Here is a 72,089-nt window from a genome sequence, read left to right as displayed (position 1 = left end):
TTCTCTCTCACATAAAGTTTTCCTCACAAAAGCTCTCTCTCTCTTGGAGACCCCCCTGAACCCCTGAAGAGCCTGGCAACCGCTGTCCAGGAGCCTCCTGCTCCTTCTCTCTCAGCGCCCTAGCCTCTCTCTCTCCTCTGGTTCGTACGGCGGCGAGAAACCGAACCCACACCCTCTCTGTTACCTCACAGGGCCTTTTAAAGGCTTAAACCTAGTTTAAAACTTGATTAGAGAGGGATTAGGAGTCCTAAACAAAGCCAAAAAACCTCCTGGACCGTCGGATCAAGACCGGAAGCCTCCTCGGCCCTTAGATCACGCTCCGGTCCACGAAATAGTACCATGGACCGCAAAAAATGTGTGAAAAATGCCCACGCAGTCCACAAACCGCGCCGTGGACCACCCGGTCCACGGTGGACCGGGGCAAGGGGCCAGCAGGCCTGGGTCGCGCGTCCCGCGCGGGCCTGGGCCTGGGTCGCGCGTCCCGCGCGGGCCTGGGTCCCGCGTCCCATGCGGGCCTGGGACGCGCGTCCCGCGCGCTGCTGCCACCCACCGCCGGTCCTCCGCCACCTCGATTCTCGTACCGATTTTAAAAACTCGTATCTCCTCCATCCGAGCTCCGATTCAGGTGATCTTGATCTCGTTGGACTCCATTTTTCGCCGCGAACCTCTCTGTGGGCTTAATGTGGGCTGAATCTCGAGGTATCAAATCCTAACAATCTCCACCTCGACTCGATATTCGGCCTCCTCCAAACTCTGAGAGCTTCTGGATCTCCTCGCCCCCATGCCCTGGGGCAATCGCCTATTGATCATGGATGGACAAACATGGGAGTCGAGCCAGGCTGCTCGATCCCATCTCCGTCGTATGCTGTGCTCCTCCTGACCTGAGACCTGCTCGGGGCATCATCCTGCGGTAATAGGAATCTCACCTTGCGACGTCGCCTCTCGTCCTCCCGAGTCTCCTGTCTCGTGTCCGATCCACCTCCTGGAGCTCCACCTCACTCTGGGCTCCACCTGGCTCCCGATGCTCCACCTCGCACTGGGCTCCCTACCAGGTAATAATGTCCTCTGCTTCCCTTCTTCCCCTCCAGCACAATCCTATCACCGCGTAGCACCCTCAGGATTTCTCCACCAGCTACCATCCTGTAGCCTCTCGAATCCAATCTGCTAGGTGAGATAAGATTCTGCCTGAAATTGGGTATGTATCGGACCTCCCCGAATCTCCTCACTGCACCGTCATGTATCCTCCAGCTGACCGTCCCAATGCCTCTGATCGCACAGCTCGATCCATCCGGCAGATATACAGTGCCCTCACTGTTCTTCAGGGAGTCAAACTGCTCTTCTCTGCAACACACATGATAGGGGCATGCAGAATCTAATATCCACTGCTGGGAAGAAGTAGATACCTCGTCAGATATCTCTAGGATATCTTCATCTGAATCGCTGCCGACCGTCGCTACAGCAGCCACCGTCCGATTTTTCAGTTGAGGGCAATCTCTGGCTAGATGCCCCAACTCTTCACACCGATAACACCTGGTTTTGCTCAAGTCCCTCTTGGACTTAGACCGCCCTCGATGCGATCTCCTGTCGCTCCGTCTACTGCCTCCTGCACCTCCAGAAGTCACCAAAGCTGAGCTATCGATACCTGAGCTCGAAGCTGGATTCTCCCTCCTGAGAACCTCGTTCTGGAGTATCACCGCGGTGACCTCGTCCATCTTGATAGTGCTCTTTTCCACTAGAAGAGCAGTCACCAAGGACTCGTACGAAGAAGAGAGCGACGCTAGCAAAACCAGCGCCCTGGTCTTCTCCTCAACGTTCTCACCAACGCTGAGAAGGTCGGTGAGGATCTTCTGGAAGTGGCTCAAATGCTCTTGCACGCTCTGTCCCTCAGTCATCCGCAGTTGGTAAAACTGCCTCCAGAGGAAAAGAGTGTTGGTGAGAGACTTCGCCATGTATAACTCCTCGAGCTTCGACCACAGCACCGTCGGGGAAGTCTCGCTCAGCACATGGATCACCACCTCATCCGCCAGGTACATACGGATGGTACTCACCGCCTGCATCTGTAGCCGTTTCCAATCCCGCACCTCCATGGTGGTCGGCTTTTCATCGCATAAGAGAGCATCGATCAACCCCTGTTGGATGAGCACGTCCTTCACCCTTGCCTGCCACAAGGAGAAATTGCTCTTACCATCGAACTTGTTGATCTCCATCTTGATTGTTTCTGTTTTCTCCATCTTCAGTCTTGCTCACCACCACTGCAATCTGCATCCTTGTACTGCCTTGCTCTGATACCACTTGTTGGGTGGATGTCTGGCCAGGACACCACTTCCCAAGATCCTTTCAGTACCACACGATGCAGCAGGAAGAAAGAAGAAACAAAACAAAAGGAAAAATAATCAAAATACGTGGATCAGCCACAAAAGGGCTCGCCTCCACGGGGCATGCAAACTTCACTATGAAAAGAAAATTTTACAAGAGGAGACCTCACCCTCAACCCTTGTACACCCAATTCTCTCTCACATAAAGTTCCCCTCACAAAAGCTCTCTCTCTCTTGGAGACCCCCCTGAACCCCTGAAGAGCCTGGCGACCGCTGTCCAGGAACCTCCTGCTCCTTCTCTCTTAGCGCCCTAGCCTCTCTCTCTCCTCTGGTTTGTACGGCTGCGAGAAACCGAACCCACACCCTCTCTGTTACCTCACAGGGCCTTTTTAAAGGCTTAAACCTAGTTTAAAACTTGATTAGAGAAGAATTAGGAGTCCTAAACAAAGCCAAAAAACCTCCTGGACCGTCGGATCAAGATCGGGAGCGTCCTCGGCCCTTAGATCGCACTCCGGTCCATGGAATAGTACCGTGGACCGTGAGAAATGCGTGGGAAATGCCCACGCGGTCCACAGACCGCGCCGTGGACCACCCGGTCCACGGTGGACCGGGGCAAGGGGCCAGCAGGCTTGGGTCGCGCGTCCCGCACGGGCCTGGGACGCACGTCCCGCGCGGGCTGGGACGCGCGTCCCGTGCGCCGCTGCCGCCCGCCGTCGGTCGCCGGCGGTCCTCCGCCGCCTCGATTCTCGTGCCGACTTCAAAAGCTCGTATCTCCTCCATCCGAGCTCCGATTCAGGTGATCTTGGTCTCGTTGGACTCCGTTTTTCGCCACGAACCTCGCTGTGGGCTCAATATGAGCTGAATATCGAGGAGTCAAATCCTAACAGGAGCAAATGAAGGACTACAAAAAGAAGGATGCCAAAGCCCTCCTCTTCATCCAACAAGCAGTATTCGATAAGATTTTTTCAAGAATCATTAGAGCTACTAAATCAAATGAGGTATGAAAAATCTAATAAGAGGTATTTCAAAGAAATACTAAGGTGAGAACTATCAAACTTCAAACTCTAAAAAGAGAGTTAGATAATTTGAGAATGCAAAAAAATGAGAAATTGAAAGATTACTTCTCTAAAATTATGGAGATTGTTAATCAAGTGAAGAGCTATGGTGAAACCATCATCGAGCAAAGAATATGTCAGAAAATTTTGGCTAGTTTACCTCCAAAGTTTAATACCATAGTTACTATTGTTGAAGAATCTAAAGATCTTTCTACTTTAAGTATTCATGAGTTGATGGAATTTCTTGAAGCTCATGAGCAAAAATTGTTTAGGCACAAAGAATCATCATTAGAAAGTACCTTTCAATTAGGGCTGATAAAATATGATCCGATCCGACAATCTGATTCGTGTTCGACCCGTCATAAACAGGTTTAGGTTTAGGCTAAACGATTTGGGTCATAAATGGATCAACCCATTTAACCCGTTTAATAAGTGGGTTAGATTTGAATTTTAGATATTTGATCTGTTTAATTCGTTTAATCTATTTAATATTCAGGTTGGATTGAGTTATATAACCCATTTAACCTATTTCTGACCTATTTAACTCAATCTATTTAACTTGTTTAACCCATTTAAGGTATGTTTAACCTGTTTAAAATCTGTTTAATCTATTTCTAACCCATTTAATCCGATCTGTTTAACCTGTTTAACCCGTTTAACTTAATTTAAACTATTTAATAAACAGATCAGGTCGAATTACCTGTTTAATAAACAGGTCGGGTTCAAATTTGAATTTTTGATCCATTTAATAAACAAATCAGGTTTGGATTGATGATTTTCTGATTCGATCTATTTATGATCCGACTCAACCCGATTGCCACCCCTACTTTCAATCTAAGCTCAAGGTATTTGATAAAAATCCTTAAAGAAAAATGTCTAATCATGCACAAGTTAAAGGGGATACATCTAGAGATGGAAACTAAAATAGAAGAAGAGGAAGAAATATGAGAGGAAGAAAAAGGAGAAAAAATAACTTCTTGGAAGTCAAAATGATGAGAGCACTCAACCTAAGTGCAACATATGTAAAAGATCTTCTCATGTTGAAAAAGATTGTTGGTTTAAGGGGAAACTCCAATGTTATAATTGTAAAAAGTTTAGCCATGTTCAAAAAGATTGTAGATACCAAACAAGTGAGTAAGCATACTTCTTTGAAGAAAATGAAGGCGGTCAAAGTACATTCTATGCATGTCAAACCATGGAGGAGTAAAAAAATGATGTATGGTACCTTGATAGTGGATGTCGTAACCACATGACCGGTGATAAGTCCATATTTGTTGATATTGATAATTCTTCAATCTCACAAGTCAAGATAGAAAATGATGCACTAGTCCAAGCAAGAGACAAAAGGACAATTACAATTGACACAAAGAAAGGGAGGAAGTTCATCTATGATGTTTTTTTTGTTTTGGACTTGACACAAAATCTTTTAAGTGTTGAACAATTGATTGAGCATGGGCACATGGTGTACTTTAAAAATAATGGATGCAAGATATATGACAAACAGGAGAAAAAGTAACTTATGGCAAATATCAATATAGAGAAAAATAGAAGCTTTCCTCTTATTTTGCACTATGCAAAGAATATTGCCTGAAAAATGGAGGTGAATGATAAGTCATGGCTATGGCACAAAGGATATGGGCACTTGAACTTTCAAAGCTTGAGAAGTCTACATCAAAAGAATATAGTTCATGATCTACCGGCAATACAAGACAAGAAAGAAGTTTGTGAAGGATGTGCACTTGAAAAATAATACCAAGTGGTATTTTCAAAAGAGCATGCATGGAGAGTCAAAGCACCGTTGGAGCTTGTCCACACCGACATATGTGGACCTATAAAAATTTTTTCTCATGTCGGTAATATCTATTTCATTACCTTCATTGATGACTACTCAAGAATGACATGGATGTACTTTATGAGGCATAAATCCGAGGCATTCACCATCTTCAAGAAGTTCAAAAATCTTATGGAAAGACAAAGTGAGCACTACATCGAGGTGCTAAGAAGTGATAGAGATGGTAAATATAACTCAAATAAATTTAAAAAATTTTGTGAAGATGTTGGTTTTCAAAAATAATTGACCGTTAGCTACACACCGGAACAAAATGAAGTTGTCGAAAGAAAGAAACGTACTATTTTTGAGATGGCTAGATCTATGCTTAAAGATAAAAGTCTTTCAAATTTTTTTTAGGCGGAAGTGGTATACACGGTAGTGTACTTGATGAATAGATGTCCAACAAAAGCTCTCCAAAATAAGACACCATTTGAAGCTTGATTCGGTAGAAAACCTTTAGTGAAGTATTTTAAAGTCTTTGGATGTATGTGCTATGCATATGTTCCAAAGAAGAAGAGGCACAAACTTGATAAAATAAGTAAAAAATATATTTTTGTTGACTATGGTTCTAAATCAAAAGGTTATAAATTTTTTAGCTTGAAGCACAACAAGGTGATCATAAAAAGAGATATTTTGTTCAATGAGAAGGCTACTTGGGATTGGAAGGATAACAAAGTTGAAAAAAAATATTGTTACTCTTGATGAAGAAATTTATGATGTCCAAAATGAAGAAAATGAGGATGAAGGTTCACTACAAATTTCTCCAAGTATAAGTTCATCACCAACTTCAAGCTTAAGCTCATCTCTAAATTTCACTCCCACAAGAATGAGAAGCCTAAGTGACATTTATGTCACTTATAACTTTTGCATGATTAAGTCTAAAACTTATGAAGAAGTTATACATGAACAAGTGTGGAACAAGACAATGTAAGAAGAAATTGATGTGATTGAGAAAAATAAAACTTGAGAGTAGTAGAGAAACCAAATAATAAGGAAGTCATTGGCTTGAAATGAATCTATAAGATAAAACACAATCCGGATGGGTCCATTCAAAGATACAAAGTAAGATTGATAGCAAAAGAGTACTCTCAACTATTCGAGATTGATTATCAAAAAACTTCTGTACCGATTACCCGACATGATATAATTAGAACTTTCATTTCTATGGCATCACACAAAGGTTGGAAACTACATCAATTTGATGTAAAATCAGTATTTTTGAATGGGATATTGAAGGAAAAAATTTATGCAGAACAACCTCAAGGCTTCATCATCAAAGATCAAGAAAGCAAAGTGTACAAGTTGAAGAAAGTATTGTATGAGTTGAAGCAAGCACATCGAGCATATATTCTCAAATTGATGCCTACTTCAATGAAAAAAATTTTCAAAGAATTTCAAGTGAACAAATACTTTATGTGAAGAAGCAAGGTAATGACATTCTCATTGTCTCTCTTTATGTTGATGATTTGATTATTACCGGTAACAATGAGAATATGATTTTGACTTTCAAAAGTGATATGATGAGAAGATATGAAATGAATGATATGGGTTTGCTTCATTACTTTTTGGAAATTGAAATCAAGCAAAGAGAAGATGGTATTTTTATTTGTCAAAAGAAGTATGTAGAAAGCATTCTCAAGAAGTTCAAAATAAAGAATTGCAATGTTGTGGCAACACCTTTAGTGGTAAATGAGAAGTTCATGAAAGAAGATGAAAGTGGTGAAGCCAATGCACCACTATATAGAAGCATTATTGGAAGCTTATTGTATCTCATAACTACAAGACCGGACATAATGTTTGCATCAAGTTTACTTTCTAGATTCATGCAAAAGTTAAGCAAGATATATTTTGGGATGGCAAAAAGAGTCTTGAGATACATCAAAGGTACCAAAGATTATGGCATCATGTATGAAAGGAGCATAAATGACCATATGAAGTTATTTAGATTTTGTGATAGTGATTGAGCCGGAAGTATTGATGATATGAAGAGCACATCGGACTATGCATTTTCTTTTGGATCCGATGTCATATCTTGGGCATCAAAGAAGTAAGACATTGTAGCATTATCATCCATGAAAGTCGAATATATCTCAACTATCTTGACGGTATAATAAATAATTTGATTGAGAAGAATACTAGAAGATGTGGGTAAGAAGAAAGAAGAAGCTACTATACTATTTTGTGACAACAAGTCTACCATGTTTATGACAAAGAATCCTATCTATCATAGTCGCACCAAGCACATCAAAATCAAGTACTATTTTATAAGAGATATGGTAGAAGAAAAAGAAGTTGAAGTGAAGTATGTGAGGACTCAAAACTAATTGACGGATATTTTCACCAAGGCATTACCTAAAGAGAAATTCATCTACTTTAGAGATCTCATGGCATTCAAGAATAACCATTAAAGGGGAGTGTTAAAATGTAATGTTTGTTCTTTTTAATTTCTAAGTTATGTAAGTTTTGGTTTAGTTGTATGTTGTGTTCATGTATGGGCTCATATTGTCATAGTGATTTATGTATTGATGTATGAATTTTTATAGGATGTGGTAGCCTCATACATAAGAAGCCTTATGTACTAAGAAAAAAGAAAGAAAGAACCCTAGATCTATATTCTTCCTCAATTTTTCATCTCATTTTTCATTTCAATCTCTTCCCAAATTTCATCAAGTTGGCAAATAAAACCAACAATAGCAGGCACTGGGCCGGCATTAAAGGATTGACTGGACATATAGATGACTGTTATTTCTGTTATAATAGTTAATAATGCTTTCTAACATAATGGTCCATTATTTGATGATATTATTTTGCAAGCTTGTTAGATAGTCAGCAGTTGTATCCATTTGAAGATCTTCGACTAAAATCCACTTTGGAATATTGCCTGTAGGAGTTCTCTATACAGGCTCAAGCCTAGAATTCAATACCTGCTATATCCTCTTGTTCTCTTTGAGAGATTGGGTGAGACATCGATACACGCTTAGGGTTGGCAGCATCATGCTGTCAATTTGGCATTCCCTTGTAGCAGCAATGGAGTTCCATTGGTCGTGTGTACACACACGCACACACACACTTTCCCTCCTCTAATAGAAAAAACGTAGGTTCGCCAGCTTAAACTACCTTGGTCACAACTATGGGACCATTTCCCAAAATTTGACTCAGAACCTCCTCTCAAATGGAGGGATGCATGCAGCCAATTAGATAGCATATAAATTTTCATGAGTTAAATTATCAAAACTACACTCATATTAATAATACATAGAGGTGTGTGTATGAAGAACACCCTAGAAAATTTTCATACGGATAGAGATGTGTGTGTGTGTGTGGAGAACTAATTTAACATGCCATTTGTTCATCTAAGAGTTGTGATTCACAGCAAACGAGTGGGCAGTTTTTGGTAGACTGGCATGTTTAACAATGGGATCATAAATATGGTATAGATATTCATAGTTTCCACCACTTTTCTGAAAACTGCAGTCCTTGATTCAGTTCAAGGACCATTCAATCTGGATTGGATCAGTAGAATTTCTGGTTGGATCACTTTCTGAATCACTCAACTTCAAGTGAAAGCTCAATGATTCAACTTGGTCACTCTACTAGGTTTTTAGATGGATCAGCGATCCAACTCAGTTGAATTTTCAAAATTATCCTTACAAAAGTGTTTCGTATGTATTTTACTTGCACTTAAATTTATATAAATATTATTTAATATTTATATAACATTAAAATAATTTTTATTTCTCAAACATTAATTTATATAGTATTATTTAATTATTTTTGTATTGGCTCTTGAGTAAATTTGTCTATCACCATTCCACTCAGTTGATTGAAAATCCAAGTGAGTCAAGATTTAAAACACTGATTTCTACTCTAAATGAATTTTCTAGTGCCTTCTTTCATTAATTGGAGAAATAATCTTCACTAATTAAACCATCAAAAGTAAGAATTCTTCGTACTGAAAAAGTAAAAACTATAGAAAGCTTACCCTTTATTCCATGCATTATGGCCACAGTTGCCCATCCTTTATTTCACCTTTCCTGGAGACATGCGGCTTTTATTGTGAATCTAGGAGGAAGGCTGCAACTGAAGACCAAAGCTGGAATGGCAGCAAACAGTACCGAACCGTGTATAGCTTTTTCTAAGAAGAGCTCCCTAAATCTTGCTACATTTTTCCATTCTCTTAGAACCATGGATTCAACACTCTTGAAGCATGTAAACTCCCTAGAAACACACTGCTCTCACTCCAGAATGCATTGTTATGACAAATTAGACATTAACGGTTTATATATTTCAGCTGCAATTTTGAAATTTTGAAGTAAAAGATGACTATTGCTCTTTCTTTGCGTGAAGCTGGAACGCTTCAAGCTCACTGAGAAAGCCTCTATTCTTCGTCTGAAATGGCCTGAATTTAGTTCCTACCAACCATCAAACACTCTAATATGTTTAACAGATTTATTTATTTTTTGATGCAAAGGAGTTAGGGAAGACCTATCAGATTTATGTACTCATCTATGATTGAGACCGGATTTATGTATATGACATTCTTTTTGTCCAATGTGGAGCAGAAGTTTTAACAGTTCACTTGCTTGCTTCATTATGTGCATTACTACAACATCATGCAACAATTATCGGCATAGAAATCATTAATATCTTAAATCTAAATGCAGGATATATACTAACAAAGAAAGAACAGCCTTGCTACCCAAAATAGATCTAGAGCTTTCACACTCATTCTAATTCCAATTTTATGACATTTCAATAAAAGATGAGATGCTGAAGGTTATTGTCTTGTATGATACCTGGGATTTTCTCAAATATTCTGCCACAAAATCAGTTTTTTGACTGCGCCAAAATTGGAATTCAGACGTTTGCCTAGAAATGATGTGATAATACCAAGCTTGTTGGCTTGTACTTTATGTATGAATCGGCAGAACTACAAATTATTTGAATTGCTTGGAAATTGAGGTGTGGTCCAACTATCCATGTAAACAGCACTGGAGAAACATGAAATCTTTCCCATCCTATTCTTAATTTTCTCAAATTCAATATATGAGTTGTTCCAACCTATCTGTTCTTTTCTTTTTCTTTTTTATTTTTTTATTTATTTTTTTATTTATTTTTATTTTTATTTTTTATTTTTTATTTTTATTTTTTATTTTAGAGAGAGAGAGAAAGAGAGAGAGAGAGAGATCTTTCCTCAAATTCAAAAAGCATCAACTGTTGTGGATGTGTTGATACTTGATATGGACTCTTCATCTTGCGGTTGGTATATATGCACCACCAGCATCACAGCTTTCTTTTCAAAGGGAAAAGAAGGGTTTTCTACCAAAAAAACAAAAGGGAAAAGAAGGATTTATTCATCAAAAAAATTTAAAAAATTTCATAAAAAAGGAAAGGGAAAAGAAAGTAGAGTACAATTCACCCATTTCTTTCATGAATCAAAGATAGCAGTAGTACATGTAGCGGTACAAGACCTTCCTTCTGAAACCCTGCCTTGTGAGTAGACCTTTGGAAGCCATATTCCCACGCTAACCATTTAATTTACCTATCACCAGATATCTTGCAGAACATAAACATTAATGGGACCTTCTATTCAAGCACCAACCTATCATGTGAAAAAAAAATAATAATAAATGACTTCCGTTTCTTATGCAATTTGGTTCAATTATCAACAGGCTAATAACATATTTACATATCTTTTCCTTATTATTTCTTTCCTTTTCAATTACAGCTATGTCTCCTGTTATGGATATGACTGCTTAATGTCGATACCTTGGAAAAGTGGCACCCAGAAGAACCATAGAAACTGATTAATAAAACAAATAGCAAACTTTAGTTTCTATATAATGACAACAATGGCAGTGAGGGCAATGATGATGTTTAGATTCTTCCCTTGGTAAGGACATGGAGGCCATAAATCCAATGACAAATGCGCATGAAGGCGAATATGACTGAAATTTTTTTTAACTGGATTGCTATAATAGTTTGATACTTTGATCAGAGGATCTTCCAGTAACCTGTTGGTAGATGGTCTGCTGCGTGGATCTAAGATTCATATAATATTGGTGATGATGATTGCAATAGTAACAACAACAACAACTGATGATTATCATGTTTGAATAATTCAAAAGTGCATCCTGGTTGGTAATCAATATATCTTAATTTATATGGAGTGAAGATCGATGTCCCTCGACAATAGAGCGAGATCATCAGTAACAATTCTCAGACGAGTTATCGCAGACAAAAATTCCCTCGTATTCTGTATGTGTAACTCCTGTATGAAAAAAAGAGAATGAGAAAAAGAAAAGGAACACATTATCCCTGTATCTTCCAACAATCATTCTCTTTTCGTACCTCAACTATATAAAGCTCTGTAAGTGAAGACAGCCCATACCTGTAATCTGTATGACCAAAGAGAAAAAAAGTTAAATGGTCTCCACAAACTGTAGAACCCCACCACCATAGCTGAGCTGTTTCCATTTATTATAGTACACTCACCACTATTTTGTTCCCCAAGGAATGTAGATGGCTCCACTGAGCTTTTCATTGATTAGAAAAAAAAGGTACACTAAAAGAAGGGGGAGGTTTTACCTGCCCTCCTGAACCTACTCTCATTTTTATCAATCCAAATTTATTAATTTAGCCAAAACAACGCAATCCTAGCTGAGTCAGAATCATCAACAAGTTTGATCACTTCAACTTAACAAACACAAAGTGCATCCACAAAAGAAACAGTCTGGCATGAAAAGGATGTAAACTTCTTCGAATTATACAGGGTAGCAGGATTTCATCATTTCCAAATTATTCACAGGCTGTTGAGTTATCTGAATGATGAAGAGGCTGGCTTTCCCATGATGGTGAGTCGTTTTTGACGAAGTTGCATGACATCCAAGAAATGGGTACATCATTCCAAAGGTTATGATCACATTTGCCACCTTTCCAATCTCCCTTCTCTCCCTCTCCCTCTCCCTCTCCCTCTCCCTCTCCCTGGCTTACCATCCGGAGTCTTGTACGTTGAATTGCATGTTTTGAACGGAGGTACCTCAGATCAGATGTATCTGTTCGACTTTTTTACTTAATCGTCAGACACAAATAAACCCAAAAATAAGACCCAGCCACCTAGGAAATTGATGTCATGATTCATGGTCATCAAATAGCTAAATTATTGAAAAGGAATAAAAGAATCGCAAGATACGGAAATCTAGCAAACCGTCGCCTAGGGTCACGCGTTTCACGTCGGCCCCACGGACCAGATGGTTTCTTTCTCAACCGACACAGCTGATGGACGGCCGGGATTTCCCCTCCAAAAATTCTCTGTCCTGCACGGCGTCGTGGGCCCGGCAGTCCCCTTTCTCTGTCCTCTTTAAGGAGAACGCCAACCTGTGATAACTAAACCCACATAGCTTGTAGGGTTAAGCGTAGGGTTAGGGTTAGGGTTTCTCTTTGGAATGGACGTGGTGGTGGCATCGCATTCGCCACTCTCTCTCCCTCTTCCCCTGCTTTACTTCTCTCACGGAGTGCTGTAGAGAGATACGGTTGGGATGACGTCACATGGCCGAGATTTCTTACATATTTAAATCAAGCGGACGAAATATCTCCCTATTTAGTACGCTTAGATTCTCTCTCTTCCAAACCCTAGAGGAAAGATGGTTTTTTCCCCCCCTCTCCAAATCCTTGTGGTCCTTTTTAATTCCTGATCGATCAGCTGGTTTTCGTCCCAATCAGCAGGCTTCTTCGGCCGTGGAGTAGAAGGTGAATCGCTGCGGGAAAAGTGATAAGAATTACTTACAGTTTCCTTCCTTAAATTTCGCTAGCTCCAGTTGAGGTACTAAAGTTTCCATTTTTATCGTTCTTCAGAGCTATTTCCGTGTGTTTAATTAGTTTTGGATTTGATAGCTATTTCTGGTTTCCTTTGTTTAGTTTTAAGAGTGGTGTTGGAGTTCACATGGGGTTTTTCTCCTCTATTCACGAGTTTTCTCATAGAATTAGCGGGGTGAGTGATGGGTTTTGGCCTCTGCTATTGCCTTTGGTCGCTTTGAGGTCTTGATTTAGAGTTTTCAGTAGAGATGCAGTGAAGGAACTTCTTTTGATAGGTAACTTCTACTGACTGCTTGTTTGCAGGAACTTCCTGTAGGTAACTTGTAGTGACTGTTTGTTTATGGGTTTTGGGTGTGATTTTATGGGGTATTTTTTTGTTTTTTCATTTCAAGGATTAGGCTTTTGACAAAACGTGGATTGTTGTGGTGTGGCATGAAGATGTCCTATTTTCTTTCTAACTTCATAATTTTATGTGACAAATGCGATTTTTGAGGAGTAGGCTCGTTAAAGCTTTCTGTCTTGACTTTGTATGCATGATTTTATGATTCTAATGGGACTAAAGCTGATGGGTTATTAGCTAAGCCGATAGCTGTGTTACTTTCCAGAAATTTTAAAAAGCCCCCGTCTCGTCATTATTTCATGAAGAAAACATGATATCATCTCTATATAAACCTTAATATGTGTTCTATTATCGAACTTCTACACACGATTTTGTCTCATTCGAGCATGCAGAGGTGGCCTCTTGATTTTTTTTCATTCTTCCACAAGCTTTATTAGTTTTTTTCCTTCTTGTTGTAATTTATGTTGCAAAGGCTATATTGTGCTAGCAAACGCTTGCGTCCTTCTTCTTTTCATGACACTTACGGTGTCAGATTGATTTGGTTTCTTTTGAATATTAGTATTAGCTAGTACTTCTATAGATCACTATTTTTTTTTTTTTTTTGAAGGAAACTATAGATCACTCTACTCATGAGTCGTGCAAGTGTTTTTCTGCCCTTTCCAGTTTTGTACTGGCAGTATGTTCTTCTGTGAGCAAGGTGCATTGTGCTTATCATTCGATGACTCATTGGAGCATTCATTTTTGATATTCATGATTCATGTTATAGCTGTGTTCCATTATGCATGACTGCTATAGATATAGCAAGTATAATATTATGTTCTTGTGATTTAGCTATTTTAGCATTTGATCTTTTAAAATATCATGAAATTTGGTTAGATGGCATATGCTACTGAAATCATAGCTCTTTCATAAAGCAAATGAATGTCATCATTTGTCTTAACATAGTTCACTGGAAGTCTATTCTTTTCAGGGAAAGTTGTATGATATGTACTCTTTTTTCTTTTGCATGATGCTTAATGACAATTTAGAATTTGATTGTTGTTTGTCTTTCCTCGTGGTATCCTGTCATGAACTATAATTGGAATACACTTGCTGCTTGTCATGTAAACGATGCAAAGTGTCATACATAGATTTTTGCAGTGTTTGGTGTTAAACCATGTTTCCGTCCTATAGAGATCATGGTATGTGTATCAGATAATGGAAGGGAACAGTGCTTTCCGCTGAAAAAACTATCAGCTGAAAATGCATTGCATGGACCCACATTAGATTAGATCTGTTAAATATTTGATGAACAGTAGTTTTATCTAGAAATGGATATGTTTATGCAGCAAGCGGTCACATCTGAATTGATATTCTAGCTAATTATGGATTCTGATAGTCTCCATTCTTAAAACTTTCAGTCAATGGAAGCTAACCTTGTCCTTGTCAATGCAGAATGTGCTGAAGTTATTGTTATGTCATTTTCATGGGATGGAAGTAAGTTTGGTAAAGGAGCTAGGCTTCAAAGGAAAAGAACCTGTTTTTGACTCTAATTCTTGTAAGTCACTGGTAGAATTGAGATCCACCGAGCAAGTTGCAGATGATGATGATGATGATGAAGCAAACAAATGCGAGCATTTTACTATTCGGTGAGCTGCAAGCTAGTTACCTAGTAATTACTGCTTCCTTCTTTTGACTACTGTGAAAGCAGTTAGAGAATTTTTCTGATTTTATGAAGATATTGTCGTGCTGGACTAGTGCTAACATCTTTCATCCAACTCAGTTCGCTTATGGTCAGATGAAATTGCTTCTTCACTGTTTCTGAAATTATCAATACAGTTCCTTTATAATGTTAAATTAAAATTGCAATAGTAGTGCTTCACATACTGCATCTTATTATCAGTGATCAGTTTCCCAAATATGATATTCCTTGGAAAGCATCTTTTTTTTAATTGTTACTTGCTTCTTATAGGAGATATTATGGAAGTGGTAGTTGAGGCATTTTCTTGACCTCATTATGCAGCTTACTCTTTGGCAACTTGTGCTGCAAAATCAAATATTCTATTAAGGATATTGTACTCAATGATGAGCAATGGGCATCCCTTTTATTTATTTATTTTTACTCTATACATTTTAGAATTAGTGGAGGAAATATGCTGGAAGGCTCGAGTGTTCTATACATTTAAGCTTCAAAGTAGCTAAGGAGTTATTTAAATATTTTTTTATCTATTAATTTTTCTAAATCTCTATCTTGAGCACAGTGGTTATGTTGCCAAGGTCCGAAGGAGAGATGCAAAGATTTGCTGGCCTTTATTTTTGCCTCATAATCAGACATCAGATGAACTTGTCAGCTCACTTCCTCCGCTACCTGTTACTAAATTTAGATGGTGGAATTGCCAAAAATGTCTTAGTGAGGCCAGTACTCCTGAAGATGTGATAGCAGAGGGAGGAGTTATAAAAGTGCAGAATGATGGTGTGAATACTTGCAACACATCTTTTCTAGTAAATGCTGATGCAACAAATTTGCTTTCTGGCTTACAACAACCATCCAAAGAGAAAATAGTAGATGGAAAATCGGTTGAAGCAGATTCTTCTTTTAATGTCATTAATGGTGAATGTAGCCTGTCACTGATGAAAGAAGGTAAATCAAAGCCCTTGATCCCTTGCAGCTATTAAACTTCATGAGTTGATATTCATGCCTGTTCTTGCTCTTCACAGGTCTCCAAATACCCAAAGGTGGCCCAGGTAGATCTGAAGAAAATCAGAATCAGTTAATCAAACCTACTATTTTTGCAGCAGAACCTACTATTTCTCCAAATGAATGCAAGATGCCACTGGGAGTAGATATCAACATTCCAAAAGCTGATGCTCTAGCTTCTATTTCAGTTCACATGTCTGATCATCATTCATTGCATTGGAAAAAGAGGCACACAAAAGCATCTGACAATAGCATGGATTTGCCTACTGATATCAATCACCAAGATCATTCCAGTGAACTTGGTGATTCACATGGAAAATTTCACCACAAAAAGGCTCGGAAGGTGCGTTTCTTGGATGACATCATAAGAAGTGAGGAGTTATCCGTGTCCACAGTGGTTCACATTTCCAGTGGAGATGCAAAAGCCAGTCAAACTAAGAGTGGTAACGGCAGAAGCCCAGACACATCAAATTGGAAACTTCAACACCCAGGTAATAAAGGCCATCTAGCTACCCAAAATATTCAAGAAACGCCAAGCATAGAGGGTTGGCAAAATGAAGATGAGGAGAATTCTTTAATGGATTGGCTGAAGAAAGTCTCTAAAAAGGCTAGTGCACAAAAAGGGAATCCAGGAAACCAGCACCTTGATGCTACAGTTGGTATATCGTCAGGTTCATCTTCTGAGCAAGGATCAAGCAGATGTAAGAAAAAAAGTGCCTCGGAAAAGGAAAACAAAATGAGTCCATTAAATCCTGGGTGGCCTTGCCTTGTGCCCCAACAGGATAGTTTCATTGCTGAAGATGAATCAGCCAAACTTCTCCCTGCCAAAACTGTGAATAACAGATCAACAGGATGCACTGTGTCTGAGAAGAGCTTGCATCATGGTCCCAAAATTTGGGAAGGGACCAGTAAGAAATCTATCTTGAGTAAGAAGAAAAATAAAGCACCTCCATTTAAAGATAGGTTAAAGGTATGTGATTTTCTCTTCCTAGTGCTAGTCTTGATGTGTGTGCATGTGTGTATCTGTTTATTTTATCATTTCTTTTCCAAGGTTATGTACTAAGGGTTATTTTTTTCAAGATATTTTTCCATGTTCTGTTACTGTTCTACTAATTTTCTGATCTACTTTTTAGTTGGTGTATCATCATTCTACTTGGTATATTGAGTTGTGCATATCAGTAACATATAAATTAACACAAGGCTGCTTCCACATGTAAAATAAAAAGTATTATAGCATAATGTTATCCTCAATTAGCTTGAAATAAATATGGTTCTCTATGATAATTAAATTCATGCTAACACAATACTGAAGAAAGGGGCTTTATAATAGTTTTCAGTTATCAGATGTATTACTCAGCTCAATTTAGCTTGACTACCATTCGAATCAGGAAGCTCACTGTTATATGAATTGTGCTATACCACACAAATTCAGAGACAGACAGAGTACAGGGAGCAGTTGTATGATGATGTGTTGCTTTTAGCTTTGAGACAATGCACATATTTTCATTTACAGCTGCATTTAAATAAATGGTGCATAATATTCATGTATGGCACTGATTGATGTATCTGGATTCTTTTGATACTTTTGAGCACTCTGGTTTTCAGGTGAAGAAAAAACCAATAAAGAAACAACAGGCCAGAAGTTTGTTTGAACAGGAAGGTTTAGATGACATCCCAATGGATATTGTTGAACTCTTAGCCAAACATCAGCATGAAAGATGTCTGATGAGTGCTGGTGTTGCTGCTGAAAGCATGCATAATCTGTCAAAAATGACTGGAAACATGAGGGATGGCAGTGATTCGGAAAAAAGATGTGATGAAGGCAAGATATTGGACGTCGTACATAAAAACCTTTCCCACCAAAGATCTCACTTCAATCAAGCAGTAGAGCCTGTCCGTACAACCATGGGAAATAACAGCAATGCCGATTGCAGGCTAAAAGCATGTGATTCTTCTAATTTTTGTAAACAGAACCTTCACATTGATCTGAACCAGCAACCAACAGAGTTCCTGGAACTTCCGGAGTGTAGCGAAGATCCACTTAGTAGACTGGAGCACCCTGTTACTGTCTCCAACAGAAGCTATTCCCCTCAAAACTGTGGCCTGGACATGAACATGCAAACCTCAGGATCATGTAATAGGAATCAGGCAGTTGCAACTAAGATTTCTAGCAGGAATGACCATGATGGGACATCAGTGCCATTAAATGACATAGCCTTTGGAAGCATCACCAGGAGGGTCGATGCTGACTTCAATTATGTGAAAGTGGATCCACATGATTCATGTCTTGACCAAAATATGAAGACGGTTGGTCAAAAAACTGATTTCCATGATTCACATGATTCAAAGTTTACTAGTTTGCAACTACTACTTGGCAAAGAAAAAGCTGACTCATCAATCAATATACATTCAGCAGCTACATATTCTATTGTGGGGCCAGGGAATGCATGTCATTCAAGAACAATCAAGCCACTGAATTTATACGCTAATGAAACCATGTCAGCATTGCATTTGCTCAGGCTAATGGATCAAACAGCAGGATCAGGTGCATCATATACAAATCAAGCAGGATCTATTTTAGAGTATGACTTAAATTGTAGCAATCAACATCAGGAATTACAGGGGTTAGAAGTTGGATTCAGAAAAGAGATGCCTAAACATCCATGGAGAGCTGGATACTCTGATCAAAATCAGCATCCATGGAATGCTAGCAAACCACCACATCATCCAGTTCTTGGAATCAGTTATGTTGCATCTTTGTTGAACAAAGAAATTGTTCCTCAATCAAACAATGGTCCAACACTACCGGGCTTGGAGGCCAGGCATCCTGTTGAATTGCCACTACACAATATTATTGAAAAGGAGAAAACAGATACCTCTTGCTCAGCCTTTCATGCTGAATTTGGAAACACCAAGACATCTATATACATGGGTATAAATGCCAAACAGATGATTCCTGGCTTAGACTTCTTTGCACATTCTTCATGCTCCCTCACAACTCATGAGATGGATCAGGCTGGATCTAGCAGTAAGAATAGAGCAGATCAGCCTCTGACAAGTCTCTTTGAGTTTGAAAACTGTGTTGTTAATAGAAACCCTGCTGACTTCGCCACACTAGATGAAGATGAATGTATGATAGGTATCAACGATCCAAGAACCAGGTATATATCTCTCTCCAAAAGCCTGCCGTATCAAACTCATCCAGATGGACACAAGCAGCGGTGAGTGATGAAGGTCACTGCTTTAAAGTGCTTATGAGGAACTAAAATGTATTGAATTTGAAGCTTGATGTTTACTTTCAGGAGTTCCGATAGATGTCTGAATTCCTTTGATGATTACATATGCATGTATGTATCTATACTTGGGTTTAGTCTGCTTGTATTGGCCCTCGTCAGTGTCTTGGAATGGTTTTAAAAGTGCAGGCTGCTGCAATTGAGCTGTTTAATCGTGACTGGACTAACCTTTCCTGCATTAGTTCTGTGAGCTGTACTGCTGGCATGAAGAATATACAACATGAGCTGAACATGAGAGTTGCATTTGGATGCTTAGCTTATAAAAATTAATCTTATTTTGAGAAAACTCCACATCATTAGCTTGACCAAGCTTTTTGACCTCTCCAAACTAGTAGCGCACCTCAAAATGGTGCCACTCTCTCCACTATGAGTACATGAATTCAAGATAATGTAAGAAGAGAGGGACTTGAAATTAAACTTTCTTCTATATATATATTTTTTGGGTACAATTCTCCTATATAACTAGAATGGAGAATACAAGGGCCCATATATATATATTTTGGGTACAATTCTCCTATATAACTAGAATGGAGAATACTAGGGCCCATCCATCTATTCTTTCTTTAAATCAAAACTTTCTTTTACAAAATGCTGATCATTAACTTTTCTTTTATGACTTTGTCATCATTTTCTTCGGTATTATTTTCAATGTTATTATTAATATGTCACCTCTCAGTCATGCAATTTGATTTTATAAGCACCACCTATCCACCTACAACTCTTTTATTTTGTGGTGCATCCATCCAGCTCAGACAGGCTTAGAACTTCTTGAGTTGTCAGAAATCCCTCTAGTTGTCTCAGGATGATAAGAGTGCGCTGCAGTTTAGTCAATCACTAACTTTCCTACTTACCTGAAATCAACTGTTTGAACATATATAATGTCATCCATAGAGTTAATTGTGGTCTGGCAATTTTGACTATATCTTAATCACAATGATGAATAGTGTTGTTGTTCCGGGATATTCGGTGATTCGCAATGCTGTCCTTTATGTATATATAACTTCCAATAATAATTTCTACATCGACAGCATCCAGTTCTAGTCTTGTTCTATAACTTGATATTCGTTCATCTTTTGATTGTAACTCATCAAAAACATGGCTAGAATTTCTTGAACCTTTAATTTGTTTTCAGAGAGCTCCAGGCACTGACCCTTGTGAGAGTAGCTCAAAGGATGCTGGACCACCTAAGCCAACCACTTACACCTACAACAAGGTGGTAGTGTCACCACGTTATTAGATCTTTCTACATCTTCCAAAGAACTTTAGATAGATCTTCTTGATGCCAGCTTGGAAGTAGGTCATGTCGTGCAGCCCCATTCTGTAGGAACTACGTGAGAATGATGTCCAATAGTCTATCGGTTTCAAATGTTCTTCTATGTTACTTGTAAACGGGGTTTGATGGTTTTATCTGTAAGATTTACAGTTGAAGCATAGTTTCATGTGGAAATTGTTGAATCCCTGAATTGGACTCCCAGGTTTCTCCTATGTGATCCACCAACCCTTTTTGGTTAGAAGTTGGCCGTTGCTGGAAGGGCATGTGGCCGAGGACCATGGCTAGCACTCAAGGCTGAAAAATTGGAGTTGGTGGTCCAACCAGTACGGGTAGCAGGCAGAGGGCTTATGGAGCACATAAATGAAGAGGTCTAAATCCACCGATCGATATCAATGAGACCATGTGAATAAGGTGAATTTCCAAGTGACAAGGACCGATCTAAATTCTGATGTTATTAGAATTATGACATGTAGAGTTCTTTATTCATCACGGAGACATCGGTATTAAGGATAGGAGTTTTTGTTCCTCCATTACCAAAATTTCATTACTTCACATGCAATACATTCTGGCTATTTACATCTTTTATTTATCATCATATATTATATTATTGTATATTTCAAGATTGTACCCTGCACATCGTTGGGGATGGTAAAGATAGCATCAATATTAATGGCAGAAATTTTACAAGAAAATTTGACTTATACAAAGTTCTTTGTTCATTATATAAGTATTAATATCAGCAATAGGAGTTTTTATTTGATCATCATTGGCATTTATTATCAAATATATAATAAAAAATTAGATTAATAAATTTTTTTATTTATTATAATTTATTATATAACTATCTTCAATTTCAAAAAGTTCAAAAATGGAAAAAAAAATCATACTTTATATATCATGCAAATTATATGCTAATTTAATTTAATTAAATAAACATCTTTCTCTTATTTTTCTTGCTCAAGTCATATCTAAATAGAAAAGATATTAAAATTATGAAAAATTTTAGTTATGAATAGCATCTCTCAACTGCTATTCTTATCCAAATCACTATACAATCGTACATCTATTTCTTCAAGATTATATTATCATTATATTATTAATTACTTTCTATCTTTTCATCATATTTTAACTCCTTCCAAATGTTTCAACTGCTTTTGTTCCTCATTTATTTATTTATTTATTTATTATTTGTATCCATCGGATTTGCAGCTTCTTACCATCAGATATCTTTGTCTTCTTCTTTATTCTTTCTTTTACTTGACCATTTCGCCACTTAAATGTTTTAAAGTCATCGTCTGTTACTTGGTTGTTTCTTATTTAACAAACAAATAGGATTCTATATATGTTACTAGGTCTGATGATTAGGTGAAATTTTTTATACGCTGCCCGTAGTATAGAAAATTTGATATGCAGCGTATCATCTCATCTAATTGGGCCACATAGCTCTCATTTTTCAATACGTATTTAATACCTGTAGTTCTATTTTTTTGTTTGAAATTTTGAATAATGAAAATATCCCTCTCATTTTGAAAAATTATGACATTTTGTGTCAATATTATGACATCCTACATTGAAATTATGACTTTCTATACAGAATATCATGATTTTTTTCACAAAATATCATTAAGAAAAAAGAATATTTTTATCATTAAAAAATTTATAAAATTTTTAAATAATAAAAATATCTCTATCAAAATTATGACATCCGATAGAAAAATTATGACATCTTGTGCAAGAAATCATAATTTCAACGTAGGATGACATAATATTCGTAAAGGATGTCATAATTTTTTCAAAAAGAGAGATATTTTCGTCATTCAAAATTTCAAACAAAAAAGTGGAATTGTGAACATTATGCATTGGAAAGAGGGTACTGATTTGAAACTCCCAGGAGGCGGAAAAGCCCTCATTTCGATCGACATTGGGCAAGATTATCCAGCAGACTGTCCTGACATCTATATCCTCCTTGAGACCCGACTTTCGGGAGTGAGTGTTGTCCAAACTAGGCGACGGATCCGGGCAACTTGGAGTTCCTAAGCAGTGGAGTCTAGGGGTCTGTCGGAAGGGATCCTGTTGATGTAGAGATGTGGATTGATTAGGGTAGATGCTCTCCACAAATGTGAGCAACAAGTGGCCCTTGTTATTTCAGAGGAGACTGGAGGCCCTTGGCTTCTATCCAGCGTGTATGCGAGGACCAAGTATAGAGAGCAGACGGTGCTCTAGTCCAAGATTTTCAGACTAGCATCACAGGGGTTGCATTCCTTATTGCTGGAGACTTCAATTGCATTATCGGGTCTCATGAGAAGATGGGCGGCATGCAGCATGTAGATAGTGCTGAGTCCAGAGAATTTAGATAGTTCATTAGTGATGTGGGCCTGATTGACCTAGGTTACTCTAGACCTAGATTTACCTAGTGTAATAATCGTCAGGGGGCAGCCAGAGTCTAGGAGAGGGTTGACCGTGCTCTTGCCACTGTTGATTGGTTCTAGTATTTTTCAGAGCATCAGATTCAACATCTATCGAGGATTGCTTCTGACCATTGCCCGCTTTTGGTCACCACCGATGGCCCATGTGTGCCTAGGGCTCCTTTCAGATTTGAGAGGTTCTGATCTTCTATCCTATGATGCAAGAGCTGATCAGTGAGGTGTGGAGGCTGCCGTTTCGTGGAGATGCGAGATATTGGATGACTTGAAAGCTGGAGCTAGCTAGGCGTGGGCTCCTCTGATGGAATCATCTCAAGATCGGTGATCTGTCTAGGTAGATCGAGAGGGTGGAGGCGAACATTGTGGACTTGCAGATAAGAGAGGATCAGGAGGGCAATCTTCAGGAGTCAAACCTGAGAGAGCTTCGTCGCATGCTTTCAATGCACCATTCTTTATTGAGACAGCAAGAGATGATGTAGAGATAGAAATCTAGGATTAAGTGGATCAAGAAGGACGATCGGAATACTAGATTCTTCCAGCAGTCGACGATGATCTGGAGGTCTGCCAACTGCATCAGACAGCTGCAGGGGAGCAATGGTGCCATGGTGGATGATAGTGGGGATAGAGGACTGATCTTCTAGTTCTTCAGATCATGCTAGATAGCGGCATTTAGCGAGGACTTTCCACTTTGAGGGGCCCAACCTGCGACCCACGTCTTCGATTAGGAGAATGAGGCCTTGACTCGTCCGGTGTCTGCTATGGAGGTGCGGGGTGCCCTTTGATCTTTAGGGAAGGATAAGGCCTTAGGATCGGATGGATTTTCATCTTTTTCTTCCATTGTTATTGGCCCATTGTTTGAGATGAGGTGGTGGAGGCTGTGCAGGGAGTCTTCAACTCCAGAGGCATCCCAGAGGAATGGAAGAAGATATTGGTCACCCTCATCCTGATGCGACCCGATGCATCTATCCCGGAGCATTTCAGATCGATCAACTTTTGCATCACCCTCTACAAGGTGTGTGCTAGGATCTTGGTCGAACATCTGAAGCCAATTATGCCTTGATTGATTTATCCTGAGCAAGGTACCTTCGTTAGCAGTCGTAGCATCATCGATAATATCCTTCTTGCCCTGGAGTTCATGCATGATCTTCGACGGACTCCTGCTCGCCGCAGCCTAATAACAATCAAGCTGAACATGGAGTGAGCCTATGATTAGATGAGTTGGTGCTTTTTACGGTGGATGATGCAAGAGCTCGGCTTTTGGGGTAGGTGGATTGATTGGATCATAGATTGTGTGGAGACTCCAACCTTTGCGCTTTTGATCAATGGAGCCCCGACGGATTCATTTCACTCGACGGTCGGACTACCACAAGGTTGCCTTCTCTCCCCCTATTTGTTTATCTTATGTGCTGACATTTTGTCTCAGACGTTGAGAGCGACGGCCCAAGGATCGGAGCTGGAGCTTTATTGGCCCACCCTTGAGACCAAGCCACTCTCACATCTATTTTTTACCAATGACTGTCTTCTTATTGGCCGTACTTTCATTCGAAATGTGAGATGTTTTGCTGCCATCATTGAGGCCTATTACTAGACATCTGGCCAGCTTGTGAACTTATAGAAGTCCTTGATCATCTTCAGCCCTAAGACAAAGGTCTAGGTGAAACAGGTTATTCGGGACAGGTTGGGGATCCAGGAGCAGATGGGGGACCCTGACTTATCTTGGGATTCCTATTACGAGATGGTATCTTCGATGGACTGGTTGTAGACACATGGAGTAGCGGATCCAGGATCTTCTCAATGGCTGGCAGGCCAATGCCCTCTCTATGATGGGCAGGATGACACTCGTCAAATTAGTCTTGAGCAGCATCCTGATCTACCTCCTTGCGAATACGATGGTTTCAATTTTTAGCCTAAGGAGGTTGGAGCAGCTCTTCCACAACTTCTTGTGGGGTTCCAGACATAATGGGTGAGGGATCCGAAGTTGTGGGGTTCTAGACATAATGGGCGAGGGATCCATCTGGTGTATTGGGAGGTGGTCTATCAGTCCTTGAGAGATGGAGGCCTTGGAATTCAGTCATTGTTGGACAGGAGGGAGGCTATGATTGTCAGGTATATGGTCAGATTTTTTCTCCAATCCAACTGCTTGTGGAGTAGGATGATGAGGGCTCGATATGGAGTGTGGACTCAGAGATCCCAGATTTGTGCTACTCATGGATGCTCCTTTATCTGGAGGGAGATCTGCACCCGTGCACCTACAGTGATTGCCTAGATCAGATAGTTGATTAAAGATGGGACATCAATTGATGTGAGCCAGGATATCAAGATTTCTAGCCTCCCTTTGTCCAGATGGCCAACATACGTTAGTATGGAGGTGGATGACCATCTGTGGGTCTGCAATCTGCTTACCACCGGTGATGGGGCTTAGAGAGTTGAGGACATTATCCATCTCTTTGATGGTCTGCTTGCTGATCGGATTATCACCATCCCAATACCTGTCCATCAGACCCAAGATCTGAGGGTGTGGGGCCATTCGTACTACCTTAATGCCCCTATGAGGGATCTCTCCATGATTTGTGGGGTAGCTCCGAGCAGAAGGATCGAGGCTGTTTGGATCTAGAAGGTGATTGCTCATCCTAGAGTGAGGCTCTTTATTTGAAAGGTTGCTTAGGATCGGCTTCTGATCCGCATGCTGCTCAAGGATAGGGGTATGGACCTCCTGACTGACTGTCTGATCTGCGGTTTAAAGGAGAAGTCGATAGAGCATGCTATCCTATGATATCCGAGAGCGAGGCTGATTTGGAGGAGGGCGGGGGACCAATCCTAGGAGGCGACCGGTGGCTCCTGGATGGCCCCCTTTCTAGATATGATTTGCAGGAGCATGACCAGAGGGTCGATCTGGACCTAAAGGGGAGATGGCATATGTCGCTTATCAAATCTAACTCTTCAGAAATAATCTAGTCTTCGATGCTGAAATGGTACCTGTACATCGGGTGCTAGAGAGAGCTATGAGCCTGATCGAGGAGTATTGTCATTTTGACATGACTGTCTTATCCTATGACACCCTCAAGTCCTGGGATCTCTATGCTGCTTCTGCAGCAAACTGGAGGGTTATCTTCATTTCCTGGGAGCCTCCACCCTCGAGGTTTGTCAAGGTTAATTTCGACAACATCATCAGAGATGGTACGGGCGGTGTTGGCTTTGTCATTCGAGGATCGGACGTCAAATTGCTGGCGACAGTGGGTTCATACTTATTTGAGCCCTCCGTACCAGGTGCGAGCTTTGGACTGTCTGGATGGATATTATCTATGCCAGACAGGAGCTGCAGTTGGAGAGGATCTACATTGAGGGTGATTTGATGATCGTCATCGACTGAATCCGGAATGACATGAGACACCTGGAGACTCATCCGCTTCTCCATGACATCTGAAATTTTCTCCGAGAGTTTATCGAAGTGTCGATCCGTCATGTCTTTCGTGAGACGAATAGTACTGTAGATTGGGTTGCTTCTTTTATCACTGAGCACACTGGAGATTAAATTTAGAGACATGGCCAGAGGTGTCCTCGAATCCTGCAGGATATTTTGTATTCTGATTTGATGGGGAGCACTCGCACCAGAATCGTGTGATTACTCATCTGTACCAAAAAAATGTGCATTGGAAAGTGATGGCTATATGGATCAATCGGACAAAATGGTATGCTCCATATCAGATTTTCTACACCATGGGCAGTGTGTAAAGAATTTCTCCTAATGATTGATAGAATTCATCCAGTACTATCTTTCTTGGAATTGCTTCCCTGAAGTAGTTGGATCCTTGAAAATTTAATCGAATTTGATATTTAGTGGGTTAAATTTGACCATAATTTTAAATATTTTTATTGCACACCATTGGTTCTTCTGAAAATGATGATGACCACTGGCTATTAATTTTTTTCTACTATTTTTTTTGTTAATATTTGGTTGACAAGTAATTTATTGAACGACACCCGTCAAATATTATCTAAATATTATTATTTATGCTAAACTTGTTAAATATTTGAATCTAATTTGTATTTTCTTGCATATTAACTATTTAGTATAAGTGATTGGTGCTACTTGTTGCGGACAAAGGCTCGATCCATCATGTGAGGTATTGTTCGCTCTGGCTCATGGAGTCACGTATCCATCACGTGAGGTATTGTTTGCTCTGGCTCATGGAGTCACAATTCGTCACGTGAGGTATTGTTCGCTCTAGCTCATGGAGTCACGTATTCGTCACGTGAGATATTATTCGCTCTGGCTCATGGAGTCACATCAGATATGCTCATGGAGTCACGTGAGGTATTGTTCGCTCTGACTTATACTCATGGATGTCATATGAAGTATTGTTCGCTCTGGCTCATGCATCATGTGAAGTATTGTTCGCTCTGGCTTATGGGCCTCCTGATTTTAACTATTTAGTATAAGTGATTGGTGCTACTTGTTGCGGACAAAGGCTCGACCTGTCACATGAGGTATTGTTCGCTCTGGCTCACGTGGGAAAGATTTTTTAGTATAAATGATTGGTGCTACTTGTTGCGGACAAGAGCTTGATCCGTCACATGAGGTATTATTCGCTCTGACTTACGTGGGAAAGATTTTTTTCTCTTTATAAGCGCGAGTCTTCTTTGATTTACAACGAATGTGGCGCGGACAAGGGCTCGGCCCGTGCGAGTCCCCCTTGACTCACAACCGATGTGGTGCGGATAAGGACTCGGCCCATCACGTGAGGTATTGTCCGTTTTGGCCCATGGGCCTTACAGTTTTGCCCTTTAAAAGACGTCTCATATGGGAAGAATTTTTTCCTCCTTATAAGCGCGAGTCTTCTTTGACTCACAATCGATGTGGGACTATTAGTACCCTCCACATTATTAGAACCACAACACTACTCATAAACATGTGTGACACTAGTTTTTTTTTTTAAAAAAAATATTGTAAAGGCACTTGAAAACATTTAAAAATTTCAATTTTCATCGAGTAATCTGTGCTGACACAAAATAATTTTTTGGTGCAAAAAAAATTTGGTTCGAAAATGTGATAGCGATTTTGACCAACAGAGGAACCGAATTATCTGTAACAACCTAAAATCTTGCCCAAGATGTAATTTTTAATTTTTATTTTTTTTGATAACCGAGTGCTGAACATTTATAAAGATGAAAAGTCTGATACACAAACCATAGTACAACCAAAAAAAAAAAAATACTTGCAGCCAACAAACAAAAAGGGTATAGATTAGAAGCAAAAAGAGCTAGAAAGCTGATATCCTATTATATGAACACCATTGTGTTGTATTACAGAACAAAATGGAAAACTCCATTGTGTTGCAAGTGGAACAGAGCAGCCCCTTGAAGTTTTGAGTAAGATATTTGATAAAAGATATAATGCTGCATTTGATTTTTTTTTTTTTTTTGGTATCCGAGGGAGCAGTAAAAGTCTGCTCGACATCCAGCTTGTGATAAATTTGATGGATATAAATGCTGTAGAATAGATGACAATGTGGCATTGAGTTGTAGATGGCCAAAACAGAACTCCATAACATAAGCAATATAATCCTGTCAGAACCCAAGAGGCGTTTACTTATTTAACCTCGGTATTTCGGCAGTCGGCTGCACTCATGTAAGCCATCTCCATCGCTAGCGATCTTAAAACAAAAGAAATCGCTTTGCGTTCCTTAATCACCGTCTAACCGTATCCAAAACGAATCTTGAAGACAAGGACGGTGATCTTTTGTACCCGTTTTACCTCTGATATCGCCGTCCCTATCGAAGAGATCACGCCCCGGGCGTTCTCCTCCTCCGCGAGAACTAATAGCCATAGTTAGGTGGCCGAACGCCCGTGTATCTCCTCTGTCTCTTCTTTTTTTTGTTTCTTTTCTTTTGTTTTCTTTTCTTGGTTTTTGTTTTCGGGGGAGGACTAGGGCCCAGTGGCGGCGATTAAATAGACTGGTTGCGGTTCTTAATGAACTCATTCAAAGCCTCCAACTGCTCCTCTCCTCTTGTTCGCTTCCTCTCCTCACATGGACGAATAGCCTCTCCGCGCCCGGGAATTCTAGGATTTTTCACCCCCCGATCTCGTCTCTTCTCAGGTGAGTTCCTTTTCTTGGCCTCAATCTTTGTTCTTGCGGTGTTTTTTCCTGCCTCTATCCGGGTTTTGTCAGGAAGCTGAAGCGGGTTGGGAGCTCTTGTTTCGTCGAGAGGAGTCTTGCATTGGTTTCTGTTTCTTGTTGAAGTTTGGAGATGGAGTTTTGGTTATTCTTTAAGAGTTTTTTTGGATAACCGTGATCAAGATTTGTATCATCTTTTACTCCAACGAAATTGAAGCATCCGATCGCTGATCGCGGTCTTTATTCTAATGCAGAGCATTCTCTGGGCTGACATTTTCTTTAAAAATAAATTTCACGAAGGCTTTTAGCTTTTTGTTCACGCTTTGTCAAGCATGGAATAAGGATTACAAGGATAATTGTCAGTGGGTCTTGCCAGAATAAAGTTGATATTTTTATGGGAAAATTGGTATGGCTATGGCGGTGATCTTGCCGATGGTAGGACATTAATGACAAGACGGTGTTGAGGCAAAAACTCTTTGCGGAAAAAGCTTGACTTCTTCTGTAATGTTTTCTGGAAGAAGGATGGTATATGTGTGTCTACATGAATTAAAATACACACTGATTTATATATTCAAGGGAAAACTTCATGGATGGGATTGCATGATGTTTTCATTGAAGTGAAACAACTGAGGCCAATACAGGGATTGGTTATGTGTTACCTTTCATCACTAACGCTGCTTAGTTTTTTAGTTGTTTGAAATTTAGGTGTAATCGATGTTTTGACCCAGATATAATCGGAGGCACTGACAGAAATCAACTGTTACTGGTCATCGTTGAATGCTGTAGATATGGATTGTGTTTGAGTAGCAGTCAGATTGGGACTATAATCTTTTGTGTCAGGGTTCTATGAGATCTCTTCGTAATTCTTTTTACTTGCAAAAGCTGCCTGTAACTTTTTTGGTTCAAGATCATTTTTTGATAAAAATCAGATGGTATATATATCTCATGCATGTTGGTTTCATTATCTTCCAAAATGCTTTCAACCAACACTATTTCATGTCGGTTTTGTAACTCTGCACTACTTCATAGTTATTCCATTGTGAAGATCAACAAGCCTATTTGAGCCTTCTTGAGTAAATCCCTACCCAGTGGGTAGACTTGTTGTGGTGGAAGCCGATAGCTGTGTTGCTGTTTGAACCATCAATTCTAGTATTTAAAATAGAAAGAATCATTTCACATCTTGAACAAGTGATTGTGAAAAGAAGCTGGAGGGTTGAATTGCATGTAGTGATGATCATGAGATTTTTATATTCATGACTTTATATCACTCCTATTGTGGGAAATAACAAATAGCTTCCGAGATATCTTATTTTCTTTGCTATATAGCCAATACTGCAGGACCCTCATCTCATACATTCATGGAAGTTCTCAAAGCAGTTCTTAAGCAAGCTTCAGCAACTAATGAACGTGTTGCTATAAGAGCTGAACAGAAGAGTTATAGCTATCTACAACTCGGTGCATCTGCGTTGAATGTTTCCAACTTATTGCGCAACAAAGATGTTAAAGTAAGTTTAATTTTCATGCACACAGACACATATATTGCTACATATATCTGTTTCTGATTTCTTAGATGCTTTCCTGTTGTAGATTAAGTTATCTGTAGTATTTCTATTAAGCTAACATAGACCAGATCAAAATTCAGTTTCATTGTTCCAAAAGTTTAATTTTCTTGCACACAGACACACATATATTGCCATCTATATCTGTGTCTAATTTCTTAGGTGCTTTCCTTTTGTAGCCCTAAGTTATATGTAGTATTTCTATTAAGCTAATATAGACCAGTTCAAAATTCAGTGTAATTGTTCCACACTTGCAGGTAACAGAATTGGTAAATATTTAAAAAAGTATATAATGTATTATGGATGTGCTGTTTGTATACAAATTTTATGAAAATCTGTTCCCTCGCCCCCATAGCCCTCACAAAAGGAATATTGACTTGATACCCATAATCAACATGCCTGACCTAACAATCAAGTTGCCTCTATATATTACTCTTCAGCACTCAGTTATATTGAGGCCTACATCCTTTTTAAAACAACCTTTTCCAAATCATATTTTTCTGTGACCCTAGTTTCCTGGGTTTTCCTCTTTTCTGCTGTCCCCTCTTTTTACATGTCTCCTTACTAGGGTCTCCTTGGATTTTTCTCAACATACACATGCCCATGCCAGCTTGGTTTGTGATTCATCACTATCCCTAGTGCATGCAGCTGCAACATTACCTGTATCATATTCATTGATGACTCGTCCACCACAGCTTTCTGATGTCTCTGAGACTCCATGTAAATGCATGGACCCTGTTTATTGGCCAACATTCTGTGGCATAGAACATGATTGCTATTTTAAAGTAATATTTCTGCAAATCTCAAATGCTTGTGGCCATCACACAAGATCCTGGAAGCACTTTTGCATTCTATTCCCCCTGCCTTTAATATTTTTAGGTATCTCATCAATTCTCTCTGTATCCTTAATCTTCTATCCAGTGCTTTCAACAAACTTTGAATGTTGTTGGAGCTCAGCTAAAACATAAGGTGGAAACTTACTGCTAAATATACGGTTAAAGGCTTATCAGACATTGATAATTCTTTATGATTTACTTGTGTTTAATCCAGAAATTTTTGATCAAATAATTTTTCAAATTATACAGATACACAAGTTGTGCATTAATGAATACTGTTATGTTCAGGGCACTGATGGAATGAGATACCTTGACGGAGCTCAGGTAGGAATTGTGGCTAAACCTTCTGCTGAATTTGTTGCTGGGATCCTAGGAACTTGGCTTTGTGGAGGTGTTGCAGTTCCACTTGCACTCAGCTACCCAGAAGCAGAGCTTCTACATGTGATGAATGATTCGGTTTGTCCTATCACACATTTGTTTACTTATCTTGCCAAATGAGCTTTGTGCTCAAACCTATTTGTGCACTAGGCAAGTATAATTATATGTAGGAAATGACAGTAGTTCAATATTCTTCTAGTGTTTGCATTTTCTTTTTCCCTTCATTGCATCCAACTTTCAGATGGAGTGGAAGAAATCTTTGGCTTTTTTTATTTTTTGTTTATTTCTTTATATATAGTTCCAGTTTGGGATTCTTGGGGATTATACATGTATTATGTATCTTCTTCAGGCTCCGAGAACTGCTTCCATGATATAGTAAATTGGATCCATCATATTCACATCATCCAGTTAAAAATTTAATATCTCATTCTTGTAAGAACACTACCCACATATTTATGAGAATTTTTGTTGGATTCTTGATGATTGATGCTGATTTGTTGATTTCTGCAATTTTGTTGGAGGATATCTAGCACTTGCACAACCATCTTCCTGGTTGAGTTGTAAATTAAATTGGGTAAGGAACAAGGATGCTGGGTGAAAATCATATGGAAGGCTAAAGTTTAAAACATATTCCCACCTGTAGTTCATATCTCTTCAAAAATGACTATGATCCTGCTGGGCTTGGGTGAAGCTACATATCTATCAGGGGAGCATTCTTCCTGTGTTGGTGGGGGGTTGGGGGTGGGGGGGATGATATAAAAGGGAACCTTGAGTATTACTGAAGTAAAACTAAATTCATATTCTCTCTATGGTATGGTTGAGCTGTATGTTTCTTAGTTGTCTTTCTTTGCTTGTGTTTTTGTGGAGTGTATATAGTGCAATACATACATGCTGAGATATCCTTGCTTGTAGGACATTTCCATGATTTTGAGCACTCAAGAGCATCAACAACTTTTGGAGAATGTGGCTTCTAAATGTTCTGCTCATTTATCTCTTATTCCTGCTGTCACCAGCATGGAGCAGTCAGGTAGTACAGCAGACAATTTGGTTGCCAAGTTGATTGGGGAAATTGAGGATTCAAGAGTAGCTGAAGGTAATCCATGTATGGTTGATTTCTAGCTGTCAAGCCTCTCCTACTCAAGCATCTGAAAATCATGTCAAAGTTTTCTATTAGTAATTAGACCATTTCACCTTTCACAGTTATCAATCATTTGGAAATTAATAGCATACATTATATTTCTCCAAGGTTATATAATGTGAGATTACCCTAATTATTTACCCTACTATATGGTCTTTAACTTTACATTTGAATCTATGAAGTTGTGATATTTTTTCTACCATTTTTATGTAATTATATATAAGAAGCATTTGACAGAAGAAGTGAATCTTATTAGATATAAGCAACTTCATCTAATGTACCCTTATTTTTCATAGGATTAACTTTAAATTCAACTTCATGGTGCTCCATTTGTTGGGTGAACTGGTACCATCGTTGATCCATGCCAAATCACAAAATGATGTACCTTAATATTTTTTAAATCAAATCAGGCATGAATAATACACCAAAAGAACATTTGTGATAGCCTGTCTGTAGTTTCATGACAGAGAAAACAAAGAAAATGGTAACTTTGTTTGAATCCCTGTATATTTTGCTTCCATATTACTGGCTATACATGAATTTTGCTATGAATGCAATTCTTATTATGCAGGTGATGACCCTGCTCTGATTCTTTATACGAGTGGTACAACTGGTAAACCAAAAGGTGTTGTGCACACACACAAAAGCATAATTTCTCAGGTCAATATCTGGATCCTACTTTAACTTGTTAGGGACCCAAACTTTTCCTTGTGCCTGTGTTTGTTCTGCTTGTTTGTGGTATGCACAGCTCTCTGTAATGTAGAATTGGTATGAATTAGGCTTTACTTATTTCAGAGGAATGTGAATTGCAAACGGTTGAATGGTTTTACAAATTTTGTGTGAAAAAAGATTTCCCTTATGATGTTACCCTTGTTTTTGGCTTGCTTTCAGGTCCAAATTCTGACAGAGGCATGGGAATATACATGTTCGGATCAGCTTCTTCATTGTCTACCTTTACACCATATCCACCAAGAATGCAATTTAATTAGTTGATATAAAGCTAGGTACTTAAATTTCTGAAGTAATATATATTAAGACATTTATTGCTTTACGGAAATTATTCATTTTTTTAAATAAGTTGGAATCCTTAACTACTGGTTACATGTGCATGGTCTCTTTAATGCTTTACTTGCACCTCTTTATGCCGGAGCTGTGGTAATTAATCGGACTTTTTGATAAACGGTCTTTACACAATGACATGGTTTTCTATTAGAAGATAAATGTTGCTTGGAGATTAGTTCATTGCAGTTGTTTGAACTATTCTTTTTGGAATCCCTGATTTCTATTAGTCAAACATGTGTTGTGAAGTTACATCACAAAATGCAGTTCAGTACATAGGTTTAATCAGATAACGTTTTATGATACAATGTTTCCATCTTGGATGTCTATGTTCTGCTGGTGTTTATTGCAGGTTGAGTTTATGCCAAAGTTCAGTGTTCGTGGTGTGTGGCAGAGGTGGCGTGAATCATACCCAAAAGATGGAAGCATTGTAGATGGTGCTATTACTTTGTTTACCGGAGTAAGCTCCCCATGTTACTAATATATAAGATTTCTATTCCTAGAATGCTGGTTGAGATTCTTACCTGTTTCCCTGTGTTAGCTACTGTTTGCTTCAACTATTGAAACAATCCTAAATTAAGAGATTAAAACATTTCTTAGTCATTAAAGAAGGCTAGAACATAATCGGAAGTCATAAATGGACTGCCTTTAGATGCAGTAATTGTGCCCTAATGCCACAACTGATTACCTCTTAAAGCAATTACTGACAGTGGACCTGATATCCTTGTAAGGTTCATGGCATAAAAGGTTTTTCTCAAATGTTTTAGTTATGAAAGATCAAATCAAAATGGTTGTCCTATGGAAATGATGTAATCTCTAATATATGACTTGTGAGTTCCATTATAATCTCTTTGATTTTGCATATTTTACTGTTACTTTGATGCATTTTGTTGACTTTGTATTAAATGTATATTACCAACTCAATCTTGAATCAATTTGAGAGTTTCTGAGGTTTTCTAGGTTCCAACGATGTACGCTCGACTGCTACAAGGCTATGAAACCATGGACTCAGATCTACAAGTAGCTTCTGCTTCAGCTGCAAGTAAATTGCGACTCATGGTAACTAAGTGATGATTTTCTCATAACTTCTCTACTGATGTGCCTGTATGAAGCTTGGTCCTGTGTGGTGGTTTTAATCTATGTTATTTATGATACTTGTTGCATATTGGGGTGCCAACAAATTATTACTGCTTTTAAGGATTTAAGGGTAGATTCGAAAAGCTATTTTAGTTTTTTTTGTTCTATATGATGTGGTTGTACTTCAATATAGTGACTGATAATTAGACTGTACTATTTTATGTATAAAAACACATGCTTACACATGTGTGTGTGTGTGTGTGTATTTCAAAATAGGCATAAAATCTTACTGATTATAATAAGGGTTTTGCTATCGTGCACTTCTAATATATTTATTTGTACAAAAGGAGAGATCTTATCCATTTATGCATGAAGGGCAGAAATGTGAGTTCATCAATAACTGGTTGACAACCGGTTGCTCGTCTTTTTTTTTTTTTTTTTTGAATTTTGATAACAAAAAGATTCCTCAAACTCTTTCGTGTCTCTCTTTCCTCTGGTGAGAGCAGGAAGATCCAACATGATCTTTAATTGGGGAGGAGGTGGGATCCGGGGGAAGCTTGGGGAGGGATTGCACATGGCTGTTGTCTGGATGGTTAGATGGCAGTGGAGGGAGATCAGTAGGTAACGGTCATCAGTGGTGGTGGAGGAAGAGGAGGAGGTGTTGGAGAGGTCCTCAGTAATATGCTTCTAGAGCTTTCTTGCTGGCATCAGCAGTGGCGAGGAGAGGAGGGTTTTTTTTCCAATGGAGTTGGCGGCAGTGGCCGGTGGCAGGTTTGGGGAAAGGGTTGGAAGGGAGTGCATGGGAGGGGAGCACCTGACACCAGCTCAAATTGGTGGACATTACATATTTGTACATTTGGCAAGGAGGCCTATAGCAGTTCCTTTATAATGAATACCTTAACTATGGCCGACAAGTTTTATTCTATCTATTTGGAGTTAACCTTTAGGGTCAAGTTGTGTTCGTCTGAAGTTTGAGAATATCATGGTATGTTTGCAGCCAGACTTGAATCTCTTGGTTGTGCTGTTCTCTTGGCATAGGCAATTTTGCTAGAGTGTTGGTGGGTAGATCGGTAGCCTACCTTGCTGGTAATGCTGCTTAAGCTTATCCATTAGGGGAGCTATGCTTTAAGGTTAGACTTGGAAAGTGTCTCAACGAAGAGGGAAGATGCATGGTTTGCTATTGGAGTTTGCATTGATTTTTATAACACAAATTTATAAGTCAAAGAGCCATATTCCATCAAACTGAATGAGTAATAATCTTAACTTGTAGTGAGCTTTCAAAGTTAATTCTTTTATTTTGATTCAGTTTGCTATATTGCAACCATGACAAATATTAAACAGTGTGTGATTGCTTTAATAAAGTTCAAGAGGAAAAGTTCCTATTTATTTAATTATTTGTATTTTAGTAAAGTTTAATATGAAACAACCAAAATTTAGAGCTACTCTTATCATTATTCTGTGTGAAGGTACATAAAGGAACAGGCAATAGCCAGTTTTCACTTTATTTGAATAATGGAAATCCTTAATTTTTGACGTACGATCCTTGTTTTTGTTGTCTGAGTTTTGGTTTATGGATCAAAGTATGATCCATTGCAGTTCAACTTCATGGCACACAATAAGATTCCAAGATTCCCCTAGATTTGGAAATACTAAAATAGTTTAGACGAAGGAGGAAGAAAGGCAAAATAGGTTTTCCCTATCTACCAAAAGAATTATCCTTTCCCTTCAAAAATGCAAACATAGAATTGAAAATGCAGACTTGTCTATAGGACTGGTCTGCTGAAGAAAGAAAGACAAAAGGGGCTTTGTTCAAATGGACTGGCATGGATCTTAACATCGATTAATTCTTTCATTATATTGTTCTTATCTTCTTTTTCTTTCTAATAATTAGATGTTGGCTTCTATTTTCTTCAATGTAAGATGGAGCTAACAATAGTATCTGATGATTGTATATTCTGGAACTATAAGCATGCAGCATCTGAAAAGCAACAGCTCCAAGAACCTTGAAACTCTTAATCTGAATGCTTACTCAAGCTGATATTGCTTCGACACAATCTGAATCTCTGTTTTGTAGATCTTCTGTAGCTATATCAAAATTGAGCAGTAATTTTTCTTGAAATTTCAGCTCTTTGAATGTTCTGTCTTTCTACTTAATCGGAAACTAACCTGATTCATTCTAGTGATATATGGATAAATAACATTATTGATGTAAGTATTCCACCCCTAGATGTGTGGGTCTTCAGCACTTCCATATCCAGTCCTGAAACAGTGGGAAGAAATAACAGGCCATCGTCTTTTGGAGCGCTATGGCATGACTGAGGTCAGTGTCAATGGTTATGTAATCTGAATTCAAAATTCAACTACTTGGTTATGCTGTTGGATGTACCAAGTTGATACATAACACATGCCTTAGCTTCTCCTACAAATTTAAACTTTGGTCATATATTTTTTACTGCTGACATGATGATTTACAGTTTGTCATGGCATTATCCAATCCTTTGCATGGTACTCGAAAGGGAGCCACAGTTGGCAATCCTCTTCCTCGAGTAGAGGTATGTTGATTACTTTCTGGGGCATCACTTATTTCAGTTCTCATTCAGAGATTATCATCATTACAGTTCACAATTGCAGATTATTTGTCATATCAGTCATGCTTTTTATTTTGCTAACTTAATGCTCTCAACTTTGAAAAATTCTGAGCTTGTAAGTCTTGCATGCTTGCAGTTAGACATTTGGGCGGGGGTCCTGATTGGTTGGATCCCCTTTGTTAGAAGCATTAAAATTAGGGAATGAGATGTTTGCCTCATCATGTCGCTGTCTGATTATCAAACCTAGAGCTGTTTGTGAGTTCTTTTATGTCAACTATGAAATCGACACCTTTGATGTTGTGGCTGAGTCCTTTGTTGGTCATTGACTCTTTTGGTGTTATCTTGATGTTCGTTTGGTTTTACAGTTCCTTGTTTTTTCTTCACTTATTATTCTCTGCAAAATGTTTTCTGAATAGTCAATATATATGATAATTCCAAATCTCTGTTTATCAATGTGCAGTATCTTTAGCTACATCTAACATGCTGGATGGTTATTGCATGGAATTTTCAAAGCAACTATTGTTTCCACTATTAATTAAAATCTTATTCCCTATTGGATCTTTCAGATTCTAGATAATAATATATCTAAAAAGCTTGATGCTATCTCCTGGATTTGTGTTCAGGTCAAGATTATTCCGGAAGACGGGAGTGGAGCTGGAACAACTGAAGTGGGCGAGCTTTGTGTTAGAAGTCCTTCACTGTTTAAGGAATACTGGAAGCAGCCTAAGGTATTTAGACACACACATGTAATCTTTTGAATTTTGTATTTATCAAGAGGCACTTCCAGTAGCACTACTGAGTACTGAAACAATGAAGAAAATGCTCATGTGACTGTTAAAAGCCAAATAAAAACTGACATCTTTTACCAAGAAAAAACATTCATCCAGTTCATAGATTTAGATTGCATAGTTTACTTGTACAAACTCAAAGAAAGAATAGAAGATTACAATCCGTTAAGCTATTCATGGACTACAAGAAAATTGGCACCAGCAGCTTATTTCAAAATTCTCTTGGCAAGCTCTGAAATGTTGGTTCTACTTGAGCTTGAAGAGGATGGAGCAGGGTTAGATAAGATATGCCAGTGTATGTTGCTGCATCATGTGCATATATGACTATAGCTGTTCTTTCAATGATCCCACTGAAGATCTGGGGATTGTGTTTCTTTCTCTTTGTTGTATAGTGTTTCCTAGTTCCCTGGAGATGTATGCAGTTTTGAATGTTAATACTCATCTTATTCCCTTATGCCGAAAGCTTTCCAACTCTAGCCAAACTCATTGATATTGTGCTCTCAATTCCTCTCACATCCTTGTTTCATGTGCCACTTGACAGTCAGTAACATCAAAATTATCATACCTTTCAACAAAGTTCGCTCCTACATTCCTGCTACCATTTGAGGTTGGAGTTCCAAGGCATTGCTTGCAATAGTGATTTTTATTGCAGTGCCACTCAACAGTTGCTCCTTAAGTTGCAAGCTGCAATGTAGGCCTGAGGTTGCATACCTTTACTAGATGACAGGAGGTTCCGAATTTGAACTTTGGTTGTGTTGTTTCCACATAACTTGTGGTGCTCCCATGGTTATTTAAAGAAAAAGTGTTGCAAAATCTTGTGTTTTTTGTATTTGAACTTTTATTTGGTCATGCTATGACGTTACAGAAATCCTCTGTAATTCTCTTTGTATGATTGCAACCTGTGATTGTGAGCTAATTCAATGGAATTAAGAAATTCCAAACTTGTGTAGATTGGAGTTGATTTCAATGATGTGGATTTAGGCTTTGGAATAATAAGCTATAGTTTTTCAAGGGTTTTGCTATTTGTATTCACTTTCCTTTTTTTCTTTTGCCATTTCTGGTTTTAGATAACAAAGGAATCATTTATTGATGGTGGATTTTTCAAGACTGGTGATACAGTTACAGTGGATGAGGACGGATACTATATAATCTTGGGACGTAAGAAAAATATTATTCTCATGCATTTAACTATGTTTCCTTTTTAATGTTTTCCTTCTTTATAGTTCACATTTCTCCTTGTGGCAACTTGCCTAAGAGAATGGAAGAGCAAGCTTTTCACAAATTTGTAGCTGCAATGGCCTACCAATCTTGATTAGCATATCTATTGAAAAAAATTGCAACACTATTTTTCAGTATATCACTATTGGTTTTTGTGTTTGAGAGGTGATTACACTGTAAAGCTGAATTCAAAAGCATTCTGTCTGTGTTCTTGAAGATTATGAGAACCATGTGACTGTTCCTTGTGGATTATCCAACAACATGCTTTGTGCTTAAAATTTAAACAGTTTGCTCAAAAATGCATTAAAGCTTGATGTGAAATGAACCAAAAGAAATGAGGAAAAAAATGTAGGTTATTCAACCCTGTGCCCTAAATGCTTCATTGAGTGCATGGGGGTTTAATGATCTAGATAGCCTCTTTGATGTATCCTGAAAGGTAATGGTCATAAGAACTCAAATTATGAAGCTAAAAAGAGGAAAAGATAGATTTTCTGTTTTGTATTATCCAATATGATGATTCATTTTTCTTTACTAATCAATATTATTTTTTTTATTTTTTTTGTTGTGAGATAAATCGACAAAAAATATGACTTCCAATCGATCAAAGTGTTAGCTTTCCTAATCAAAAGGATCCTTACTGGCGCGGACACCAGAGCCATCAAAAATCGACAACATGATTTAAATTCCATTTGGATCGAAGAAGCCTCATTAGATTGATTCTACTTCAGTTATTTATTTTCAGTCAATAAATTTTTAATGCATTTAGCTTTGGGTCCATAGGGCCATATTTGGATTTGTCCACGTCACCTTTGGAGCCACCACTCTCCATATGCCAAGAGAAGAAATATGCATGCCAGCGTGTGCTGTGCTCATGCCAAGTTGTGTCAAGCATCAAGCACCCACGTGGAGTTTTATTTTTTTCCTAGAATTCTTTAAGAGTTCTTGGCTACTTATTTTGTTGAAGGCTGATTTCTTTCTCATGGTAGATTATTTTATCATATATAATGCTTTACTTTTTTGTGGAGGGCTGATTTCTTCTTTTTAAAAGATAAGAGATTCCTAAAGAAATAGGACCCTTAGAGTCCTATATAAATTCTTGTATCTTCCATTAAGAGGACAATGAATGATTTTATAAACTCCACAAATACTTGTGTCAATCGCTCCGAGAGGGAGAGGGTGTGAGACCCAAAATCGCCCCACAAGAGAAGGGTGTGAGGTCCACTTTCTATCATACTACTTAAGATTCAGTGTTTCTGCGACTCTGATTCGACTCCACCATCTACCCATGCAAGCCTATTCCGTCAAGAGAAGAACTGTCTCCTCCAGAATTTTCATCTATCGTGCTGAGAGGAGTGATTTCTTATTCTACAGATCATATGCTGTCAAGGACCTTCGTTCCTTATCAGTTGATTTTTGATTTTTTTTTAATTCGATGTTGGTAAAGCCCCTGGCTGGACGTGATTTGTTGTTGATGAACAGAAGAAAGCTTGATCATTAGGATTGATTTTCTTTTTTCTCTCTTCTTTAGGGTTGTCCCGCATCACTTACCTGCTAAGATTTAAAAATCCTACTTTTGAGGAATTCTAAAACATCTAGGATCCTCTAAACACTTTCCTAATTGTAGTCTTTAAATACACAAAATAACCTAAAGTCTAACACAGCTTACTCGTTCTTAATCACATGAGAATAAGTCCTAATGGTTATTATTTTGTTCAAACTCTTTTAATGTATCTGATTGTTTTTTATAATTCATTGAAGTAAATTTTGTAAGATCATATATATAATTATCATAACTCATATGTGTTTTTTTTGTTTTTTTTTGTGGGTGTTGGGAGGGAGGGGGTATGTTTACTGTGTACCAGGTATAATGCATTTGACTATTGTATTATGGCATTTGGACCTGCCTATGGTCACACTTAGTATTCCATTGGGTATTTGGGATCATTTTTACCAATTTATTAGTAATCATTGCCTGACATATGGACATGATCCATCTTAGCATTGTAAATTCAGTTTTTGAAATTATTTGAATCAATGAACAACATAAGATTGTTCTTAGTTAAAATTTTCTATGCATCCAAAAGGGAGGAAACAAAATACTTTTCTTAGTTGAAGCTAATTGTGCATGTTCTGTATCAAGAAGGTATAACAAGTGCTTGCTATCAGAAATTCCCAAGTCCATAAAAGCCATGAGTTAGAAGTTTCTGAGTCATTCTTCCATGAAGCATATCAGAAGCTCTTTCTCCATTTTTTCCCCTTGTTTATTGGGCTGAAGCAGAGGTATGACGCATCTTGATTCAGTCTTGCATAAGTACATACCACAGCATCAGCTTGAACAAGTAAAGCTATCTGAGGACTATCAGTATCAGTCCATATAAAATCAGAGCCTCGCTAAATGGCATGGTCAGCCAGCCAGTGGGCCTCCTGGTTGCCTTTCTGATATTAGAAGCTTTTTTTGTTTTTTTAATGGTTTGATCTTGTTTATGATTTGGATGCTTCCAGACCAACTCAAATGTGGGTCCACATGTGGTTCATAATGTTTACATTGTAATCAGTGATAAATTTGTGATTTTAACAGATAACCATGAATTTTGGCACCATGGCATGGTTATCAGATTTATATGTTGGAAATGAAGAAATGTGATTTTTGAGAATTTGGTTTGATGACATGTTCTTGTGATTCTTCAAAAGATATATTACTATATGTTTTGTTAAGATCCAATTAGTTGGATGTCAAAGTCTCATATGCTTCTACACTAGAGAAATGCTAACATCCACCTATGGGCTTCATTTGCAGGTACAAATGCTGATATCATGAAAGTTGGTGGTTATAAGCTCTCAGCTCTAGAGATTGAATCAGTGCTTTTAGAGGCAAGTAACTCCCTGTTTTGTACTCCAAATCTTACTTCGAAAAGTAGCCATCATAACAGTCACCTTGTATTCCTTTCTTGTGGAATAGATGATTTCAGTAATTTACTTGCAGAAACTCTATTATCCTTACAATTGTTAGATATGAATGATTATAGTCTTTTTGGCTTTTAACATTGTCAAGTCTAACTGGAAATTTTCATGCTTGATACTTCAGAAATCAACCCGAGGTTTCCTGGAAAAGGATTTTTTTTTTTTCATTATACTTAAAAATGAGCATTATTATGTTATTTTGCAAGATCAGGCTTGCAAATCAGTTTACGGTGGTTGAGATGAATGTCGATTTTATCAAAATGCATCATCAAATAACTTGTTCTTATTGAAGCAATATACTTGCAATGTATTCAATTTCAATGTAAAAAGGAACACATTTGAAATGGCAATAACATCTACAACTTGTGGGTATGTAATGAAAAGAATTCGGCCATTCTGAAATTGTCAGAGATTACTTGAGCAGGCCCTTCATATAATGATTTGACACAATTATGATCATTCTTGTGCAGCATGAGGTTGTCTCAGAGTGCTGCGTTCTGGGCTTACCTGACAAGGACTATGGTGAAGTTGTATGTGCTATAATTGTGCCTCAGGCGGATGCAAAGAGAAGATCAGAGCAAGAACTGAAACCAGCTATTAGCTTGGAGGAACTGCAGAGTTGGTCCAAGGAGAAACTAGCTCCATACAAGGTTATTCTTCAGAATATTTCTCATATCTGTTTGCGTATCTCTTTGATTTTGCACCTCTGTTAGTGCTATGTAGCAAATAAGCCATTACACATATAAGATCTATTTCTTATTGGTGAATATTTAATTGCAATTTTCAGATTCCATCAAAATTGTTTTTATGGGATTCCCTTCCTCGAAATGCCATGGGAAAGGTGAGATATATTCTGTCAGATTCTTGATTTCTACATCTGCATATCAATGTCCCTTCCATACAACTCACTGCATTTTCTATTTCAGGTGAACAAAAAGGAGCTGAAAAAATTACTAGGACAGTGATGATCTTTCTAGTGTCAGAGTCTGGAGGCCACAACTTTGGTCAGATATGCTTGTAAAAAAAATGTAGCTATAAATATGGTTAAATAATTAATTGCCCATCCATTTGCTTTAGGTTGATAGGACAATTATTATTTTCTGAAGAGGAAATTTGAAAGTGTTTCAATTATTGCTAAAATAACTACAGAAGGCATTTAGCTGTTCAATAACATATGTATGCTGCCATAGAAAAAACATACATACATACATACATACATAGAGAGAGAGAGAGAGAGAGAGAGAGAGAGTATATAAATAACATGTCTAAGAGACAGAGAGTGACCATAGATAACATGTCTGTAAGAGTATCAATTCATTTCAAACTCGTGGTAATCGCTAGGAGGATGGTTTTGCATGTCTTGAGAGAGAGAGTATATAAATAACATGTCTCAGAGACAGAGAGTGACTATAGATAACATGTCTAAGAGTATCAATTCATTTCAAACTGGTGGTAATCGCTAGGAGGATGGGTTTGCATGTTTTGCCACGGTATTATGCACGAGCAAAGAAAGCCCGACAAATAGTCAGCAATTGATTGGATATGATCGACCGTTTGGGGAACAATGCAGGAGCCAATTTGCAAATCAATGGACAACTCAGGAACAAGGCATGCACCATCAAATGCTGCATGATTTGATCCTTTTGATTCCATTTTAACTTTAGTTGTTGCAAAAAAAGCCAAACTCGAAACTCAATTCACGACTCAGGCATGAGACGTGAACTTTTAGAGTGGAAGCCTCTCCTCCAATCTTCAATATTAATAGTTTTTCTGGTTGGACCGGTTCCTGCTTAAATCTCTACGTATGAGAGCTGGCATTGACGCAAAGCTAGGTTGAAGATTGCAATAAGCTTAGTCAAGGGAACTTGAATACAAAATATGCTTATTACAATAAGCCAAGTCTGGGTCCCAATCGTATTTTGTGCAGAGTGAGAACAAAAACTAGTTTGAGGGTCCCCTTAGATCCTTGTGGCAGGCGCAGAAGTCCGTGGGCAAAGAATTTAAAGTTAAAATTAGTCAAACTATAGGCTCCGATACTGGGAAAAACAGCAGATCTTGATATGATTAATCTTGTCATTTAGGTCAGTAGATATGAAAGTGGATCGGATAATGTCTATCCAATCCGTATTTGTATTTGAATTTATTTGAATATAGATAGATATTTGAGCATGCGACTAATTTTTGTATCCGTATCTATATCCATTAAAGAAAATAGATACGAATATGAATAGACAACTATCTGATTCGTACTCGAATATCTGATTTTATTTATATTTTTATTTAATTTTATATAATATTTATAAATTTATTTAAAAAATATATAATTATATTAATATGCTATTAATTTGATTCATCATTCATTTAGTAACATCTTTAATTTGCAATCATAAAATTTAGTTATCCAATTTATATCATATTTTTTTAAAATAAATATAAATTTAAATTTTTATATCTAATTAATATATATATATATATATATATATATTAAATTAAATAAATATAAATATAGATATATTGATATCTGCTTTTTGTCCCATTCAATTTCAATCTTATAAGCCAATGACCAGCAGCTGGCTGTAAAGGAATTTCAAGGACTGCCAATAAAATATATGACGGTCGTACACCCTGCTTCGAATGATATTGCAGTAACTTCATAAATAGCAGCATGTATGTTTCGATGGAATCTGTAATATCTACAAATAAAATAAGCCCTGCCCATGTTTTGCATTTATTCTACAGTGCACTCATGCAATTAAGTGCATCAGTGTCCTTTAATTACATCAAATTACTGATTTCTGTCTTAAATACGAGCGTGTAATCTAGTAAAATTTCTCCCTTGATTAACAGGATCCACGAGAGGGCTAGTTTCAGACTTGTCATTGGTTGTACATGCGCTGCAGTTTTTTTGCTCATGTCGTGATCATGAAGTGCAGCATTACGATCGAAGCTCTGATTGGAGGAATTACATCGACTCTGGCATGGTGATGCCAGAAAAGAGGAGATGGAAGGAGCGAAATTGGTTAGTATATTATTTATTGCTTTTGCGAGGACTTGAGGGGTGAGCTACATCATCAAAACTATTGCTAGTTGACCAGTGCATAGACCCTCCAATATTACGTACGCATTAAATGATAACAATTCTTGCTGCTGAGTGCTGAGACGGTGGAGAGACCTTAGCGAGGGTACCCTGTCGCCTTCGACCCATCGCAGCCTGACTCGCCTCCCTATCTTTTGGCGCCACCTCCTCCCCGCTGCACCGGCGGTGGCGCCACTCTCCATCTCCGCCCCGAGTCCATCGCCGATGGTGGGATGTCGGTGGCTGTGGATGAGAGAGGAGAAGAGTGGAGTGGAAGATATGCAGGAAAGCAGGAATAGCCGGGAGGGAGAGAGAGAGAGAGAGCTGTCGAACTATATATGGATTGGTAGAGAGGAGAAGAGGAGAAGGTGGAAGGACGACAGATACAAACCCAGCATTTACGATAAATTGTCTAAAGGTATTTTGGTTAGAGTCATTGTTAGCTTTACGGTTGTTCGTACTACATTCCATAAACCACTGGAGATGGTATAAATTCCATAAACCATTCATTGAGATTTGACAGTTGCAGGATCTAGTACCCAAATTTAAAAGAAAAAAAAAAAAACATATATTTATCAGAAAACAACAGAAATATCGTTGATAACAAAGAAAGAAAAGGTGCCAGATACTGATGGGGAATATATAGAGGTGAACGGGCAATGTGATTCTCTTCCTTCTCAGGCGTCGAGCCTTGTGCATGGCAGTGTCGCTGAGTGTCAAAAGGTGGTAGCTAGACGCCTGCAGTCAGTGCTTGTGTAGGCTCATGCTCTTCCATGATGGAAGCAGGAAGCAAAGAAGTCGGGTATTAGGTATGGATGGTATTGGGCACTTTGGAAGAGATCCAGAGCTATAGGATCCAATGATATCGGGAATGGCGAGAGCCCAAGGAGGAGGAAAATTTGGCTTCCGCATCTATTTTTTCACCGATAAGCTCTTCGCATTGTCGGTAATGACTCCCAATCCTGTTCCTTTATAGCAAATTAATTCTCTCCACATATTCTAGAACGGTTTGAATTCATATTAATGAACCGAAGGTTCGCGAGAATGCATCTTTCAATGTGAGAAAGGAACTGCATTCATGGATTTTAGTTGGGGGATCGATCTATCCATAGAACTGCATAGATTTAGTAGATTCAGATGCAATCTTGAGTATATATTGGCACTATATTTTGACTGATTCGCATATATAGGTTTATTTTTGGCAAGTGGACACTGTTTGAATGCATATTAATGAATCGAATGTTCGCGAGAACATGAGTTAGTTTTAAGAAATTGCATTTATAGATTTTTGTCGGTATGGTCATTTGAATTCTCGTCAATGGATATATGGAAGGTTCGCGCGCGAGAATGCTTATTTCCACTTAGTGACGAAGGAATGGCATTTATAGAATTTGGTTTGATGATAGGTTTATCAGATGATAATCTTGAGCATTTATGAGCACTATGTTTGGTAGATTTGCACAGTTAACATTGTAGGTAATACTTCATATCCTTGTGCTTTTATTGTGAAATCTCTCTGTATATTCTAGATTGTTTGATTACGTATGTGGCGAGTAAATTGTTGCTTGAATTCACATTAATGATTTGAAGGTTCGAGAGAACACTTCTATGTGAGAAAAGGATTTCATTTATAGATTTTGGTTGGTGGGATGTTTCATGTTTGTTTGCATTCTTATTGATGAATGGGACTTTCGCAAGGATGTGGTTTCCTATAAGAGGAAAAAAAATTTTACATTTACAGCTTTTGGATGGTAGGATAGTTATTTGAGTTCATATTAATGAATCAAAGGTTTGTAAGAATGCATTTTTCCATATGAGAAAAGAATCCCATCATTTATAGATTTTGGTTAGGTGGATGGTCGTTTGAATTCATGCAGTGAATCTTATGCTTGTGAGAATGCATCTTTTCTATGTGAGAAAGAAATTGCAGTTAAATTTTTTGATGATGGCCAATAAATTAGATAATTTAAACAACATGGAACAATATATGTGTCCTTACCATTTAATGCATAGATTAGAGAATCCAAATCATATGATTTTTTGTGTGCAAATAGTTTAAAGGTAATAAATCACATCGTGAGACCTCCATGATTCAATTTAGATGAGCCCAATTTGAATGGAGAGTTGGAGACTCACTCTCTCTCTCTCTCTCTCTCTCTCTCTCTATATATATATATATATATATATATATATATTGTCTATTGATTATACTTGAAGCTTATTTCTTGGAGATTTACGAGTAATACAAGGCTTAGCAATTTTTTTTTATACATCCATATATTTACCATATAAGAGGGAGTCAATCCTGATTTGACATGCAATTTATAACTTAGGGTGAATTTGGTTAGCCATTAAAAAAATATATATATATTTTTTTAATTTTTAAAAAGCAAAAATCAAAAAGCAATATTTGGTAACATCATGAAAAGCAAAAAATAAAAATTAAAATAATCAAAATAATTACTTTATATGCGAAATAAAAATTTTTTATTTTTCAAAACTTGCTTTTCTATTTTTTTGGCTTCCCCACATCTAAAACACCAAACTGAAAAGTAAAGAACCCAAACCCTTCTTCTTCGTCGAGCTCTTTACCTCTCCATCCCCTTCTCCCTTACTTCTCGAATTCTTCTTTCTCGTCGAGCTCTTTACCTGCCATCCTCAAACATTACTTTTTGCTTTATAGCAACGTAGTTACCAAACATATTTTTTACTTTTTTTACTTTTACTCAATAGTAAAAATCAAAAAAAAAATAATTTTTAAAAATCAAAAATCAAAAAGTGTAACCAAATGCATTCTTAGTGATTAATAAGTAATTTTACTCCTACATCACAAACAGCAAATATTGCCGATTTTATATCAGGTTAATAATACGTCGTCCAAACAAGGGACTTGGAAAAAAATTCAACATAATTAAGGTGAAGTTGTCAAAGAGTTGACATCAAATTTGTAAAGGGTGAAAAGGCTTTGCGATTGTCTTCGTTCTTAGCTGCCGAATCCCATCTACAATAGTGTCAGCGAGTCTCAGAAGCTGTCAGGAAGAGATCCGATCGAATGATATCAAGAATGGTAAGAGCCCAAGGAGGAGGAAAATTTGGCTTCTACATTTAATTTTTCGCCGATAAGCTACTCGCACAGTATAGTAGTTTGAATTCATATTAATGAACCGAAAGTTCGTGAGAATGCATCGCTTCTATAAGAATGGAATTGCATTCATGGATTCTAGTTGGAGGATCTATCCATAGAACTGTGCAAATTTGGTAGATTCAGATGCAATAATATTTAACATATATCGGCACTATATTTTGGCAGATTCGCGTAGGCCTATTTTTGGGCAAGTGGATACTTGTTTGAATGCAGATTAATGAATCCAAGGTTCTTGAGAACATGATTTTTCTATGCAAGAAAGTAATTGCATTTATAGGTTTTTGTTGGAGGTATGGTTTATTTGAATTCTCATTAATGTATGGAAATTTCGCAAAAACGCTTAATTTCTTTTTTCTTTTTTTCTTTTTTTGGTAGGAAGTAGCAGGATTATATTACATCAACAAAACATGTATAGCATTGCTATGGCCCCATATACATAGTGAAAAAAAATCAAAAGTGGGCACACAGCACAAAGAGCCAAGTGTTCCTGACATATTGGGAAATAAAACAAGAAAGCCCGCTATAAAAGGTAGATATATAACAAGAAGTTTAACAGGAAGCAAACGTTAATGACCAGTAGTCTGAGTACCCTGTATACCATCTGGTGATTGATATTCTAAAAAAGAATCGGCACAGATAGACCATAGTGATGAAGTAATTGCAACAAAATCTAGCAATCAATAGCAGATCCACAGGAAATAAACTGACAACCAAGTTGTTCAAAAGATTTTTCACCACAATCCCAGAAGCCCATGTTGTAAACATTTAGCATATACCTTTCCCTAAAACTGAAATAATGCAGATGGGTATTGGAAAATTCTGGCATTGTAAAATTCAGAACCCCATAAAACCCCAGTAGCAGTATAGTATGAAAAGAAAGCAAAATAACCCATCGTCCTGCTGTAAGAGGCAGATAATAATATGCTGATGAAGGCTGATGTGTGCAGTATTAAGGACTAACATAATTTGCAGAGTATAATGATAGTACCAAGTATCCTATATAGCTTGTGAGTAATCTGTATATGATAGTAGAGAACCAACTGCAAGTGGATAAATGGAGGGATTGGAATATACATTAACAGCATAGTAACAACTAGCAACTAACAATGAAACCTACATCCAAAAAGAACAAAGGTTAGTAACAAAGTTTCTTTTTTCTTCTTCTTTTTTTCCTTTTTTTCTTTTTCTTTTTCATTTCTTTTTCTTTTTCATTTCTTTTTCCCTCTTTATTTCCGCTTTCTTTTTTTGTTTTGTTTTTTCTCTTGTTTTCTCATTGTTCCTGTTCTCCTCCCATACTCCTCTTGTATCTTTATACAGAGAAGAAAAACACATAGACAAAGACATTAATACAATGCGGCTCCAAATTAAGTAATCTGTGATATTCATGTGTCATGATAACAGTAGCAGAAGATCATATTGGAGAAACAGCTCCGTTCCAAGCTGGTAGCTATTGAAGATTGCAATGCAAGATGTAACAGGCAGCTTTATTTTGAAAAAAACCAACATGGCTTGTAGTAGTATACAGTTGAGGATGTTGTAAAAGTACTGTGAAGGCCATCTTGAAGACTATAATATAGTTAACAATATAAAGTAAGCAAGCAATAGTAATAAGGTTGGTCATAATTTGAAGAAATACCCAAACCTACATAAAAACCTGTAAGAAAAAGGTTAGACCTCTCGACTAAACGCTCCCCTCATGATGTGCACCATCATGAAAAAAGAGATGATCACATGCCATATATGGATCCAAGAGCCAAATTAATGATTTTACTCACGTGCGTAGAAGGATGATATGGTGCGAATCAGATTTGGCAGGAATTTGAAAAAAATTATTGCTTGGAAAAAGAGCCGAGTTTAGAAGCTTGTTATGTTCTTCCTAATTCACCATGATCTCCAGCCACCATCATTTCCATAATAGCAAGACGCAATCAAGGTTGTTTTGTTCTTCCTAATTCACCATGATCTCTAGCCACCATCATTTCCATAGTAGCAGGATGCAGCCAAAGTTATTTTATTCTTCCTAATTCACCATGATCTCCAGCCACCATCATTTCAATAGTAGCAAGATACGGCCACTATTATTTTCTTTGTAGCAAGATATAGCCATCATCATTTCTATGATGGTCAAATTCTGTTATTTCCTTCCATTTACTGAATGTCTTATGTTCCCTCTCTTATCTATATAAAGGGAGGCGATCTATGTATTCAATTCAGATTTCAATGAATGAAAATGAGTGTTGCTGATTTCTCTTATCTAACCCCTGTGTGTTAGTGGCGAGTTATAAACCCTAGAACTTATCACTCACATTCTTCTTTTCTTGAGTGTGGCGTTCTACCCCTTTGTGATCTGATTGTGGCGATTTTCTTATCAATCAGATTTCAAAGGTTTCTTTTTTTTTTTCTCTTTTTCTTATGCTCCAATCTTTATTCTTACCTACACAAGATAGTTATTTAGGCATGGGCACATTAGTTTGGTATCAGAGCCTGAGGGAGTGTTTGACATCCAAATCATGTCTGGAGGAGACGAGGCCCCTGTCATTTCTAGAGGCATGAGTTTGGAACAAGCTCAGATTATGGGGCTCCAGCGGCGTCAAGAAGAGATGATGGAGCAACTCAATCGCCTAACACAAGCGTTTGAGCGGTTGGCAACACTTCCCCCACCACCACAGCGGCATGGCCATCCAGCACCACGACGAGTTGATCGCAATGATGAAGAGGAGTATGACGAACCCGGAGATGATGATGGTGTGGAGGAACACCCATGGCAAAGGCGGCAGCAAAGGAGTTTGGGAGACAATATTAAGATGAGGATCCCATCCTTTAAAGGAACCAGCTCACCCGAAGAATATCTGGAATGGGTGCAACGTGTGGAGAAGGTCTTTGAATGTCAAGATTATTCTGAGGTAAAAAAATGTAAACTTGCTGCCCTTGAATTCACTGATTATGCTAATCTTTGGTGGGAGAATGTGAAAGCTCAGCGTAGGAGGGATGGAGAAGAGGAGATCCGAAACTGGAGGCTTATGAAGCGGATCATGGAGAAGCGATTTGTCCCTCAATATTATAAGCAGGAGCTGTACATCAAGTTACAAAGCTTGAGACAAGGGGGGATGTGTGTTGAGGATTATGTCAAAGAATTTGAGATGCTGATGATGAGATGCGATTTGCGAGAACCTCAAGAACAGACCATTGCAAGGTTCTTAGGGGGCTTGAATAAGGAGATTGCTGATACGGTGGAGTTGCAGTCTTATGTGTTCCTTGACGATGTGATCAAACTTACTGTTAAGGTGGAGAGACAGTGCAAGCATGGTGCAAGTAAGCCAAGTAAGACTACCAACTCATCTTCTTTATCACCATGGTCCGTCCCTAAGGCGGTGCCAAAACAAGTAGAAAAAAGTGATTCTAGCAAGCAAGTCATAGATGCGGTCAAAGAAAAAGAGGTGGGAAATTCACAACCTCCCAGACGAAGTCGAGATATCAAGTGTTTCAACTGTCTTGGTTACGGTCATATAGCCTCTGAATGTCCAAACAAGAGGGTGATGTTCATTCGGGAGTCACAAGAAGAAATTGAAAGTGAAGATGAGGCTATTTTGGAAGAGGTAAAAGAAGATTATGTGGAGTTTGCAGATGAAGGAGAGCTATTGGTTATTCGTCGCAATCTGAACCTACAAGCCAAAGTGGATGATGAGCAGCACGAAATATCTTCCATACCAGGTGCACCATCCATGATAAGGTATGTGGTGTTATCATTGATGGAGGTAGTTGTACCAATGTGGCTTCTACTATTTTGGTAGAAAAACTTAATTTGGTGACTATGAATCATCCCCGTCCCTATAGATTGCAATGGCTTACTGACGATGGTGATGTGAAGGTTACAAAGCAGGTTATAGTACCTTTCTCTATTGGCAAGTCCTACGAAGATGAGGTTGTTTGTGATGTGGTTCCTATGAAAGCCAGCCATCTTCTTTTGGGAAGGCCTTGGCAGTACGATCGGAGGGCTATTCATGACGGCTTCAAAAACACCTATTCATTTGCCAAGAATGGAAAGAATATAGTGTTGGCACCACTTAGCCCGCAACAGGTCCAGAAGAATCAGCTTGTGATTGAAAAGGGCAAGAAAGAGAACCTATTTGCCAACAAGGGGGAAGTGAAGCGAGTTTTGACTAACCATGAAATTATTTTTGTTCTTGTAGCTAAGCAGGTTCCAAGTGAAGAAGTCTCCCTTCCACCGCAAATGAAGGATTCAGTTTTGGTGGTTGTGGATCGATTCTCAAAAATGTCTCATTTCGTGCCATGCCACAGAACTGATGATGCTTCATATGTTGCAGAATTATTTTTCAAAGAGATAGTACGTCTGCATGGTGTACCAAAGAGCATTGTGTCTGATCGAGATGTCAAGTTCTTGAGTTACTTTTGGAAGACCTTGTGGAAGAAGCTTGGTACTAGATTGCTCTTCAGCACGACTTGTCACCCGCAAACCGATGGTCAGATCGAAGTGGTAAATCGTACCCTCTCTTCTTTGCTTCGCACTGTTGTTAACAAGAATATGAAGAATTGGGATGAGTGTTTGGCTTATGTTGAGTTTGCTTACAATCGTAGTATTCATAGCACTACTAAGCATTCTCCTTTTGAAGTGGTTTATGGGTTTAATCCTATCACCCCACTTGATTTGGCACCACTTCCAATCAGCGAAAGAGTTTGTATGGATGGGAAGAAGAAAGCTGAGTTGGTTAAGTCCATGCATAAGAGCATCAAGGAGCAAATTGAGAGGAAGAATGCGGCTTATGAGAAGGCAGCCAACAGAGGAAGAAAACAAGTTCGCTTGGCTCCAGGTGATCTTGTTTGGATACATCTTCGCAAAGAACGATTTCCAAACCAAAGAAAATCTAAGCTCATGCCGCGTGCTGATGGTCCATTCCGAGTTGTTGAGAAAGTGAATGACAATGCTTACAAGATTGAATTGCCTGATGACTACCATGTGTCCGCTACATTCAATGTTCGAGATCTTTCTCCTTACTTGGAGGATAGTTTGGATGATGAGGAAGACTTGGATTTGAGGACAAATCCTACTCAACAAGGGAGAAATGATGTGCACCATCATGAAAAAAGAGATGATCACATGCCATATATGGATCCAAGAGCCAAATTAATGATTTTACTCACGTGCGTAGAAGGATGATATGGTGCGAATCAGATTTGGCAGGAATTTGAAAAAAATTATTGCTTGGAAAAAGAGCCGAGTTTAGAAGCTTGTTATATTCTTCCTAATTCACCATGATTTCCAGCCACCATCATTTCCATAATAGCAAGACGCAATCAAGGTTGTTTTGTTCTTCCTAATTCACCATGATCTCTAGCCACCATCATTTCCATAGTAGCAGGATGCAGCCAAAGTTATTTTATTCTTCCTAATTCACCATGATCTCCAGCCACCATCATTTTCATAGTAGCAAGATACGGCCACTATTATTTCCTTTGTAGCAAGATATAGCCATCATCATTTCTATGATGGTCAAATTCTGTTATTTCCTTCCATTTACTGAATGTCTTATGTTCCCTCTCTTATCTATATAAAGGGAGGCGATCTATGTATTCAATTCAGATTTCAATGAATGAAAATGAGTGTTGCTGATTTCTCTTATCTAACCCCTGTGTGTTAGTGGCGAGTTATAAACCCTAGAACTTATCACTCACATTCTTCTTTTCTTGAGTGTGGCGTTCTACCCCTTTGTGATCTGATTGTGGTGATTTTTTTATCAATCAGATTTCAAAGGTTTCTTTTTTTTTTTCTCTTTTTCTTATGCTCCAATCTTTATTCTTACCTATACAAGATAGTTATTTAGGCCTGGGCACATCACCTCAACTCTTATCACACTTAGTATTTTTTCTCTTCTCTTAGGTTTTTCGGCCAGTATTTTTTCTATTCTTAATAAAATTTTCAGATTCTTTTTTATGTACTCAATTTTTTTTTTTTTTATCTATCAATGTTTTGTATAACTTTTCTTTTTTCTCTCTTTTGCTCTCTCAATCTATTATGCAAATTTTTCTTTTTATTTTTGATACTGAACAAACAGACTTTTGAAATATGACGCCGCATCAGCCTTAGATGATACAAAGCAATGTAATTGGCAAAAGGTATACACAGAAGAGGAACATTGCTCTGATTAACCTCATCATTAGATGGGAGCAGGCTTGTCAGAGACGTGGGGAAGTAGACTGGTATCCACTTTTTTCCAAAAAATCAAAAATAAGCACCAATGAAGTAACTATGGTAAACAACACTTTCCCATATATGCTGTAATTTATCTCTCTGCTTGATTGGATATTGCTGATGAAGTAGAAGGAATAGATCAATGTGTTCCTCCTAGTGCCACCATTTATCTAATGCATCTAACTCCATAAGCATTGGCTATAAGAAAAAATTTACGGCGATGGTCATGAATATCCTCATAATTCCATGAAAAGTCCCCTGCAATTCTTCTTCCTTTGTGACCAAGGATTTGCTTTTATACATTTTAGTTGGAGAATAGGTTGATTCAAAAGACAATCTAGAGCACTTACGAGCACTATATTTTGATCGATTTGCTTAGTTCACATTCTTGGTAATACTTCATATCCTTGTGATTTTATAGTGAAATCTCTTTACATATTCTAGAATGTATGATTGTGTGTGTAGCAAGTGAATGGTTGTTTGAATTCACATTAATGAATTGAAGGTTCGAGAGAACACATTTCTTCTACGTGACAGAAGAATTGCATTTATAGATTTTGGTTGGCAGGATTTTTGTTTGAATTCTTATTGATGAATGGAAGGTTCTCAAGGATGTATTTTTCTACATGAGAAAAACCAAATTGCATTTATAGATTTCGGATGGCAGGATGATTATTTGAATTCATATTAATTGACCAAAGGTTTGTAAGAATGTGTTTTTTTTCTATGTAAGTAAAGAATTCAATTATTTATAGATTTTGGTGAGTGGGATGGTTGTTAGAATTCATATAATAAATTAATCGAAGGTTTGCAAAAATGCATCTCTTCTATGGTTGCTGGTATTCAAGGAAAATTTTTTCTACACCATCTGCGGTATAAAAAATTCGATGTAGAATACACCATCTCGTCTGATTGGATCACGTAGCCATCACTTGTCAATACGTATTTAATGTCCATTTAATGTCCGCAGTCCTATTTTTTCGTTTGAAATTTTAAATGATGAAAATGTTCCTTCTTTTTTGAAAAACTTATGACATACTGTGCCAATATTATGGTTTCCTACGTTCAAATTATGACTTTCTGTATAAGATGTTATAATTTTTTTATAAGGTGTTATTAAGAGAGAGACATTTTCGTCACTGGATTTCAAACAAAAAAATAGAACTGTGGATATTAAATATGTATTAGAAAGTAGTGATTATGTAGTCTAATAGGGCGAAGCGATATACTTCACGTAGGATTTTTTATGCCGCAAGCGGTGTATAATTTTTTTTTTGTATTCATATTATAGTAAATCGAGGATCCATGGAAACATGTTTTCCTATGTGAGAAAGGAATTACGTTTATTGATTTTGTTTGGTGACTTATGGTAATCCTGAGGATATATGGAGCGAGTTGATTGAACAACAGATTCTCGTAGGTACGGTGCATCAATGGTTGTTATTAATCTTTTGATACATGCAATGCTTGTCTTTAATTAGCACTCAGTATTCAACCAACAACTATCAGGGCAATGGATATTGGAACAATGACAAGATTAGCACTCATGTTGTCATTGGCTCAAAGGAAGAAAATAAGCAGATTGGTGTGATATACGCACTATGTTGATGCATGCAGTATAGAGTATAATTTGCTTAAAAGTTGACTTGACTTTTCCGATGCCAATGAAGACACACCAAGAGGATGTTTGACTTGTAATCAGAATTGAAATTGATTAAAATCCAACTAGATTAGGATCAATACTCTGAAGCTTTTAGTTCATAATCGAAATTACAATCGAAATGATAATTTGAATCTTTAAGGGAGAGTGAGGATTGAGTTTTAGATATATTAAATTATTTTTATTCTACCTCAGAATCGAAATCAGATTGAGAAAAAATTGAAAGTAGAGCTGGAAGTGGGCTCGGGCCGGCTTTGGACCGGATTTTGGGCTCAACCCGAAATCATTCGGGCCGGATTTGGGTCAAAAAATAGGATCCATTTTATTTTCGGGCCTGGCTTGAACAGACTTTTGGTCCTGCTAGGGCCCGACTCGGGCCCAAGCCCGAATTTGGGCCCGATCAAAGCAGCCCATATGCTCTTAGATTTGCCCTGCCCCTATTTGATCACCTCCCGTCTCCTTCGACCACCTCCCCCAAGCCCCCATCTCCTGATCTGCTCCGACCTTCGTCGATCGCCGGTCGCAACTCGGCCACCTCCTTTTCTCTCGCCGCGTCGTTCGGCCTCTTGAACATGGGAGGACTTGCAGGTGGTGGCACCACCGTCACCATTCTTCATTTCCTCCAGAGGAGAGGCGTTGCCGGACTTGATCCATCGGGCTGTGAAACAATGGAGGAGAATCGAGAAAAGCACGACGGGCTGGAGAAAGGCACCAAGGGTGGTGGTTTTTCACCGAGAGGCTTCATCGGAAGATGAATGGCCTCCGGAGCCTCCTCGAGATATCCAGTTCTTCTTCTTTGTGAGCGATCGGAGAAGGGTAAAACATCGAGCGAGCCCGAGAGTGCCCACCGCTCGATCGGCCCGAAGAAGACAAAACCCCCATCGAGCGGCCCCGACACGGCCCTCGTCACCATCGAGAGCTAGAGGAGGATGGCGAAGAAGGATCCAGAGCTTTAGAACACGGCAGTCTGTGACTGAATGTCGACGGCAACCTGTGATCGGGCGGCGACGGTGGCAGAGCCTTCATAGACTGGGAGGGGGTGGAGTTAGCAGAAGAGGTGTCGCCGTGCCGGAGAGGGTCTTGAACGTGGTCTCGGCCAGAGCACCAGAGGACGAGGCGAAGAAGAGGAGGGAGTGGGCGAGCGTGGGTTTTGGGCCGGACAAAACTTGGGCCGGCCCAAGATCTTCAGGCCGGGCTCAAGTCGGGCTCGATTCTGGGCTCAGACTCGGCTCAGATCGAGATTTTTATATATTCATCGGGCCTAAACCCGGCCTAAAATCTAAATATTATTTTCAGACCGAACTCGGATAGAGATGGAGTTTCGGGCCGGGCTCAAAGAGAGATAGAACCCGGCCCAGTATGGATCAGTTCCACCCCTAATTGGAAGGAGTCACCCATGCCTATTTCAATTGCAGAACCCAACTTCTCCCAGCGAAACATCCAAATCTCTTTCCTATTATTTCTCCTTCTGTTTGTTTTCCTCTGATTGCTCCTCCTTGCCTGTCAATCCATCCTCCTTGTAACCTTTTTCCCGTCCTCTACTCCTTACGGTGCATGCTTCTTCGTCCCCTTCTACTCTCCATCTGAAGAAGCAATTCATTTGAATTGTACGGGTCAGAGGAGACACATAATTGGATTCTGGTACAGGTCATACTTTGACTAAAATATTGTACATGTTAATAATATGAATTTTTTTTGATAGAATAATAATATAAATATTTGGCACCACCTTCCACAGCTACTGAGGAAAGCAAAAGTAAACATTAAAGTGACAGTGGTGGGGTTATGAAACAATTAATTGTCTTAATTAAGGATGTTCTCATGGGTTAGGATTATCCCAACTCTTTCTTTTATAAAAGGAAAAGAAAGAAAGATGTCCTCATTCAGCATTAATTTAAAAAAATTGTTTGTATCCCGGAGCTGGCTCGTTAGGGCCGGTGAAATTAAATGCACTTCATTTGTTACTCGGTTGTTTCAATTTTATTCACCTTATGGTTAATAATTTTATTGTTGCTCTTATCATGATCACTTGAAGCTAGCAATAGTTTAGGAATATCGAAATCAGAAAACTAGAAGGCATGGTATTTCTATTGCAGTCAAACACTCTTCATGTGGCTCCACAACAGAGAAATATGTTCCAATAGATTGATTCAGAGATTTCTACATTTTATATGACTTCTAAATCACTAACTATTATGTCTCTATTGCTACATCTGCCATTGAGCTGAAGAAAGATGAATTTTAATTTTAATCAAAACATGAACGATATTGGTTTCACAAGTAGCTTGTTATGATTGATGAATATTTTGATCACCAAGTGTTGTAAGTGTTAACTTCAGTAATGATCAAGCTAGTAGACGCAACTTTCCGTATGTTCTCTGCTATTTATGTGAAAATTAATTAACCTCTAACTTAGCTACATCTACCCGCTAGAACTAGGAGAGTAAAGGATGCCAGTCCATGGCTTAGTTACACGCTTATCTTTGAAGACTGCCTAGATAATGTTCACAAGCCCCCAAAAGCTATTTCACACTATTACCATGCTTCAAACCAAGGAAGGAGAAGAGTAATAATAATATAAAAAAAATATTAGAATACCCTCTCAACTTAGAATCATTTTTACTTAGTACCCTTTAATTTTCATATTAAAATTTAGTTCCTAAAATTAGTTAAGTGCTTCAATATGATCTCCAATGAGACCATCTAAAAGAACATAATACCCTTACTTGTCCCTTCTTTTGCTTGTTTCTTCCCAAAAAAGACACCCCTCCTCTCCTGTTCTCTCCTCTCACATTTTCTACAATCCCTGTTACTAGAGACCATGAAATAAGAACCCATCTCCTATCTCTAGCTATTCAAATGCAGTCCTAAGGTTGTTACATTCTTTTCGATTTGCTACCGTCACTGCAAGAAAATATATTATTAGCAATGGCTAAATACCACTGCTAATAAATAAATTACCATCACTATTACTATTAGTGATGCAACGTCGTCGCTAATAAATTATCGAAAAAAAATACGATACTAAAGCAGCTCATTAATAGCGGCAAATGAGCCATCATTAATAATCTATTAACGACAGTATTTAGCGACGAAAATCCATTGCTTATAATATTTTTCAGATTTAAAATTAAAAAATTAAAAAATATAATAGCGATGGCTTTCCGTTAATAATGAGCCGTCGCTAATATTTTTAGCGATGAAAATTTCATTGCTAAAACCGTCTCTAATACATATATATTTTTTTAAAAAGATATTTTTAATAATTATATTTATTAAAATCTGTTATAATTTTTAATTAACAAGCAATTATATTTATGAACATTATACCAACTAACAATTAACTATCGCTATCATAAATAAAAAATTAATATTATATATTAAATCAAAATTAAATTGTATAAATAACACTGCTTAAATTTTAAATACAATATATCAAAATTAAAAAAAAAATCAATGGAGATCATCCTCCTCCTTCTGCTCCTGTACGTCCTCTACAGCAGTAGGTGGATGAAAACCGAATATCCCAACATCTTGTAATCAATAAAATAAAATATTATTAATAATTTTAGAATTAAATTAATTAAAACTGTAAAACTATTATAATTGATATGCCTCAAGCCTAAATATTTACAGAGGGATATGTTTTAATATACTATTCTAATTTTCGAACAGATTATTTTTATATATTTTATTCGATGATATAGAGATATAGACACCCTTAGCCAGTACTTCTTTGGATGGTTAAGTTAAATTTTGACCCTTTGGATACTCCCTCTCATTTGAAGCCTAAACTGACACGGATAGATATTTTTTGATATACTCCTTTAATTCTCGAACAGATTATTCGTATATATTTTATTCGATGATACGAAGCTATAAACACCTCTGGTCCATCTATTAGATTATTAGATTGAATTTTGACCCCCTGATGCCTCTCTCCTATCTCAAGCCTAAATAAGTATGAAGGGATATATTTTGATATACTCCTTCGATTCTCGAACGGATTATTCCTGCATTTTCATTCGATGATACGGACGTATCTACATCTCCATCCCATCCATCAAATAGAAAGATTGATTTTTGACCCATAGATCCCCTTCCTTCGACTCAAGCCTAACTATGTGAAGCTTCTAAATATAAAAATTTAAAATAAGTAAATAAATTTATCAATACTGCTTGACTTATCTGCTGTGATGGCTATGACAACGAGTTTAGCTGATCATACAGATGTGGATCCCGAAGAATCTCTACCATCGTATCGCAGACGACGTTCCGAAAGCTCTAAGGTCGTTGACAAAAAAGCCTCTGTATGACCTCCTCGATACATGCATCGTCCTAGTCTGGGTCGTCAAGGCCTGAAAGGAGGATGTCGAAGATCAGGGAGCTGCTGGAGGGTCAAAGCTATACCCGAACTCTATAACCTGACTCCTAGTAACCCCTCCAGTGGCCTTGAGCCATCCCTCGAGGTCAAGGAGGGGCTGAGAGGATGGATCCTCACCGTATCGTGCTATGACGCACTCTGCGTAATCCATCTATACAGTTTAAAAATTTATTCGTGCTATTATACATATCAGTATATATAAAAATTTAATAAATAATATTTTATTTTATCGTGATCTATTTTGATCTAAAATTTAAATAATCACTGATCCTCCTAGATTAGTGCATGGCCTCCCACAACTGCAGCTGCCGTCGTACATGACCCAGCCATCGTGTCTACAACAAATAAAGAAATCAAGTTAATAAAAAACTAACATATAATTAACTAAATATGAGATTAATATAAGTTTAGAATTTTTACCAATCTATCTGTAATGACATGTGTACCAATAGAGCCGCTGGTGTGCTTGATCAGATCCTATTGGACAGTCCAATTCTATCAAACCCTCTGTCATCCATTTGAGTACTCCGCACTGCTCCACTGGTCACAAAGGACCTCCCAAACATCCCTCCATATCTAGTGATCTATAAAAGAGTTTCAATCTGATGGTGACTCAGAACTAGAGAACTCAATGATGGACTGTCTGAGGTGGTATAGCCCATCATGAAGTCGACGTGTCGCGACTTCCTCGAAGGTCCGACGGATAGCCTCCTCATCTTGAGAAGTCTCGAATCGATAGTATGACTGTAAATAAAGGATGGCATATATAAATAAATAGAATACAAATGTACTGCGAATTTAAAAATTAAACACCTTTGACTTATTAGGAACATCTCCCATGCAGCGTCACGAGCCCTCGATGACCAACTAGATAACTCGTTCATTGGCCCCAACATCAATTGTCGGACGATTTCAGTAATGACATGAGACCTCCCAGGCTTCCTAAATGTCCTGTAAAATTTATTTTGAACAATAAATATTGATTCTAAAATGATAAATTTTTTAAAAAAATATTGCTCGAAGATCTAGTACTTACGTGTAGCTCTGAATGTGCACTAGTTCTCTATCATTTAGTTGAGTCGGAGCTGCCACAAGTTGGGTGGGTCCTCTGCCACGGTACTGATGCTCAAAGCTGGCCGCTGCTCCATATGACCGTGGGGTCAATGGTGACTCCACATCGTCCGAATCTAAGAGTAACAAAAGATCATAAAGAATATTATATCAGATAGTAAAAAATAAAAAAATTTAATAGAGAATTTTTAGTATTAGATTTTATCCCATGGTGTGAGTGCTATAGAACCATATGAGTTGCCCGCATGAGAGTTCTCTCCTCTAGAGCTTTATGCTCTGGAGCTCTCTCCTCGGCTAGCATGGCTCCATCCTCTAGGAGTACTCATCCTGTAATCTTTGAAAATAAAAATAAATAGATTCACGAATTAATTATATAAATATGATAAGCAATATAATAATTGAAATGATGCAAGGATCGATCGGGACAGTCGGGATGCACGTTCGAACTTGGGGTGTGCCAGACAATTAGACCGTGCGAACACGCCAGCATAGCATCCTAGCAAATTTCATTCTAAAAGTTTCAAAGTACTGAGCAGCATTGCAAGTGGGGCTAAAAGAAGGTCGGACTAGGTCAGACCACACCCCTCTTTGAGTCTAGCCCGAAAATATTTTTTGGACCTTGGGTCGGACTTAGGATCTAGAATCCAATCATCGAGCTGCTTCAACCGCCACCGAAGTAGATGAGTGGACTAGAGGTGGTCCGATGGTGGTCCGACCTCGAACCCCTACCGTTGAAGATAGTAGGACTATTTTCGTCGGAGAGCTTCCCGAAGTAGTTCCACATTTCGAAAATAATATTATTAATTTAAATAATATTATTAATTTTAATAATATTATTAATAATATTATTTAAATTAATATCATTATTAATTTAAATATTATTAATTTAAATTGATTATATAAATATAATTTTAAATATTAATAATTTAAAAAAGATAGGAACGCGGTGTGGCGACGGTGAGCGACCATCGCCATCACTAATACTCACCTACGTCAAACTCCATTGCCATCGCTAATACTCACCTCTGAAGTCTGACGGTGGCACGGGTCCAACGGTCTCCGAAGGGGGGAGGCAGGGGTGTAGGTCCGACGGTGCAGTGGGAGAACAAAGGGAGAGGCGGGGGAAGAATGGGGAGAGGGGCATGGTCGATCTGGCAAGAGAAAGGATGATTCAGTGAGACACGACAGCACAGAAGGAAGAGGGGAGGTCGGAAAGAAGAGGGGGGACCGAGCAGCGGGACGTCGGCTCTGGGAGGCTGAGGAAGAAAGGAGGCATCGGAGAAGAACTTGGAAGCATTGATCTGGTGCAGGGATGCCAAATCCAAGACGGGGATGATGGCGCAAGGCTAGGGAGAGGAGGTCGGAGGCTCCAACAGCATAGCGTGGGGAAAGGCGACCAGAGAAAAGGAGCCGATGGGAGAGAAAGATGAGCAGTAGGGTGTTCGATGAGTCTGTCGGGTTCTGGGGGAGAGGGTTTTTAGGGTTTATTATTAGCGACGACAAAATTGCATTGCTAAATCTATCGCTAATAATAATTAACTTATTAGCGACAGTTTAGCCATCGCTAATAACAAAATTACCGTCGCTAATAAGTTTTTATACTTATTATGATGGATTTTTTTTCTATCGTAATAAGTTGTTGGTAAATATACTCATTAGCGATGACTACTTAGCCGTCGCTGATAAGCTATTTTTTTGTAGGGAGTCCACTTCCTCAAGAGCTTCTTCTTCACATGATAGGATCCATGAGCTCAAGTAAACAAAGAGGGGCAGAAAGACCGGATTAAATCACTTAACTAACTTGATGAATCAGATTGAATTTTTTTAAACTCGAAGAGTACCAAAGTAAAAATAACCCTAAGGAGGGCTCCGGCAATTTTCCCTATACAAAATCTATGCAAGGGAATAAGAAAGCCCAACACAACATTTACCCGTGTAGGAAATAGGAGGGGGCTATAAAACAAAAGTCACTAAACCGCTGTTGGCTTGGTTTGGAAGAAATAAAAAGGTAAGGCGTTTGCTAACAAAATATTAAAATACAATGGTATATCCAAGGGCTTCCCTCTCTTCTAACCTTCTTTTACCGAAGAAAGTAGAAGACCTATTCCCCACAGGGAAAGTAAAATAGGAACAGGAGATTTATCTATTCACTTTCAAACAAGCATGCTTGCCAGCTGTGGCTTATGTCACTAAAACAGATGCTTTAAACCCACCATAAAGGTCAGATCTTTTTCTTGGAGGGAAATCATAAAAGTCGGATCAAATGCAAATAAATCAAGTTAGGTTCAATCCACATAAAACCAGAACCAAAGCTGCTATGCATCTAGGCTTGGAGCACAACCACATGAATTTTAATCAAAATTCTATTAGTTAGGACTAGCTCCTTTTTTATAAACTATAATATATCCAATTTATTTCTTTGCTCTGACTGGCCCAAAAGGTGGAGCTATAGGTGGAATATTCTCTAAGCTATTAAGAAGTTATCGATGTGTTATTGTGGTTTGTTTCTAATTTCCACTCACCCTCAACCACAAACTAAAGGCCATCTATAAACGCAGGAACAATATTTTTTCTGTTGAATGTGGCTTGAATCAGGTGTCACCCGTGATATGAATCTGATTTATTTTAAACTTTGTTGATCCATTTGAATACTTTGATCTTTTCTCTTTATTTTAGCTTTTGATGGCTGTATATATACATTATATATATATTATAATCACATTTTTTTTATTATTGAAGGATTGTTTTTTATTATTTGCGCTACCGCATATTCTTTATACTCTATATTTTTGATATAGTAAAATCTCTCTTCATCTTCGTCCGTGGATGTAAGCTAAAAATCAAGTCACGTACATTATTGTATCCTATTTTAATTTACTGTATATAATTATTTATTATTTTTTAAATTTTATATTAATTAATATATAATCTTGTAATATTTTTGATAATTACTAAAAGTTTTATTGAGATCAAAAGCGAAGAAGGTAATAGGAGGGGAGAGAGAGGTTAGAAGCTTACAAGGGCAGTTGGATCCATATAAGGAGCTTAATCTGTTCGTCATAATATATTTCATAACCATATGATTGCATTTCTCAAAGTACATGTACACGTTCAAGTGGCAAGCTGCTATAGTCCTAAAGCTTACCTAGAATAAAAGCACACAAGAGCCATACGAAAAGCACGCAATTCAAAGGATAACGGACAACTCCCCGGGCTTCGTGTCCAGCTCTTCCACCACCAGGTCCTCCTCTTCATGAAACCTATTCTTTCCCTCCTCGCCATACGCCCAACTACAAACAAGGAAGTAGAAAAAATTACACACACTCAATAGAGTAAGGATCCAATAGTAGTAGTCAAAGTGGCCCCTGTTTAGGTTGGCAGCAACCCAGCTAACTCTTCCATTCCTTCCACTCCTCTTGTCAACGAGCTCCAGGATCAAACTCGCGACCAAGTCCCCAACTCCCAACCCCAGTGAAATCAGAGACATCCCAATACTGGCCATGCTCTTAGGAAACTCCGAGTAGTAGAATTCGATCTGTGCGATTATATTAAAAGCTTCGGCTAAGCCACTCAGGCAGTTCTGGGGCACCAGCCACATTGCTGACATGTTAACTATGGCACTTGGATGATCTGCCAGCCCTTCCTCAATTGCTCTTCTCCTCCTCATGCCCTCTACGGTGGCTGCAACAGCTGTGGCAATGCATGATATCGCCAGCCCGATCCCCATTCTCTGCCGGAGGCTGAGACCGCGGGGCCTTCCGGTGATCTTCGCCAGCCGAGGGACGATCAACCGGTCGTAAATGGCCACCCAAAGCGTCAAGGTGATGATCCCAAACACGCCAAAGGAGCCCTTGGGGATCTGAAACTTGGACCCCATGTGCCGGTCCATGGTGCCCGCCTGCAGCGGCGGGAACATTTGCTGGTTGATGATCACTCCCGGCATGATCCCGGTCGACCAAATTGGCATCACTCGCACCACCGACTTGAGCACTTCTACTTGCTCCACGCTGCACAGCTTCCATGGGTCGGCGGCGGAGCCATCGGGGTTCAAGTCCTCCTCTGGATTTCTAATGATGCAGGCTTTGTTCAGGGACCTGAAAAACCGATCGATTCGTAAGGGAAACAAAACGTATTTGAGATTTAAATCTTTGGCCTTAGCCCTTAGTAGTAGTCGCTTCTTGAGCTAAAAATAATGATGGTTACATCTTATCTTGTATATATACGATGACAGTTATATAGACCACTGGAACATCAAAACCCACTCTCCATTAAACCTATTCCAGTAGTTTATATCTTATCTTGAGCTAAAATTTTGATGAGAAAAAAAAGCTGAGCTGCATTAAATATTTGTCCGTTTATTAATTACGCTATATTGTGCAATCTGATGAAGTGGTATATTTTTTCTCCACCGGACACAGACACGGTGCACAAAGAATTATTATTCTAAGAATAATGATGGTTGTACCTTAGATTTTCAGTGGGAACCATGATGTTCGAACCACCCTTCTTGTGATGATATCTGCAATCAGCAGTCTCTGATGGCAAGACTAGTCGCTGATTTTTGATGCTTGCAACGATGGCTTGGGCAAGGCCGGTTAGCATGCTCGAGTTACCCCTCACCTTGATGTAAAGAAAAGAACCCAGGAGGAAGAAGACGATAGATAATGCCATCAGCACTACTGGAACACCGAAACCCACTTTCCATCCCATCTTATCTTGTATATAGACGATGACAGTCGATGCGATGATAAAGGATATCCCGATCGTTGCGTAGTACCAGTTGAAGAAGGTCTGCAGGGTCCTCTCATTCTGAGGGTTGTCTTTCCGGTCGAACTGGTCTGCACCAAAGGCTAGAGAGCATGGCCTAATGCCACCAGTTCCTATGGAGATGAGAGCGAAAGAAGAGAACAGGAGAGCGAGCTGTGAATTGCTCGGGCTCTGGCACTTGCCGAGAACAAGGTCAGCAGGGTCACAGGCAGGGGGATTTGCTCCGGGTAGCATTGCTGTTAGCCATAGAAGAACCATCCCCTAGCAAAACAACATGAGAACTAGTGAATGCTCTAAACTTGCTATATAACAAAATTTTATGAGCAACACATTGTGACTGCAGTGGACCTAGTTTCAGTTCTTGCACCATTTCTAAAGAGAGAGAGGAGGCCCTACCGTCACAAAGCAATAGATGGGTACAATTAAATCTATGTACTTGTGATATACCTTGAGAATGTCCTATTGACTCCTATCAATTATCACTTCAGATGAAATCAAAACAAATGAACTCAAAGATCACATTAACAAGGATAAAAAAAAACATAAGTGGAGGAGTAGTTTACTTGCAGGCATGCAACTGATGCAATTGCTATCACAAGGAAGCGACCCAAGTAGGCATCAGATAAGAAAGCCCCAAAAATGGGTAAGAAATATGATATTGCTCCCCATATGAACAGAACACTACCGGCAGTTACAGGGGTCATGTGATACACTTCTGTAAGGTAGATGATCATATTTGGCATCAGCCCAAAGCTCGCAACCTTCTCGAAGATTTCGTTTGCTACAAAAGAAAGTTGGAGAGGATAATCAGCAATTCAACACCTGCACCTTCTACATCTCTCTTTCATCATGCAAATTATATGTTAATTACAACCATTTTGGAAACAATATATGACATAATTACACGCCATATTGTACCATCGTCCCTACCGCAGGACACGGTACAGGAATTTCTCTTTTTTTTTTTCTGATTAAAAAGAAAAAAAAAAATGGTGGAGCTAAATCTAGTGTGCACTAAGTAATACCATGGAAAAGGCGTATGAAAGATCATTACTCATGATAAATGGGATGGTCTTCAGACCCCCCTTCCTCTTCGGCGGTTGTTGGGACATCTTCTCCTGGTCCATGGTGAATTCCAATCTCTTCTTACAAGCAAAGGGGGCAACGTCTTCTTTTGAAAAAGAAGAAAGAAAAGGAGATGATGATTGGCAAAAAGTTGATAACATCTCTTATATAGGCAAAACCGTCACTTGATATGCAGACAAAAAAGAAGATACCATTGCCGTCTACATCATTTTGGTAAAAAATGGTATTTGCAATACTTTTTTTTCACAATTTTTTTCTTAAAAAATGATTTTTGTAACAATGGTCTGATGAACAAAGTAATGCCATTATTTATTCAAATCAAGGCTCTTAAAAATATGAATTTTCAATTGACGAGAAATTTAAAAATAAAAATATGACATCATTTAGATGTATAATGAAAATACTAAATAACCGTCACTGCTATGTAACATTCAGCCATTATCTGTTCATGTTATTGATCTTTAAAGCATAATTAGAATTTCAAAATTATAAATAGCATTCAGTTTAGATGAACAATAAAAATAATAAACAATGATCAAATGTTGTACATTTACATTTAGCCGACGTAATAACAGCTAAAGAACGACAGGTACTTAAATATTATTGACGAGCAGTATCATTTTATACAGCATGCAGCATTCAAAGATACAACCTTCTAGATAATATCAAATGATATGAGCTAAGCTCTCGGTGACGGAGACTTTTTGGATATACCTGCATCACTTAACCGGCCGTTCCAAATCCCTGAACGGCTGGCGGTATGGCCAGCGTGAGCTTTGCTTAGTCAGTTACTGCACTTGTTTTTTTCTTTTTTCCGCAGAAACAACACAAATTATTCCACATGGCAACCGTTCGCAAAAGACAAGAATGGCAGCACAAAGGAGTAGTGTTCTCGTCCCATGCCATGGTGCAAATAGTTGGGGCATGAGCCAGATCAGGAAGTTCCATATTAATTAGAACTCAACAAAAATATATATGGAAGTAATGGAATCAGGATTTGTTTTTCCTCAATGTGTTTGGTGGAGGGGTAAATTTGATTAGATCAATTATTCAAAATATTTTTTCTTTTTCTTTTTTTAAATGCATTTTGATTGAGAATATCGTTACTTTAATCGACGCCGCAAAACAAGTTTGCAGAAATGTTAAGGTTAATTTGTTAGATCATACATATGAATCAAGGTATATCATTTTTTTTTTTTTTTTTTTTTTTTGATGAAGTGGGAGGATGTACCACCCTTATATCATATGTTTGTTTCAACATATTAAGTGTTAAGAAATATTCACACGAGCTCTATTATTTACCTTGGAGAGTGAATAAGAAATGTAATTGTTTCAGTCTTAATATTATCATTGAATGATCCGCTATCCCACGTAGCTTTGGAGTTTCCTAGACCAAAGTCAAGCTCAAACAGATCTGCCGAACATGTCAAAGTCACTCATACTACAAAAAAAAAATGGGAACCGTATACTTCTGGTTAAGTGCAATTCAGGCCTAGAACGGACATCAAAACAAAGCAACAAACATATGAAGAAGCTTCTCCCAAAAAAAAAAAAAAAAAAAAAGCCATATGAAGAAGCTTATTGATATGTTTTTTTTTTTTTTTTGACTCTAAAAAGTGCTAGTAAAGGGGATACTCAACTACTTAATAAGAACGAAACGGTCCCTCCGTAACCAATCATCTAGGCATTTATAATGCAAGTTTTTTTTTTCCCCTAAATGAAGTGCATATATAAATTATTTTCTATGTCATTTAATTTTTAAGTAAATTACAAAAACCTCTTGACGTTCATGTTTATTACCTTTACACCTAATAGCTTATAAATCTACACTCTTACACCCAGTTAAATTAACAGCGTTAGTGAAACTATTTACTGTATATGAAAAATTGAAATTGTCCTTAAGTGGGGAAGAGGAGATAGACGTCTTTTTATATCCTTGGATGGCTGTTATGTTACTTGAGGTTATTTAGGTCATGTTAAAATTTTTTCTGGTATGGCATGTCGTTCCATTTAAAGTTAATGGTTTAACCATATATTGTTTTGTTAAGTTATAGGTTAAACTGTTGAATAAAAATAAACCTCTGGAGGGTAAGTTTATATTTTTCAAGTTATTGGATGTAAGTGCAATTTACTCCTAATCTAAGAAGGATTTATAATTCAGTCTATATTTTTCTATATATTATAAATTGTGCTACGTACAAACATTAAACAAAAATGAAGAACAGGGCTATGTTTTGAAATTTCTTGATTTCAAATAATAATCATGAATTTTGCAATAACAGACTTTAATTTTGAAAGCCAAGATAACTTTTTAGAAGTTATTTGATTGTTAAAATAAGAATGTTCAAAATTGAGGGAGACAAATTAGATAACAAAGGATAATGCAGGGTGTACATGATAGGCTTGGAGCAATCAATGATATTCTTTTCTTTTTACTTTTTCCTAAAAGGATCTGAGATCATAAGTTATTTTTCAGAGCATATGTAGAAGGATATATGTAACTAGGGAATATTGAGTCTGATCAATGTGGATAATCATTTCCCTTTGGATTAGAAGGAAAGAAAGACAATAGATGCTACTTGATGTTTTGCTAGAATATCTTTCTTTTCTTTCCTCGAGAATAATTGCGGGTATGCCATTAATCATTTCACATAAATGACTGAAGAATAATCTCAAACACCGAGGAAAACACTTACTAAAGATCGATCACGCAACCTCCCAATGGAAGATGCCGGCTGCAACGTCTAGGCTGTAACCATGCATGTTCACATATGGTAAATAATATGGTAAATAGTCTAATTCTATAGACAACAGATCTGTGAGTTCTTCATTGCATGATTCTTGTTCACAATATGCAATCCACAAACTATTTATCAAGCTTTGTATTAATATAAAATAATACCAATATTAACAGTGACCTACCCTTCCTGCTATCGCTTCAAAATAAGCAAATTCAGAGGCCATTCAATGAAGCACAGTGACAGGCTTACTACAAATCAAAGAGATGATTGGACTCCTTTCTTGATTAAAAGAGGTGTGAAACCATCTCCTGATGCTTACAAAGCCAGAATTACACATACAATATAGTGTAAGGAAGAGGGAGAAGAAACCAGCCTTTCTGAATCATTGAAGTATAAGAACCCTGACATCCTGATTTAAACTTGGTCGATGCTCTTCATTCATGTGCATGTAGAGCATCAAGAGCAATCAACCTTTGGGTTAGCAGAGTGACCACTGATGATAGAATATCCACTCATCAAGCCCAAACATGCTGCGGATTCGGTGCCTTCTATCGAAACCCCTCCACCGAAAGCGGGAGACCAGTAATCCACTCCACCGACACCACCAACATCCATAGTGTAGGATAATGGAACCAGGCACAGTCCTCTACTCCTCAAGTCCTTTGGTTCATCATCAGCATCCTGATGCCACGGATGATGCAACAAAATATAACATCTTAATTTGGTATCGACCATGGCAAAGATATCATGAACATGCAATCATGACCATTCATTCACAGAAAAAGCTACTTCACAGCTACTCAGTGGTACCTGATTAGGTGCTCCTCTTCTCTTCATACAGGTGTCGTTTAACAACTGCTTAAGGGAACATAACAAAGAGGGATTAGGAATGTCACATATGACATATATGGCCCTAGAGGCCGTAAAGTTGCAACTTTGTTCCTAATACCTCTTGTTGTAAAGAAAGCAGAAGGGGCTGCCAAATCATGTAAGGCTAAGTCTATTTTTTAAGTTGGTCATGGATTCAATGGAGAATACCTGGCAAGGGTCTTCAGGAAATATGCTACTCCTTTCCCCGTTGCCCTGTAAAGAATGGAACAAAGCAAGTAATTTCACTTCGGAGCTCATAAGGAGCTTGATAGGGGCATGCTCTTTTTCCGTATTTTTGATGCCAAAGATGGGGAGATCCATCATGCAAGTGTAAACTTTGT

The 72,089-nt window shown here is 38.2% G+C and overlaps 3 protein-coding genes and 1 pseudogene across 5 annotated transcripts; 2 read left to right on the top strand and 2 right to left on the bottom strand.

Moving 5' to 3' along the window:
• The first annotated feature begins 12,606 nt into the window (after positions 1 to 12,606).
• On the top strand, positions 12,607 to 19,478 carry LOC105047364 (uncharacterized). 2 transcript variants are annotated; one of them, XM_010926275.4, is made up of 6 exons: positions 12,607 to 13,023; positions 13,964 to 14,053; positions 14,791 to 14,984; positions 15,597 to 15,976; positions 16,054 to 17,003; positions 17,639 to 19,478. In XM_010926275.4, exons 3-6 carry the CDS (start codon positions 14,827 to 14,829, stop codon positions 19,256 to 19,258), a joined length of 3,108 nt encoding a protein of 1,035 aa, XP_010924577.1. In that variant the 5' UTR covers positions 12,607 to 13,023; positions 13,964 to 14,053; positions 14,791 to 14,826; the 3' UTR covers positions 19,259 to 19,478. The 2 variants fall into 2 exon arrangements, with proteins under 2 accessions (XP_010924577.1, XP_010924576.1); XM_010926274.4 differs by lacking the exon at positions 13,964 to 14,053.
• Positions 19,479 to 28,819: 9,341 nt separating this feature from the next.
• Positions 28,820 to 43,816, top strand: LOC105047362 (probable CoA ligase CCL8). Of its 2 annotated transcripts, none has more exons than XM_073259141.1 (17): positions 28,820 to 29,120; positions 30,465 to 30,643; positions 31,822 to 31,989; positions 32,824 to 33,004; positions 33,621 to 33,709; positions 33,941 to 34,012; positions 34,154 to 34,204; positions 34,461 to 34,568; positions 35,069 to 35,167; positions 37,413 to 37,505; positions 37,660 to 37,737; positions 38,397 to 38,501; positions 39,629 to 39,719; positions 42,577 to 42,650; positions 43,211 to 43,390; positions 43,528 to 43,581; positions 43,667 to 43,816. In XM_073259141.1, the coding sequence occupies exons 1-17, from the start codon at positions 28,994 to 28,996 to the stop codon at positions 43,703 to 43,705; spliced, it is 1,788 nt and encodes a 595-aa protein (XP_073115242.1). In that variant the 5' UTR covers positions 28,820 to 28,993; the 3' UTR covers positions 43,706 to 43,816. The 2 variants fall into 2 exon arrangements, with proteins under 2 accessions (XP_073115242.1, XP_073115243.1); XM_073259142.1 differs by having other exon boundaries at positions 28,984 to 29,120; positions 29,193 to 30,643.
• A 21,511-nt stretch (positions 43,817 to 65,327) lies between these two features.
• On the bottom strand, positions 65,328 to 68,264 carry LOC105047361 (protein NRT1/ PTR FAMILY 1.2). The gene is made up of 4 exons (XM_010926272.4): positions 68,106 to 68,264; positions 67,615 to 67,832; positions 66,750 to 67,312; positions 65,328 to 66,378 (listed from the first exon to the last, which is right to left on the bottom strand). Exons 1-4 carry the CDS (start codon positions 68,176 to 68,178, stop codon positions 65,472 to 65,474), a joined length of 1,761 nt encoding a protein of 586 aa, XP_010924574.4. The 5' UTR covers positions 68,179 to 68,264; the 3' UTR covers positions 65,328 to 65,471.
• Positions 68,265 to 70,990: 2,726 nt separating this feature from the next.
• Positions 70,991 to 72,089, bottom strand: part of LOC105047360 (transcription factor bHLH68-like) — a 3,737-nt pseudogene continuing 2,638 nt past the window's right edge.

The sequence above is a fragment of the Elaeis guineensis genome, chromosome 6 (genome assembly GCF_000442705.2).
Source record: "Elaeis guineensis isolate ETL-2024a chromosome 6, EG11, whole genome shotgun sequence".
Taxonomy (NCBI): Eukaryota; Viridiplantae; Streptophyta; class Magnoliopsida; order Arecales; family Arecaceae; genus Elaeis; species Elaeis guineensis.
This window is presented reverse-complemented; position numbering and strand designations above follow the sequence as displayed.

What these genes read in the sequence shown, in the direction of transcription:
- LOC105047364 (XM_010926274.4), top strand. Translation starts at nt 14,827, where the DNA reads ATGGAAGTAAGTTTGGTAAAGGAGCTAGGCTTCAAAGGAAAAGAACCT. An exon ending in TGCGAGCATTTTACTATTCG is followed by an intron (nt 14,985 to 15,596) that starts GTGAGCTGCAAG and finishes TCTTGAGCACAG; the next exon opens with TGGTTATGTTGCCAAGGTCC. An exon ending in CATTTAAAGATAGGTTAAAG is followed by an intron (nt 17,004 to 17,638) that starts GTATGTGATTTT and finishes TCTGGTTTTCAG; the next exon opens with GTGAAGAAAAAACCAATAAA.
- LOC105047362 (XM_073259141.1), top strand. Translation starts at nt 28,994, where the DNA reads ATGAACTCATTCAAAGCCTCCAACTGCTCCTCTCCTCTTGTTCGCTTC. An exon ending in AGCGCTATGGCATGACTGAG is followed by an intron (nt 37,506 to 37,659) that starts GTCAGTGTCAAT and finishes GATGATTTACAG; the next exon opens with TTTGTCATGGCATTATCCAA. An exon ending in ATACTATATAATCTTGGGAC is followed by an intron (nt 39,720 to 42,576) that starts GTAAGAAAAATA and finishes CTTCATTTGCAG; the next exon opens with GTACAAATGCTGATATCATG.
- LOC105047361 (XM_010926272.4), bottom strand. Translation starts at nt 68,178, where the DNA reads ATGGACCAGGAGAAGATGTCCCAACAACCGCCGAAGAGGAAGGGGGGT. An exon ending in GACCATCCCATTTATCATGA is followed by an intron (nt 67,833 to 68,105) that starts GTAATGATCTTT and finishes TTTCTTTTGTAG; the next exon opens with CAAACGAAATCTTCGAGAAG. An exon ending in GTTCCCACTGAAAATCTAAG is followed by an intron (nt 66,379 to 66,749) that starts GTACAACCATCA and finishes TCGGTTTTTCAG; the next exon opens with GTCCCTGAACAAAGCCTGCA.